The sequence below is a fragment of the Rattus norvegicus genome, chromosome X (assembly GCF_036323735.1).
Source record: "Rattus norvegicus strain BN/NHsdMcwi chromosome X, GRCr8, whole genome shotgun sequence".
NCBI lineage: Eukaryota > Metazoa > Chordata > Mammalia > Rodentia > Muridae > Rattus > Rattus norvegicus.
In genome coordinates, this window is record NC_086039.1 from 111,464,537 (window position 1) to 111,536,625 (window position 72,089).

General features: G+C 43.6%; 1 protein-coding gene across 3 annotated transcripts; it reads left to right on the forward strand.

The window, feature by feature from the left end:
- The first annotated feature begins 6,435 nt into the window (after positions 1–6,435).
- Rtl9 (retrotransposon Gag like 9) lies at positions 6,436–52,820 on the forward strand. Of its 3 annotated transcripts, NM_001427818.1 has the most exons (4): positions 6,436–6,607; positions 40,769–40,914; positions 47,007–51,085; positions 51,680–52,820. In NM_001427818.1, the coding sequence occupies exons 3-4, from the start codon at positions 47,081–47,083 to the stop codon at positions 51,794–51,796; spliced, it is 4,122 nt and encodes a 1,373-aa protein (NP_001414747.1). In that variant the 5' UTR covers positions 6,436–6,607; positions 40,769–40,914; positions 47,007–47,080; the 3' UTR covers positions 51,797–52,820. The 3 variants fall into 3 exon arrangements, with proteins under 3 accessions (NP_001414747.1, XP_003752171.2, XP_008771698.1); XM_003752123.6 differs by lacking the exon at positions 6,436–6,607 and having other exon boundaries at positions 40,332–40,914; XM_008773476.2 differs by lacking the exons at positions 6,436–6,607; positions 40,769–40,914 and adding an exon at positions 44,542–44,686.
- The last annotated feature ends 19,269 nt before the right edge of the window (positions 52,821–72,089 follow it).

The window sequence follows — 72,089 nt, forward strand, 5'->3', positions numbered from 1 at the left end:
TTCAATTGTTTTGTTTAGGCCATGGTTGAGGAAATTCCGGGGAAAGGAGCATCAAGTCCTGTCTTTTCAATGTATCAACTTTCGATGACCCTAGTATGTCCTCAGATGAGTTTGGCTCCCGCACAGCCAGTTCTGCCAGTCCCCATGGTCATTCCTGCTGTTTCACACCCCGACCCTCCTCATCAATAACCTTCTTTGGAATGAGATCATAGCCTTGACTCTTCACTCCCTCTGTCCCTCCCATTTTCTTTGCCTTCCTCCCTTCTTCCTTCCTTCCTTCCTTCCTTCCTTCCTTCCTTCCTTCCTTCCTTTTCTTTCTTTTCTTCCTCTTTCCTCCATGTCTCTTCATCTTTGTGCTTAGAGTGAAAGGTCAGGGTCTTAGGTATGCTAGACAAATACTCTACTGATGAGCTGCATCTCCAGTCCATCCTCCAGGTCTCTTTCCATGATCTCTGTAGCACTTCAATACAACATCATTAGCGGGATGAAGGACCTTTAGATTCTTGGTAGACGCTGCTTCTCACTCTATCTGCAGGCGGAGGACAGAGGGGATGATCAAGGTCACTCTACCTTATTATAAACAATAAATATACTTCAGTGATTGAGAAAGAAGCGGCAACATATCAGCTGGGGACAGTGGGGCAAGCAGTTGCCAACATGTCTGGTTGTGCTTTTACATGGAAAGCTGAATGAAATAACGGAGGCACCGATATATCTATTTTGTTTAAGCATTCTGCTGAGAACCTCCTGCTAATGGAGGGAAAATGCGAGCTTAAGAGCACTGTCCCAAGGAGCCTGAATGATTTCAAGTCCCATTTCCCTTTCCCTTTGCCCTTGGGACCCTGTTGTGGGTGCTTCTCCGGTGGGTGGGTGCTATGGAGATACATTCATGGGACCCAGATGGGTGCCTTGGCACTATCAAATGTAAGGGACAACCATGCTACAGCTTTGAGCACTGTTAATTTCAAGATCAACTTTTGGGTGACAGAGAGATGGCTCAAGAGGCAAAGGTCTTCAAGCCTGTTCAGCTTAGTTTGATCCCTGGGACTAAAAGGTGAAAGATGAAAATAGATTGCCCCAAGCTATCCTTTGACTCCATTTCTTACTCCTGTCTTTGTCTCTGTCTCTGTCTCTGTCTCTTTCCCCCCTCACATGCTAGCATGCACAAACACACACAAATAAATGTAAAAAAAAAATAGAAAAAAAATCGTTTAAAAAAGAAACTCTTTTGGATCCTATACCTGATCTAAGTAGGACCTTGGGACAAGCCTTGCAGCCTCTAAAGCCTCCAAGCCACCAACTTATCATTTTGACATAATTCAAGGCAGCTCTGTGAAAGGCCCTTGGTGTGGCAGCTGCCCTATCAGCAACTGAAGTAAAACAGTGCCAAATTTCTTTATTTAGACTAGACACGTGCTACTGTGGCACCCACATAACTATTCGAGCTATTCCCTAACCCCATACTTCTGTGACCTAAGTTGCTCCGATGTGACACATTTCATCAGGGATCCATGGGTGTCTCCTTTTTGTTTTTCATTTTTAAACAGGTGACATTTGTTATGAGTCACCGGACTCCTTGCTCTTAAGGAGAGATGCCAGGGTCTCAATGCAAGGGGAAGGCGTAATGGCTGCTAGTGAATTGTGTGGGTCAGACAGGGGTGAGCAGGGAATGTGGAAGTTCAAGTGCATCAAGGGATAGGGCCATAACAGTTATATACACTTGTGTGGCAATACCATGGAGTGAACGATGTTGGCATCTATGAACAGTTCTGACAACATTGATTTGATGGCCCCATACAAGGTTCTGAGGCCTCAAATGTACCACATCTGTAGGAAAGGATTCATCATTTTGTACTTGATATTATAGACTGAAGCATCCACTCCACCATCCAAAAAACAGAACTGAGTCTGTATTTCTTCTTCTTCTTCTTCTTCTTCTTCTTCTTCTTCTTCTTCTTCTTCTTCTTCTTCTTCTTCTTCTTCTTCTTCTTCTTCTTCTCCTCCTTCTCCTTCTCCTTCTCCTTCTCCTCCTTCCTCTTCTTCCTCTTCTTCCTCTTCCTCCTCCTCCTCCTCCTCCCCCCTTTCTTCATCCATCTCCTCTTAATCTTCCTCCTCTTCCTCCTCCTTGGTTTCGAGACAGTGTTTCTCTGTGTAGCCCTAGCTGTCCTGGAACTCACTCTGTAGACCAGGCTGGCCTCAAACTCACAGAGATACACTTACCTCTGCCTCCCAAGTACTGTGATTAAACGTACTGTGCACCACTACTGCCTGGCCCCTATATTTTGCTATTTATCCTAAAATAATGTCCGGCTAGATCAAAGAGTTAAAATGCACTCTTTCCTGCTTATTAGGTGAGGGGCCTTGGGTTAAATCCATAGCATCACCCCCACCAAAAAAAAATCAGAGGAGGGCTGAATTTGAGGACAGTCTGAGATACATAAGACTAGTCTCAAAAAGGGCCTTTAAAATATAAAATATCAAAGTTAGATTATAAAATATCAAAATCTTAGAAGCTAAAAGGCAAAAGCATAGGAAAACATTTTATTCTTTTTTTTTTTTTTTTTTTTTGGAGCTGGGACCGAACCCAGGGCCTTGCGCTTCCTAGGCAAGCGCCCTACCACTGAGCTAAATCCCCAACCCCAGGAAAACATTTTAAATTTTTGAAGTACACAGTCCAGCAAATTCAGCAAAGAAACTCCAGGAGTTGCAAAGAAAAGAAAATGTCAGAGATTATGTAGAAATTCAACAACCTAAAAATATATACCATAAAACCAATAACCGATACCAAAAAATGATGACACTAGTAGTAAAAAATAGAGGAAGAGATGATAATTTTAATGATAAGGATAAATATATGAGGATTGAGAGAACTTAGTAGTTATAAAATTGCACTGATACTTGATGCTGGTTAGCTGGAGCTAAGAAATTAGCAGTGATTAAGAGACCAGCAACACTGAGGTAAAATCTTCTGGGAAGTGTTTTCTGAGACACAAAGAATCTGTGTTTCACAGATAGCCTCCTGTAGCTGGACTTGGTAATGTGTAAGAGTCACCCAGGTGGCACTGGTTCTGAAGGCATGAAGGGGTCATGAAGAGCAGCTGAGGCTGGGCACTGTGAGAGGCCATGAGAGGCCACTGATGAAGGTATAGCCTCAGTTGCATTTGACGACCCAAGACTGAAGGAGTCATGCAAAGGATTTGAAGCTTGGCACCATGAAGAGAGACTGTGAGAGGCTATAGGTGAAGTCTAGTTGCAGCAGAAGATTCCAGTGTATTGGAGATGCCAGTACCATGGGATGTTCACTAAGAATAGCAGAGGCAGTGGAGTGGATCAACCTGAGCTTAGAGTGCTACAGAGGGCAGAGCTGGAGAAGTGACTCAAGCCCTTTGGGGGAGCCCAGAAGATCGTGCGTGGATCCCAGACATTGAAGTGTTGAAATTTGGTTTTGCTTTGACTTGATTGTGACTGTGCCCTGATTTTTCCCTCTTGAAGTAAGAAAGTATTTGGTTTATTTATTTATTTTTATTTTACTGGAAGTCACAATTAAGAGATTGAGTTTTAAAAGTCTTTGGATTTTTTTAAAAGAAATTGGCTATTCTATAGGGACTAAACTTTTAATGTGTTTGGATTTGTAAAGATTGTGGGGATTTTAAGTTCTTCATGTTTTTAATGTGAGCTCTTGGGGATGAATAAAAAAGAAAATGTGGCTTTATAGAGATGTGTTTGTGTGTCAAGGTGACAAGGGGTCAGTTGTCCTGCGTGATTTTGTATATCAACTGGGCACAAGCTAGAGTCATCAAAGATGGAGGAGCCTCAGTTGGGGAACTGCCTCCATGAGATCTCATTAGTGACCAATGGTAGAGGACGCAGCCCTTGGTGGGGTGGTGCCCTCCCTAGGTTCATGGTCCTGGGGTCTCAGACTGAGCAAGGCACGAAAAGCAAGCCAGTAAGCAGCACCTCACCATGGCCTCTGCATCAGCTCCTGTCTCCATGTTTCTGTTCTGTCTGAGTCCCTGTCCTGCCTTCCTGCGATGATGACTATGATCTAGAAGTGTGAGCCAAATAAACGCCCCTCCAATTGTACTGAAATTAAAAAGAAAATTTACACCTTTCGTATGACCAAGTCAAAAACCAAAGGATAGCAAGTTATAATGGCGTTATAGCCTCTTAAACTCTTTATAAATTGAACACACTGTCAAGAGGAAATGCAGTGGATATACTTACCATACTGAGCGTTATTGCTTAGCAACCCAGTTCACTGGAGAGTACCAGCTGTGCCGCTCCCCACTATATACCTCATTGGGAAACCTGCTGCTTCTGTCCGTGACGGAGCATGAAGCAGTGCATCACTAGCCCAAGAAAAGGTTTCACATTCAAAGTTGGAAGTATGGATTCTAAATTTCTGCAGAATGTGTATCACGTTCACACTGTTCCTGTTGAACACCACAGGCAAACTATGGTGAGTCAGTACTGTCCGTGTTATTCTTGAGAGCCCTGTTACAAGAAGTGCCCTCTTTGCTTTAGCACATTTGCAGTGATGTGAAATTGCATGAGGTGATTATTTGCTTGCTCTCTGCTTCCCATACGTTCAAATCGACTTCATGAAGGCTGAGAGTTCACTGATCCACTACCATAGTCCTCGTGCTAGGGCAGCGCCTGGTGTTTGCTAAAGGAGTGTTGAGGGAATGGATGCGAGAGCTCCTGTAGATCAGTGCGATAGCGGTACGCAGTCTGGTAGCCGTATACTCAAAGGACGATTAGAAACAGCAAAAACAAATCTTGTGCCATTTGAAAAGGTACATAAAGCACTCATAATTAAGAGATGCAAATTAAGACAGCATCGAGGTGATTGTCATGCCATTTTCATTTTTTCAAATAGGCCAAATTAAAAAAAAAAGTTACAAAAGGCCAGGTTTTGTGAGGATGTGGTAACAGCAAGCACGCCCACGCATGCGTGGTGCACATCTGAATAAGAATGACTTCTGGACAGCAGATGGGAATGTCATACTGTCAAAATTCTCTGTGTTAACTATTGCTCACTTAAATAATACTTGTAAACAGCCATAAAAAGAAATAACCAAAATGACCTCAGTAATGATTTGGTTAAATCGTCATAGCACATCTAAACAGCACAGTAATAAACATTTCTATGATCCCAAGTAAGAACTTGGGTTTAGGTCTAGTGCTTGCCATTCAAGTACATGGTCCTAAGACTGAATCTCCAGAGCCCATGTAAAGCCAGATGTGGCAATGTATGTGTCTGTGATCTTAGTTCTCCAGCATTGAGAAGAGTTGGGAAGATGGGACCTGAGACTCCCTGAAAGCTCACAGGGTGCTAGCCTGGCATACACAGCAGAAACAAACAAACAAACAAACAAACAAACAAAAATCCAAGAGACCCTGTCTCAAGGTGGTAGGTAAGGACAGACACCCTAGGTTGTTCAGTGACTGCCACACATGTGCTGTGGTACACATGCATGAACATGTACACACACATACCACACATTCATATATAAAATATATATGAATATATACGTGGGCTTTGTTATCATGCTGCCTTTATGAGTTCTGTGGTATCAAAGAAGTTTCTAAACACATCTTGATTTTCTCACCACCAAAACAGGGAAATTGGCAAAATCTCCACGACGAAGTTATGAAAAGCTAATGAGACAATGAACACAGGAAATGCTCAGGTGACAACTGGCACAGAGAGGTAATAGTTGCTACCCATGTCTATTCTAGTTAGACTACGATTGGTGACAATGACAGCATACCCCCAAATAAGGACAAGGTTGATCTTTGTACATTCATATGCAGAGATGCTCAATATAGCATTATGACAAAATCCCACTGTAGGCTATGACTTCTGTTAAGGGTACTGCTTGAACAGCATTTGGTTTTGGCAAACAGGCTGCAGGAGATAGATTTTCACCTTAGTAATGATTAGACTCCTTTGAGACAAGCACGCGTTAGTTTTATAATAAACAAAAGATGTAAAGAGGGGGACAAAATCTCCATTTATAACTGCAAGGACAGTTAATCCCACCAGGCTTCACATCCCCCTGTCCTTGGCTATAGCCCAAGTGCTAAGCCTTCTTGTCCTTGGCGCGCCTCTTCCCTCCATCCTCCCACTGCATCCCCGACTCATCGAATTCCTCCCAACTGCCCCTTCTCACTCCTCTCAGCGTCCTCTAGAAGTGCCACCCAACAACTAACAATTCCCTGTTTACTCATGGTAAACTTTCCCACACAACAGTCTTTAGTCTGCCTCCCCTTCTGAAGTGCTGAAACCTGAGTCGCGCTGCAGAGTTCACGGCTTTGCCGGCAGTGCCCTCTAGTGGCCACTTTCCGCACTCCTCCACTACAGGCACCCTGGGGCTGGGAGGTGGGGTCTGTGCTCCAGCTTCCCCTGTCTGCTTCCAGACCAGACCGTTTAGTCCTCCATCCTCCGCCAAGAACTCCTCTTTCCAATGCCATCTGGCTACAGCACCCTCTTCTCTCCTCGTCGGTTCTTCTTTTTGGTCAACCCCCACTCCCACATTCAAGGAAGAGTTCAACATCTGGCTTACTGTCTTCTTCTCCACCCCAAGTCCTGACATCAATATTGGTGAGTTTAACGTCCATGGTCCATGTGCGGGTCACACCTCCCTCGTAGCCTTACCATGCTTCATCATCAGCCAGAACCTCCTCCATCCACATCCTGCCTGCTGACCTCAAGGCTCCTCTCATTACCTCAGGAGGTTTGCCAGGCTTTCGAAGCTCCTCCATCCATGTTCCCATTCCATCAACTCCCTTTACCTTACTTGCTTCCCCTCTCATTCTCCAAAACCACCCAAGATAAGAGTAGCAATGAATATGTGTGTGTCAGACACATTATAAGCCTATGATGGCATCTCTTTTCTATTTTAATGCCATTCTCACGGTAATTGTATGAGACGGCTACTGTTGTCCTTTATAAAATGAGGGGATCAGAGAGGTTGAGTGACTTACCTAAAGTCCAACAGTCAGGTTGCGGCAGAAATTAGATCAGAGGCTGCGTGCGTTAGCCTAACTCAAGGAGCATGGACTTCAAGATTTTGCCTCTATTGACAACTCCCTCGTCACATCCACTAGGCAAAATCCAAAGTCTGGATAAATTGAATTGACAGTCTCCTCCTCTCCAGAGGAAGCTGGATCACTTTGTAATTAGTCCCGCTAGGAAGTCGGTTTCCAATCTCTGTGGAGCCCTCATTTAAAGAATCCTCAGTAGCTGTCCTGACGATGGCATTTTCAAACTTTCTCCACTGCCCTCTGGAGTGAGATGGTCCTCTCTCAGCCACTTTCATACTTAACATTGTAGCAGCCTTTAAGGAAGGATGAGAAGGACAGAGGGTGAAGGGAAATAATAGTGCCATGGATTGAGTGTCTCCTGTGACAAGGCTCTGGGCCAGGTGTTTGCCTGCAGCATCTCAGAGCAATCCTCCCAGCAGCTCCACAAAGAGCGGTGCTGCTGTGATTCTTTCTGTACAGAGGGGGAGATGGAGGCATAGAGAGCTGAAGCGCTTGCTCGGGGGACATGGTTTGTAAGTGGAGAGGCCACACCGTCAGTTTAGAAGCCCCCCCTCATCTTGAGAGATCACTGTGATGAGTCCCTCATTAACTGTTAACTATCTCACACCGTCCAGTCTGGCTTCGAGCCTATTGCTAGGACCACCTTCCTAAAATGAGCATCTGCCTGCGCTCTTACTTTGCTTCCCGCCCTTCCAAAGCATTGCCCAGCCTTCCCAATAACCAAGAAATCTTTGATCTTAATGGTTTCATTGCCACGTTGTTCCTTTCTTACTACAGCCATCGCCACCTGCCTAAAACAGGATTACTTTCCAGTCTTCGGTCCTCCTTTCCTGTCTCCCTTAAATGCACCTCTTCTGTGCTTTTTTTTGCGGTATTTACACACTGATTCCAGCATCCTATCATTTCCTGCTGACTTTTCTTGTTTCCTTCAATAAACAGGGAGCAGCTTAAAGGTGGGAAATGTGCCTTTGTTAACCCAGTACTCTCCAGGGCATAGTACAAGGCTCTGCTTAAAACCCAGGTTTGTTGACGACTGACTGATTGACTGAATGAATGGGGTGAACGAGGGAGGAGAAAGCCCTCACTTGGAAAGTTTAGTGACATGAGCTGTATGGTATCTGACTCTTGGCTGGAGCTGCTGCAGTTTTTCCTTATGACTACAGTGCTGTAAAAATATGTCTGCACGTGGCTAAAGACGGGAGGAGAAGTTTCCACACAAATTAAGAGTTGTGTTAGCATGGTGAGTTGATGGACGCTTTTTTTTCTTTCCTTCCCTGTTTGCAAAATGTTCTTTAGCACGACTTTGTGAATGCTTTGGCAAAGTGGCTGACATCATAGAACAGGAGTCTGGGGCTGTCATGGAGGGATCGACAGTCCACATGTATTGATGCCCACTGGACCCTCCTCCTGGGTTCTGGGTGCTGTGGGGAGACAAGTGGGTAGGGGTGGCTCATCCTGATTCAGGTTCACATGGCCAGAAACCTTGCAATTTTGTTGCATTTGCTGGAATAAAATGAGAACTTTCAAGAATTTTCCAAGCTCCTGGGTTGAGGTTTTTTTTTTCCTTCCCTAAAGTTGGGCAGCAAACAAAGATGGTTTTTGTTTGCAGTAAAACATTCATTCCTTCAATTTTACATTGCGGAGTGACTTCTGCTGCTGGGGTGGAGGTGGTGGTGGTGGTGGTGGTGGTGGTGGTGGTGGTGGTGGTGGTGGTGGTGGTGGTGGTGGTCAGGTCTGCTAAACAGGAAACAAACTGCCCATACTTGGTTGGTACAGAGGTGACTGAGATGTTCCTCCTTCTGGCTCTTGAGTAGCATGTTTAGGAATTTCATTGGCAAAATGATGAAATTGTTCATTTACTGTAGCCGGATTTCCAAAGCTCTATGCCATGAGTTAACCCAGAAGAAAAGGGAAAAAAAATCGGGGTGGAAGGTAATGTTCCTAAAGATTCAGATGATGAATGCTCTAATGTTATTGGGCACTTCCTCACCCCACATGGCGCTTCTGTCACTGTGCTCACTCGGGAATGTGGAGATATCTCATTTAAACTCCAGAATGATGTTTCTCCAAGCGATTCTCCTTAGCCCCATTTTAGAGACAGTAAAACTGAGCTTCATATTTTACTTGGAAATTTTGAGACCAGGGTTCAAAAGCAAGCTCAGCTGGCTATCTCTAACCATTTGGCAACCCTGTCTTTCCATTAATATACCCGTAGAGGAACTGGGATATGTATTTATCTTTTTAGTTAACAAACAGTTTAGTGTTTCCCATGTGCTGTGCATATGGCCAGGGCTTTATAAACACTAGTTCATTTAGTCCTTAAAGCCTGTGAGAAGTACTATTATTAATTCCATGTGAGAGGTGCGATCACAGAGGCAGAGAGGTTAAGCCACTTGTTAGGGATCAGGAAAGCTAGCATGTGACAAAGCCAGAGTCACCATCTAGTTTGCTGTGTTCTAGGATCTGGTTCTTAAACTTGATCCTGTGTTGCATCAAGTAGGTTCTCCTCCAACACAAATCCCCAGCCGATATCCTGCAACCAGGGGTCTTGCAGAGCGGTGGTGGTGGGGGATGGTAAATGCTGTCTTTTGTCTTGACGCCAGAGCAGCCTTGGAGGCAGCTTCTGTGAATAGGTGCTGGGCTTGGATTTGAACTGTAGTGTTAGGATTTCAGAGCTGAGCCTCTCAAAACCCTAGGCTCTCGGCTCCATAGATGAAGAAGAGGCCTTTCACCTTCATGGAGTGAACTGGTGTGATTTTCAGTGTTTTAAAGGTAAGGCAGGCTTCGTTTGCTGCTTGCCGTGCTCCTCCTGCAGGGCTTTTGGGGTGTAGCCTCTTTTCGTTCAATAGAGACACCAAGATAATGCCCTTCCAAGGTAATTTGTGTAAGAGGCACAGGGAGTGTGTCCTTCCCTACCCCACTGCTCACACTTCTCACCCCTACCTCTCTCAACTGGCTCTGTCACAGTCTTGCTCCCTAGAGCCAAGCCTAGACAATGGTGGCAGCTCAGCTGGAAGGAGGGGGAGTGGAGGGGTAGCAGGCCCAGCCCACCCGCTTGAAAGCTTCATTTGACAGGGGAGGAGGCACATCTGGTTTGGGTTTTCAATTCAATTCGACAATGATTTATTGTAGGCCTGCCAGCTGCAGAGGGTCTGGGCTCAGTGAGGCAGCAGAGAATCGAAGATAAAGTCAAATCTTGTCTGTGCCCTTAAAGGAGTTTGCTGGGTTCTACAGCTGTGTGGACCCGTGAACGACTTTAATGTGACCAACTTGCCTTTCGTCCATTTTAATCTTTGAACCCTTCCCAATATGTTCCATGATGGGGAGGGGCTCTGGTTACTTCAACTTTACAGGTGAGGGACGTGGGCCTCTGAGAGGAAATGACTGGCCCAAGGTCACACAGTTAGGAAGTGACCACACCAGCCCTGGAACCTAGATGAGACTGCTTCTCAAGTTCACATTCTTTTGTTTTTTTCTTTTTTTTTCCGGAGCTGGGGACCGAACCCAGGGCCTTGTGCTTGCTTTACCACTGAGCTAAATCCTCAACCCCTCAAGTTCACATTCTTAACTGCTCCAGTTCCCTCCTTCCGAAACAATGAAGATGGCAATAAGTATTTTATGTACTCTGGAGGTCCTGTCTTGGGCTAAGAAGGCTGTTATTTCTTGGGTCACGTGGCCCATTGAGGCTGTTGTTGGCATTCTCTTTTGCAGAAAATGGATGCTGCTTTGGGAAGGGATGGAGCTGAGATTGGAAGTGGGGCTACTCTAGTTCATCAGCGTGTATCTCAAAAGCCATAGAAGGGAGGAAGGATGCTCAGGGCTCAGCTGGGAGAGCAGAGCGTTTGGCTTTGGCTTCTATGGGCGGAGAGATGTTTGTATAGGTAGTGTTGGCACAGAATGTTTTCTGGTCAGAAGGAATGTTATGAGCAGGAGACTTACGATGATCAGCACATAGCATGGTGATTGACAGGGTACTTTGTCCCTGGGCTACCTTGTGTGTAGAAGGTGCCCCCCAGGTATTGTCCATCCCTTTGTCAAGATGAAAATCACGCTCAATCGGGAAAGGTTTTTCAGAGGACACACAGTCATGCAACAGATGAGCAATTGTACACTAGTCTCTCTCTGTGTACACGAGAGAAGCTAGAAACACAAAAGAATCCTCAGTCTTTGAGCATGTGATGGGGGCCCCCGTGTGGTAGGGGAGACAAGATACACACCCCGGAAAGAGCAGCAGCCAGCCCAGGCAGTCCGCAATCTGGACCAAATGAGTGTTTCCCAACTGTCAGATTTCAAGGAGAGCTGGGAGGTGCCTAGAGGAGGAGGCTTCTCCGAGGGGGTGGGTTTGGGCTACAAGGCGTGGATGCAGAGGAAGAAAGGCGAGCTGAAGACCGGGTGGGGCCACAAGTGTGGCTAGCCTGAAAGGTTCTGCCGAGGTCTCTGTTTTCCAAAACTGCTTCTGTCCCCATCTATGTCTTGATGTTCAGGAGTTTGTTTCAGAAGATGAGACTATGTGGGATCACAGAGAGCCCCTGGGAGCTGGGAAATAGGTACCTGATATTCCTGATCCCTCCAATTTTCTACACTTAGCCTCAATTCCTGGCAGCTCCCCCAGCTGCTGAATTGTATGTGTATGTGTGAGCGGTATTTTAAATTAAGCAGTGAGTGCTTTCAGCTCATCATAAACATGCTAAAAAGCTTCAGCCACGGCTCGAGCCCACCCCCGCCCCTTACACACAGGCAGCAGCTGGGGCCACTCGACCCCACACTCTAATGCGCATTGCCTATGACTCACCACCACCACCACCACCAAAAAAAAAAAAAAAAAGAAAGAAAAAAAAAGACTATGTTTCAGTCTCCCTGGGTAGCTGATTCCTAGTTCTGGTGGGAAATCTCAGTCTGAATTTGGAAGGCAAAGGGCCTCAGCCCCGCCCTACTGACTGAGCAGTCTGCAGCATATGGAGTGCCTACTGTGTGCGAGGCATTGTGGGTAAGTCCATTAATCTTTCCTGGCTTTCTCAGCTTCAATATGCATGCAGTCTTGCTTTTTTTTTTTTTAACCTCCCTGCAAGGAACCTATATCTCAGTGACACTGGTCTTTCGCTTAGCTTCTGGAACACGCCCAATGTCTTTTCCTGCCCCAGGGCCTTTGTGCATACTGCTTCTGCCTGGATTGCCTTTGCTCTTGCTTCTGGCACGGGAGGCTTCATTTTAACCTTTGGTTCTCAACTTTTTAATGTTACTGTGAAGATGAGGCTTTTTTTTCTTCTTGCTAACAATAGTTAGTTATCTCAGTCCCTTCTTAATATTCCTTGTTATCTCTCTGGGTATTTTGCTGTTTATATTTTCTGCTTATTGTATGTTTCACCCATTTGGAATGAAAACTCTAAGAGGCCAGGGGCCTTGTCTCCATGGCTTAGCAATGTGCCCCCTCTCATCCAGAGTGGTGTTTGGCACATAGTAGGCTGACATAAACAAAACCATCTGGGAAATATTTTCTCCCTGAGATTCTTGCCAGACATATGGTTGCTGAGGGAAAGATCATGGCAGATCTGTGTCATTCCGTATGAAAGAAAAAAAAAAGTAGGGCTGAAAGGGAGGAGTTTGTTGAAAACAATTCTGTTTTAGAAACCAGTCCTTAGAGTCTCATCCCTAGACACAGTCTTATGAAATTAAACAAAAGGAATAAAAAGCATAAAAAGCTAACTTGTTTTTATTGGGTGTTTAATGTGTGCCAGGAACTGTTCTCAGTTTCTGTACCGATTATCTCATTTAATCCTCATAATAACCCAGCCACGTCAGTTCCTATTATTAGCCCCATTTAACAGATGAGGGAATTGAGGCTCGGAGGGGAGAAGCAGAGTGCCTAAGGCCACGTAGTTATAGAGAGGCAAACCCAAAAGTTGAACTTGAGGCAGTCAGAACAGTGTGTGAATTAAATTATCCACACCACTTGAAGCCCCCATACCACCCCAGAGAGTGTGTCTCCAACAGTGTGAGCAGGATTCTTTGTTTCTTTCTGTGGTAGGGGTGGCACCCCAGGCCTTGCGCACATTGGGCATGCAATATACCACTAAGTTCCCTTGTCTTTGATTGCAATGTTTTTTACCTGGCTGTCCTTCCCGTGGACTTGGAGCTTCTCAAGTACAGCGACTGAGATTTCTTCCAGTTTCCCTAAACTTGTTCCAGAATAGGTCTCGTCAATATTTGTAGATGGAATGAAAACTCATCAGGGAGTGAGTGGATCGCTGTTACCTTCTTTTCTTCTGGCTTTAGCGTTATAGACTTATGTTTATTTCACTGGTGCAGGGTAACACTGGGGACCAGAGTGGTCTGGTGGAAGGAGTCTCTCTAACCACAGGGTACAAGGAGCACCAGTTCTTACTGGGCCAACCTGTGTTTTAAGAGCACAGTGCTTGATCCAAAGGATTTCATTTTGTCGTCAGTCTAAAAAGTGGCCGGACCTGTTTAGGACTTAAACAAACTTTCAGTGTTCAAATCCTATCTCAAATCCTTTGCAGAACGATGCAGGGTGTGGGGTGGCAGAGAGAGGGGGAGGTATAAATAAACAAATACCCACAAACTGGCTGGCTTTTAAAACAGAATTTGCTTCAATCAGTGCTGTGCCTCCGTCGTGAGAACAAGTGGGAACTTTCATACTGAATGGTTTTACCCACCCCCATCCCCACCCCCAGGCCAGATGAATGGCAGGAGTTTTGGCTGGGGAGGCAGGTTTCCAATCCCAGCCCACAGTTAGCTGCCCTACTGTGCCCCATCCATCACACACAGGGCTCTGAACGACACACCCAGTCGTCGTATCTGCTGCTTCGGCTCTCAGAAATAATTGGGTCATTGTTTTATTACACTAGCGAGAGGGCTGTGAGCCCGTTAGGATTATGTCACTGATATTTTTCTGAAAAGGCAATCATGATATGCTGTTCATTGAACACAGCTGGGAATGCAACTCTGTCAGTGTTTGAGGTGCTCCCCCAGCACCTCAGACTTTGCTAAATAGCCCAGCCACTGTGAGTGAATCTCAGGATGCTTGCTTGCAGACACCTTTGCAACACCTCCTCACGCTTCAAAAGCCCAAGCAGGATTGGACTTAACTTTCATGCCCCGAGCCCAAATTCCTGCCTGAAAGGAAAAGAGGCTTTGCTTTTCATGTGCAAAGGAGCCAGGCCTTCTAGTGACCGAAGGCTGGAAGCCAGTGTTGTTTGTCCTTTAACTGCTGACTGGGGGCCAAGGACAGTGCTGGCTCAAGAACAGACAGTGTTGATGCTTGTGGGACAAGATTCTCGGCAGATGGGTCATGCATGCATCAGGGTTCAGCTGTGCCTTCTCGTGAGCGCTAGTGTCAGCAGAGCCTACACCTCGTTGTAGGGGCTGTGAAACTTGAGCCAGTCAAGAATATTTGTGCTTATCAGCAAGTAGCCATGCAACGTTATCCTTCTAAATAGGGACATTATTAGTTTGGATTCTAGAAGCATAAACGGAGTCCAGGTTTGGATGCTATCTTTCTTATTGCAACGCATCGGTTACTCTCTCCTACCGCTGTGCTAGCTGGAATTTTAGGGCATGTGGCCATTAAGGTACTCTTTAAAGGAATCTATGGTAGGCACCTGTCCATTCCCCTTCCGGCCTCACTATTTGCCAAGCCAGCATTGTATCCTTGCCAGCCACCTTGAGGTGTGACAGCCAGAGCTGGCTTGATAAAGCAACTTTGCCAAAAGGATGGAGTAGCTCAGAAGCAAATCTCCAAGTCCTAGTCACCATAGTTCTAAAGAGCTCGCATTCCTGAATGTTTGTTGGCAATTGACTCCAACCACTTTGCCTTCAAAGTATTTGGACTTAGTTGTGTTCCTGGTTTCTGCTTTGGATCTGTCTTTCCTTTCTGGCTGTAGTTTCCCTTTCTGTAAAATGGGGTTTCTGCTAGGAGCAAATAAGAAAACACAGCCAGACCTGGCATAGCGCCTGGCATCGAGTAAGTGCTCAATAAATGGTAGCTGTCAACTCCTTTGCCCTGTCCAGACTGCTCCTGGCTCTGTTCTCTGTATTTCCAATAGTGGCCTGGATCAGGGCCTGTTAACATCGCTGATTGGCAACCTAGGTCATTTGCCCCTCAGACAAGTTGGGCGTTCTTCTCTGGCAGCCTTCTGTTATCATTACCTGTCGCTGTAACACACTCACTATAACCACACGTGGACATCTGCCAGGTGCTGACATTAACCTATCAAATCCTGGCACATAATAAGTTTGCAGACAGGAATTTGCATGTTGGGGCCAAATATAAGACTAGGAAGCAAAGCTATATTTACTTTCCCTTTCCCAGTTGTGAACAAATCACCCATATTCTGGTAAAAAACAGATGTTTCACGCCCATGACGACAGTGCAACTTAGCAAACAATCGATTACAAAGAACACAGTGGTTTAGTCATCAGAAATGTAACCTCCAGGTCACTTCTCAGTTTTCCTAAAAGTGGCTACTACACGTGGGTAGTTCTCCTTTGAAAAGGACAGCCATGTTTGCTACCAAAAACTTTTTATTCATGTTTTAATTGGGAAGAGCCAGAAACTCTTATATATTTTAAGGGGTTTCTGATTGCTTTAAGTTGCAGGGAGTTTAGATAGTAGGGAAGATAACTCACCTGCTCTTTGAAAATGTTGTTTAACAACTTTGGCAGATGGCCAACCCAAAAATACAGACGGAGACACACACAAACAGAGACACAGACACAGACCACACACACACACACACACACACACACACACACACACACACATACACACACACACACACACACACACACATTGAGACGGGTAACACAGGAATCTTGACTGATATAGAGGTACATGTCCAAACAAGAATAGGGTAGCGGGAAAGCACAGAAGAGAAGAAAAGACAGAGTTTTGCAGCCTTGGTTTTACCCTTATGCCACCTCACCAAAGTGTGTTCCCTATATGGTCAAAGAGAACAGATGTGTGGTGATATGGTGACAACAGACTTTCCTGCCAGGGTCAGTTGGTCAGTCTGAGAGCTTTGCTGGCCTGGGAAGGCCACAAGGCCAAGGATACAGGATCAGTCTAGTTTGCTACCAGGGTCAGTTGTCAAGCACATTGGCTGTTTTTTTTTTTTCTTTTGTGGATTTGGTACTGATCCCTTTGCTTGAGTCTCCTTGCTAGTGAGGAGGGTAGGGAAGGAGTAGATACAAGGAGCTACTCTGTACTCTCACTTGTGCTTGTCTTTGTAACACTCCTTCACAATCTAGGAGACTCTCAGGTCAATGAGCGATGCAGCTATGATGGGCAAAGCAGGCCTCTTTCTATGCACTTACTGTGAATGGTCGTTTCTTGTCAAGCCGAGAATTGAAGCCAACAAATTTCTGTCGTTTTCAATGTTAGATGTTATATGCTAAGAAACAGGAGCTTAATTGCAGACCTAGCTCTATTTATTTGTTACTATTAATGTCAATAGCATCTTTTGCATGTGGTCAGGCTGATCTTGAACTCATAATTCTGCTGCCTCTTCCACCAAATGCTTGGATTATAGAAGTGTACTATTATATTTGCTTCTGGGACCATTTTTTTTAAAAATACAGAGTCCCATGTAGCCCATGCTGACTTTATTATGCTACATAATTCACTATGTAGTTGAGGATGACTTTGAGCTTCTGCCTCTACCTCCTCAGGTTGGTAACTACAGGTATGTACCACCATAACTGGTTTACCGAACCAAATTTTATTGGGAATTACATATTCCTTTTCCAGATTTAATGCAGATGCTAAAGGTAGTCTGTAGTTTCTTTCATGCCATTTTACGGAAAATACCCATGCATTAACACATCAAATAGCTTTTCTGAGTCCCTTATTACAGATGAAGTGCTGCGCTATGGTATACTTTCTACGCCGTATCTTATGCTATCCTCACCAGAGTTGTGAGATGGGTACTATCATTATCTTAATTTTACAATGAAAACACTGAGGCCCAGAAAGCATAATACACAGTCACACAGTTCACAAATGGAGAGCTGAGATTCAAACCTGGGTTTTTCTGCCTCAATTACACTACATTTTCTCCATGCAGTGCATTTTCCTTGAGGACAACATTCATCTGTGGGGGGATTTCCCTATGGTGTTGTCACTGTTCTCCTCTCGCTCTCATTTCCCTCTCCTCCCCCTCCTCTCCTTCTCTCCCTCCTCTCCATTTGCTCTTTTCCTTTCTCCTTCTGTCTCCTTCCTCCCCCTCCCATCCCCTTTCTCGTCTATTTCTCTTTCTTCTCCTCCTCTCATCTTCCTATTCTCTCCTCTTCCCCATTCATCTCTTCTTTTCTGTCTCCTTCATTCCTTTTTTCTCTTCGCCCTTATCTCACCCATCCTTTCGCCTATACTGCTTGTCATGTGCCATGTAAGATGGGGGACACTGGCAACTTGGGTAGGTTAGTGGCCAATATAGCTGACCATTCTGCCAACCGTGTGCTGGGCACACATCAGCTAACCATGCTATTGTTGCTTTTGCTCTCAAGTGGGTCATAGAGCTTGGAGGAAGACAGGCATTGGAAACACAAACTTGAACTTATTACAATGTGCTTGATCTAAAAGCCAAGCATGACCTTGGTGTTGTGTGTATAGCAGGATATGTGTAGACAAGGACTCTGACAGGTTTGAAAGAGGCGCTCAGGAGGCAGAGACCAAAAAACTCCTCCAAGTCTGAGGACAGCTTACATAGTGTGTTGCCAACCCAGCCGGGACTATGGAGGAAGACTGTCTTAGAAAAACAAAACAAAACAAAACAAAACTCCATATAAATCACAGAAAACAACAACAAGAACAACAATCCCCCAGAAAACTCACTCAAGTAGTCAACCAAACCACCACAATAAAATCTCACTGACAGGAAAAAGAGAAGGAAAATGCCCATTAGTTGCCTATGGTGTAGGGGTTGTACATTAGTAGTTGCCTGTATTTTCTCTGTCTTTTTCCTTCCTTCTCTACCTCCTAGTTCCACATTTTTTCAGGTTTCTATAGAAAGCAAGCCCTCCCCACCCCACTAGAGTCAGCTTGGACTGTCACAGGGGGGCGCCAAAAATGGCAGGCCTAGGGCAGTGAAGTGCTAGCTGAGGACATCGATAACCATGTTGGTGAAAACCAGCTTTGGCCAAAAAGCCTTGTCATTTCTCGACATTTGGTGCTTCTTGTAATGACCCAGTTACTTGAGAAGCCTAGCTCTCATACACACAAGGACGAGTTGCCATTTAATGAGCACCTACTAATTACCAAATCCTTACTCAACAATGTGCAAATTTCCCCCGTTTAATGTAGGTATGAGGCTTAGAAAGATTCATTATTTTTCCAGGTGGATTCAGCTAGTTAGAGTTGTAATTTGAAACCCAATGCCTGGATTTCTAGGGCCAGAGCTATTAATTCCTACATGTAATGAATGTCTGTTGAAGAAAAAAGCAGATGGATGAAAGGACATATGTATTAATTAACTTCACTTTAATAAACATTTACCGAATACTCTGTCAGCCCCTATGCTAGACATCAAAACACACACACACACACACACACACACACACACACACACACACACAGAGAGAGAGAGAGAGAGAGAGAGACAGAGACAGAGACAGAGACAGAGACAGAGAGAGAGACAGAGAGAGAGAGAAACAGAGACAGAGACAGAGACATACACTCAGAGATTACATGGCATCTACCATAAAGGAGCTCATAAAAGCACTTTTTACTGTAGTATGACTTGTGAATAGAAGTAATTTGAGTTTCTTGAATAGCAGTTTTTTAATGATGTAACTTAAGTCTCAGTCTCAGACCCCTCTCTCTGAATACGTGTGTGTCTCTGTCTCTATCTCTCTCTGTCTCTCTGTCTCTGTCTCTGTCTCTCTGTCTCTCTGTCTCTCTCTCTCTCTCTCTCTCTCTCTCTCTCCCTCTCGCTCGCTCACTCACTTGCTTTCCCCTCTGTGGTATGGGCTTGTGCTCCCACCAGAAAAGGGTCTCAAATGATTAATCATCAATTCGACCACAGCATAGCCTCTAACGGACAGCCCTGCACCTCCTATCCCATTAACTAACTCTTCTTCCTTTTATCATGTGTCCACTTGGATGAAAGTCCCAGGATGAAAGTTATCTGTTTACCCTGATGCACAATTATCTCATCCATCACTCCTGTGGGTCTTGCTGATTCCTAGCAGTCTACTTGCCCATGGAGGAGACTTAGAAATAGTCACAAAGATAATACACTGGAAAATTGTTCAGTTTTTGTTCATTTTTTATCCATGCAGAATGAATTCCTTTGCAAGCTGTCCTGTTCGCTGTGCTTGTTTCATTAGTTATATAAGAGCATGTTTTAAATTTTTCACGTGGATGTGAAACATAACTTTCCATTGGCTTGTTTTTGTAGACAGGGTCTCACTCTTTAGCTCTGGATGGCCTAGAACTCACCAGAACTGGACAGCCCTAGAACTCTGCAAACTGGGCTGGTCTCAAATTCACAAAGATCCACCTACTTCTGTCTTCATAGTGCTGGGATTAAAGGCATGAGCCACCCACACCCAGCTAAAAAATGATTGCTTGACTTAAAAATAAAAACGCCTCTCTAGGCAACAGCATTCTACAACTTTGTTAAAATGCAAAGGAATGAATGGATGGAAAGATAATTGGATAAGCGTATTTAGGGGTATAGCACGCTTTGTACCCAAGGCTCAGGTGTCTGATCTTCCTGTCAGGGCAATTGCTATTTCCCTTTACTTTGCATGCATTTGGATGGGACTCCCATGTTGAATATGGTTGAAGTAAAACTCATGGTACACACAGTAAAGAATGTTGTCTGTTAAAGTCTGAGATTCTTGCTAAAGCCATGTGGGTAGAAATGCTTTCCTCCTCTATGCCCATTTAAGCCTGCCAGCTAACACACTATGCTTTGCTTTTGAGGCATAGGGTCCAGGCTGGCCTGGATCTCAGTATCCTCCTGCCTTAGAATTGACAGGACTTGGATCCCTCAACCATACCTTCCCTTCCTTCTTTTCCTTTCCTTTATCTTTCTTTTGTTCCTGACAAGATTTCATGTAACTCATGGTGGCCTCAGAATGCTAGGTAGTACAAGATAACTTTGAACTTCTGATTCATCTAAATCCACTTCCTAAGTGCTGGGATTATAAGTGTGCACTACCATGCCCAGTTTATACATTGCTGGGCCTTGAACCCAGGGCACTGTAAATTCTGGGTAAGCACTCTATGGACTGAACTATATAGCCCCAGCACAGATTTAACTTAACAACAACAACAACAAAACTCTTAAAGACATTTATTTATGTATTTATTTATGTATTTATTTATTTATTTATTTATTTACTTATATATTTATGTGTGTGGGTGTTTGCGCATGCATGCATGCACACATAACATGACATGCATGTCAAAGTACGAGGACAACTTGTGGACTCAGTTATGATGTGGGTCCTGGGGGTCAATCTCAGCTTGTCAGGCTTGACATTAGATGCCTTTACTCACTGAGCTATGTCACCAGCCCTCATATTTAACATGCCTAGTACAACCGGGATTATCAATTATCTAAGGCAAGAAAACCAAGGCTTGTCTTTCATGCTTGCTCTTATCTTACTTCTATATTCAACTAATCTCTGCACTGCCAAATCTACATCCACTGAATGGGACCCATCTTCTCCATTCCACTTCCTTTGTTCAGAGATTGGTCTTTCCCAAGCATTTCTTGAAATAGCTTCCTTCTGAAAATTAACCTTCCGATCCCTACTTTAATGCCTTCAAGACTCCCACAACATCCTCCTTCCAATTTCATCTCTCCCCTCCTCTTCCTTCTCCTTATTCTCCTCCCTCCTCCCCCGTCTCTGGCCCCTTGTGCTATAATTTACTGAGTTCAATTAGTGATGTGATGCCCATATGTGCATGGTTTTAGGGCCATCCACTGGAGCATAGGCAACTTACCAGGGTCTACATCCTTGAAGAAAGCTAATCAAGACCCTGCCATCTAAAAGCCATAACCTGTCGAAAGCTCCACTGTTAGGAGTGGGACCTTCTTGGCTCCTCCCCAGTCTATGTTGGAGTATCAACTGGCTTGATCTTGTGCGGGTCTTGTGAAGGCAACCACAGAATCTGATGAGCCCTCTCACTTTCTTCCCCTCTGTATGCATTCTCTCCAAAGGAATCTGAGTGAGCTTTCAAATACTCAAATAAGATCATTTCTACTTAATCCTTGTAAGTGGATTTTCAACATCTGAAACTCGAGGCTCTCAGAGTGAGGTTCTTAGGAACAAGAGCACCAGTGATACTGACAACTTGTCTGAGTTACTGAATCAGATATAGGGAGTGTCCACCTCTGACCTGTATTTAACAAACCCTCTAGGTGATTTTCATAAGTACTCAGATTGAGAACTTGGCTTCCTGAAGTTGTGCCTGCACGCTAGAACAAACTGGAAAGGCTTTAAAAAATTCCAATGCCTTCCCTGCAGACAAATTAAATCAGAGTTCCTGGTTGTAGGATCCAGTCATCAATATTTTAAAGCTTTTCAGGTGATTATAATGGTGAATGAAAGCCGAGAGCTACTATAAGTATGAAGTCCGAACTCCATAACTTGGCACTTAAGGTCTCTTTCCCTGGTCAAATCTTCCTGTGCTCTCCTCAGTCATTCTGGAATTTAATCATGCTGTACAATTAAGAATTGCCTTAGAGTCATGCATATAGGCACACATCACATACAACGCCTTGCCTTTACTTCCCTGCCTCCCTTTACCTAGCTGACACTTTCTCATCCACAGCACATATTCTTTTGTGGAAGACACTTCCCCGATCCACCACCCCAATCTGAGTTAGCTTTCTCTCCTCCAAATTCCTCCATATCATTGCCTTTGGTATGTTATCTTGTTATTCTCTGGTTAGTTGTCTTTTTTTACCCACTTGAGCTTTACCAGATGAGGGCTATGATCCGCAGCCTACAATACAGTGATCTGGTTCACAGGTTTGTTTCAGTAGCTTTTGCTATTTGGTTGTCTCTTCCTGGGGGTGTTGTTCTCCACCTTGCTCATCAGGTAGAGTTCTAGTCCCGTTTCAAGGTGCAGTCTAGATGGTGCTTCTCTGATTTATTTAATCCTGGTTAGGTACCCTGCCTTGAGGCCCTTAATGAGTGTGTGTGTGTGTGTGTGTGTGTGTGTGTGTGTGTGTGTGTGTGTGCAGGCCAGAGCAGGACATTAGGTGCCTTATTCTATCACCTTCAAACCTGCCTTGAGACAGGGTTTTTTTTTTCAGTGAACTAGAGGTGTGCTATTTTGGCTAGGCTGCTTGACCACTGGCCTCTTGTGGTCTATGTGTCTCCATTCCCCTGATGCTTGGGTTACAGGCATGAACAGGGCTCTTGAAGGTGCCTAGTCTTACATGGCAGAAAGTGGAGAGTGTGGCTGCAAAAGGCCTATTCTTGTGGAGGTTACTGGGGTACTTGCTCTGCAGACAGGGAGGCCTCATAGTGATTTAGCAGTAGGGGGTACTGTGACTCTCATTTTAGAAAGCCATATCACTGAGGAAAGGAAGTGTTCAGATGAGTTGGAGAAGGAAATGTTGAAAATTAATCAGGAGGCTATTGTGATAAAACAATAGGAGCCTGGACAGGCATACTGGCAGAAGACAAAGAAGAAGATAAGGATGCTTGTGAACTCCATTAGTCATTCTTTAGATGTTTACTAAGCAACTGCTATGTTAGGTACTGTGCTAGCAGCTTGGATTCAGGAATGTAACCCTTACCTCAAGCCACTCACAGTTCAATGAGGGAAGCAGATACATAAACAAACTATTAGAGTCTCAAGTTGCTCTGGGCCAGGGTAATATTATACATAAAGTATTATAACAGCTTAGAAGACAATTGGCAACATGCCTTAGTATGTAGTAGCACTTGCTTTGCAAACATGAAGACTTGAGTCCAAATCCCAAGCACCCGTATAAAAGTACAGGCATGGCCATGCATGCATGTAACCGAAGCATTGTGAGGATGGAAACAGGCAGACCTCAAGAGGCCACTAGCCAGGCAGCCTAACCAAAACATCGCACTTCTAGTTCACTGAGAAACCCTGTCTCAAGGTATTGAGGTTGGTGCTGCTAGAATATACCTGGTCTAAAATGAGAGTGAGAGGGCTTCCTGTTCAAAAGGAGCTGAGGATCTCAAGATGATGACAGACTATTAAGTGAAAGCAGGATCCTGTTGAACAGTATCTCATGTGATGGCACAGGTCTGTCCCTGTGACCTTTGTGCTCTCCAGATGCATGCATTGCTCTCCAGATGCATGCATTGCTCTCCAGATGCATGCATTGCTCTCCAGATGCATGCATTGCTCTCCAGATGCATGCATTGTTCTTCCCTGCACTGCTTCACAGCTCATTTGCTCTCCAGCTCTCTTAGGGCTCTTTCCAGCTTCTTCCTTTTCACAGGGGAGTGCAAAGGTTCTCTTTGCTACCACAGATCCACCCAGACTTCAAAGACTTACTCACCTCTCAGTTTCAACCACTCAAGACCTTTGTAGTTTCTAGTACACAGTCAGATCTCAATACATAGTTTCTTATGTGTGGTCTGAATTTTTAGCTACTTGAGGGCAAGGACTTGAAACTATGTCTGCCTGTACTCATGACTTGATGAGGAAATGCCCTAGTTCTAATCGCTGAGCCTGGCAAAAATACACCAGCCACTGCAATCCTGATTTGAGTTCATTATTGCTAACCGTAACATGGAAGGAATTAGTTCTCTGAGTTCCATGTTCACTCTCTGTAGAAGTATGATACTTAGAAAAACGATATGTTGTGCTAATATCTTCTTCTATGCTAATGTTTGCAAAGGTTTTTGTTTTATAATACCTATAAAACATACTTCATTTTCCTATAATTGCCATACCTGAGGTCTTTGAGGATCTAATTCTGTTTTCCTTGTCCCTGACTTCATTGTATGTTTTGTAATTTTTCATTATGAGTTCATGTTCAGCCAGACTTTACCTTGGTAATCCTACGAAAACTAGTTTGAGGGTGTGTTTCTCCAGGGAGGACTTATGTTTGCTTCATCTAGGTGCTTCAGGGCACTATTAATCCAGGACTGCTTTGGAGGAATTCTTTAGTCCGAAAGGCAGGGTTCATATGTTCTTTGTTTATATAGCTCCAATGCTTAGCTCAGGAACTTTTGGGCATTCAGCGTGTATTCGTTGATTGAACAGATGAGTAAATAGGGCACTCTCTGTTTTTCTTGGAGGCCCAATAAGAAATATAACTGGCAGTGCTAGCAAAGGTCAGTAGATCTAGCAGGAAAATAAGAATTGCTAACAAAAAATATTTATTTTTATTTTATGTACATAAGTGTTTGCCTACAAATACTCAAGTGCACTGCATGGTACCTAGTGCCCGTGGAAGCTAGACAGGGGTGTCACATGCCCAGAAACTGGAGTTCTGGATGGTTGTAAGCTGCTATGTGGGCGCTGAGAACCTAACCTGGGTCCTTTGCAAGACCAGCATGTGTTCTTAACCCTTAAGTCGTGCTTCCAGCTTCAATTGCTAATATATTTTTGAGTTATGTGCCAGATGTAATTCTGAAGGTTTTATTAATTATCCAATTTAATAAAAAAATTAAATTCTCTGTCTCTCTCTGTCTGTCTCTGTCTCTGTCTCTCTGTCTCTGTCTCTCTGTCTCTGTCTCTCTGTCTCTGTCTCTCTCTCTCTCTTTCTCTCTGCGCACACATGTGCATGCCAATATGTGTGATAGTGTGGATATGGAAATTGGAGGACAACCAGTGGGAATTATTGCCTTCTACCATAGAGGTTGTTGTGATATGACAATTGAATTCTGGTCATAGCCTGGGCAGCAGGTGCTTTTACCCTCTGAGCCATCGTGCCAGCACACAACCATCTAGCTTTTTAATAGTTCTTATTCTGTGGGGTGGGTGCTTTATCGTTTTCAATTTGCTGAGGAGATGCACCAGATGCAGGCGAACTGAGCACCTTAGGCAAAGTCACACAGCCGGAGAATGGAAGAACTTTAGTGAGAGTTTAGGAATTCTAGAAGCACGGAATCATGGAAGAGAGCACACACTAGCAGTGCGAGGGCATGGAATGGTAAATTTCAGTACTATCAAAGGGACTTCAGAGCTACATAATAAGTCATATCAGGTACAGGATGGAGCTTGACATGGTATTTTATTATTAACAACAATAATAATAGTGTTTCAATGTCGCTTGTCTACCAGCAAGAAAAGGAACAGGTTGAAGGGAGGAACCACTGAATATTGGATTCTGTTTGACTCAGTATAGATTTGCTAAGTGAAAGCTTTGAAGTTAAATGTGAGGACTTTGAACAAGTTACGTCACATCCTGTTTTTGTCACATCCTGTTTTTAACTGTTTTTTTTTTAACTGAAATTACTGATGAATCTTTCACTTTGCATTGAAAACCTAAAAATTTCTAGATGTGACTGTTACATGGACGGTGCACTCCCAGGGTTTCCACAAAAGAGGAAGGAAGAAAATTGGTCTGCTGGCTCATTGTATGTCAACCTGAAACAAACTAGAGTCCTTTGGGAGGGCGGGACATCCATTTAGAAAATTTAGACCAGATTGGCTCGTAGGTAAGCCTCCTGGTCATCATATTGACAATTCATATGGTAGGGTCCAGCTCACTCTGGGTGCTGCCATCCCTGGGTTGCTGGTCCTGTGTTCTATAAGAAAGAGGACTGAAGAAACCATGGTGAGCAAGCTAGTAAGCCAGCAAGCAGCATTCCTCTGTGGCTTCTGTTTCAGCTCCTACCCTGACTTCCTTCAGGGATAGAGTGTGGCAGAAGAGCTGTAGTAACCATTTCCTCCCCACACTGCTTTTGGTTATGGTGTTTTATCTGAGCACTAGAAACCCTAACTGAGACACTTGGCTTCTGCCTTCTTCAAGCCCCAGGTTGTCAGAAAACCAAAGTCCACTGTGTTTGTTCACCTTTAAAAAAAATAAACAAAAACGCTATTCAAATTTAGGAGGGCCCAGAGGAAATAGAGCTTTTCTTTACTCTTGCCAAAACCATGGAAGAATTTGTATGTGGGGTCTCTGGAAACAGTCTGGGTCATCAACTCCAGCACTCCTCCGATGAATGAAATCTCCCCATCCTACTAGACTTAAGTATTCACTGGGGTTTGCAGTGAGCTTGGAGACAGGGCTCTAAAATACAGAGGAATGGGGTTCAGGAGTGAGATAGAGTCTGAGGTGCTGGCTGAGGGATGGTGGCCATAGGAAGGGGGGGTGTCAATACCAGAGCTGCAAAATACTGACAGTGGATTAGGAAGGGGAATCTTGGAAAAGGAACAATAAATACACTTTAGGTCAGTTCCTTTTTAAGACACCCCCTCCCCCGGCAGAATCAATTTGCTAGGCTCTAGTTTTAGATTCTCACAGTTTGGGCAGTTAGATCCAGTTTGGTACTTAGTTTCCAACTTGATCATTCTTGTGTGTGGGGCGGCAGTGAGAGGATGAAGGGGAGAAATATGGCACTCTGTAGTGAACAGAGGCCCTGGCATCAGGAGTTTGCCTTATTCTTCTGGGAGATATGCAGCAGGTCTCTCTTGCGTGTGTACCTGCATTAGCAGACCATGCCCTACCATTAGAAATCCATCCCAGGCAAGGTTCTTATTGGAGACATAAATGAAGGCCATTTTGACTTTGAGGAGTACCAGGAACATTAAAACAACTAGAGGGGGAGGATGTCTGAAAGAGATTCAGGAGTTTGGAGCATGTAGGTGAGAGTGCTCAAAGAGAGTACAGAGAAAGAAAGGCAGAAGAAAGGGCTTGTGCAGCTAACATGGTCTGAAGGGTGTGGGGGTGGGGTGGGAATACAGCTTGGGAGTTGGAAGGGTTTGGTGAGGGTACATGTGTTCATTCATCCATCCATTCATTCAACATTTATTAAGCTTTATGCCAGATATAGAATTGGAGAGGAAGTTGGGGATTTAAGAGGGAGAAGAGTTGAGAGGGGATCCCTGGGTGGATCCAGATGAAGGAGAAGGGAGGAGCTAAGTGCCTGCGCTCGCCTGCCAGGAGAGCACATCTGTTAACACAAAGCTGCATCTGTATCAGAGCCAGCTCTCTTCCCTGCTCCGTCCCCTCCTTTTTACCCACCCTAAGATAGGGAGCCACATGGTGGGCTTCCTACTTCCACGAACACTTCCCACCTCCGACCCCAGCACAATGTTCTTTCTAGGCACTCAGTTGTGTCTCCAGCACCCCTGTCCCCCCAACCCCCAAGAGCTCAAGCACTCCAGAGGCAGGTCGGGGTGGTAGTGTTGGTGGTAGGGAGGGTTGACAGCTTAGAGAGGAGAGCCAGAGAAGGCGCTGTTTGTCTGTCTGTAATTAGCTCCAGCTGCTGTTCTGAAGTAGCGTTGGGGGCTGTGAGGAGTGTGAACGCACACGGATGAGCCTGTGTGCGTGGCGCCTCATCGCTATCGCTCCATTTCTCACTGGATTGCACGCTGGCTGCAGCCCTGCTGCTCCGCAACCCCTCCTGTCCCCAAGGATCCCAAAGGACAGAGTGTTCCACAGGCTGCACCAGCTTGACTTGTTAATGCTGCTAAGCAGAAGGACAACAAATATAGGCCCCCATATGTCCTGGATACACAAGTCCCGGCTCTCTTCCCCCACACCCTCTTCCTGAGTGTTTCCTGGTGAGTGAAGCCTCAGCACTTGAAATTAGCAACACTTCGCTTCTGCACAGCCTTTTGGCAACCAACTTTTGCAGCTGCCCTGCCATGCATGCATTCCCAGACAGCCTGGAGGGGCAGCATTATACAGGTGAGGACACGGAGGCCCAAGGAAGTGGAGAGATTTGCATCTGGTTACCCTGATGGTGGTGGTAGGATACATCTCTGCGGTATGAGTTCATGGGTTCCTGGCCTGGCGGCACACCCCCATTAAAGTGCAGCCAAAAGGGCTTTTCCTGGGTGGCTCTAGTTGTTGCTGTCTGTCTGTTCATGAGAAACTTTTAGCTGTAATCTAGCATCTGCCTCAGCCATCAACTGAAAATGCTGATGGTGCTGATAACTAGGAGTCCTAAGGCCAATAATTTATTTAGTGCATGTCACATGCTCATCACAGTGTTGGCACTTTTGGGGGACACAAACTGCACTACAATATTGCCTCTGTCCTGGGAGAAATGGTAACTTAAATCAGGAGCTACTCTTTAGATGCCAACTCCAAAGGTAACCCCAATGGATTCTCTCTTGCATTAACCAGTCCGTTATCATGGATAATGAAGCAGAGAGAGGATGGCTATGTCAGAGTAATGAAGGGTAGAGAAATGAATGAACGAAAGAAAGAAAAAACTAGAGTTCCCACTAAATATCAGGCACAGTGTAGAGTAGGAATTCTATATTCATAGTATACACACACACACACACACACACACACACACACACACACACACACATGCACAAACATCACCATAGAGCATGCAGTAACCCTTTGATCTTAGCGACTTCCAAAGTCACACGAAGAGCTTAGAACATTTTCTGACCCTTACAAAGCACTGAATGGATGCTGAGTAGTCTGTCTTTATCTTACTTGCATGAATACTATCTACATCACTTTACTCATTCACTACAATGCCAGGAGGTAGCAGTTATCATTTGCTTTACCAGACTGCAGACAAGGAAACCAGTATTTTATTGTAAACGATCCAAAGGTTCAGAGAAGATACATGATCGTCTAGCATACTCCCAGCTAGGCTTTGGGGACCTACTCATCTCCAAGGGTGCAGAGGCACACATAAAACCTTATCGAGTAGTGGCTGCTGAAGTCAAAACAAATACCTTATTCATGGGGCAGTGGTTGATGGTAATGGACCCCATACCTGAGGAAGTTAGCAAAGACGGAAAGATGAAAGAGGTTCAGCAGGAACCTGAGGGATGGAAATTTTTGTCACAAACAGTAATGGGGGAATGGAAGGGCACCTCAGGCAGAGAGGTTATGTTTGTGTGAAAGTGTGGGGCATTCAGAGTCATGTGATTGGTAGCAGTGGAGGAGAGTGGGGGAGGTGGCTGGGGTCAGTTATCCCGAGCTTCCTTGGCCAAGATGAGAGCTTTTGTTCTGTGAGCAATAAGGAACTAATGAAGACTTCTGAGGAGGAAGACAGTTTTACAGCACCAGGGTAAAGGACAGGCTGGAAAGGAGGGACCCTGAAGGCAGCCTGAGCATCTGATTGGCCCAGGCAAGCAAGGAAATTTCTCTGGACCAGAGACTGTGGCAGTGAATTCTGAGAGGAGGGGATGACTTCAGAATGTCACGTGTCAATGGCTTCCATACATGTCAATACGTGGAAACCACGGGACTGGGTATCACTGGGTCAAGGTGGTGGTGGTGGATGTGACAATGATCCTGACAATTCAGTTTGGGCCTGTGGTGACACTGTTAGTGGGGAGGCAAGGAGTGATGGAGATAGGTGACATTTGACAGGTTCAGCTTGGACCTCCTGAGTTTGGGGGTATCATGGAGCTTGTAGGTGGCTATGTATAGCAGTAAGAGGAGAATCTTGGCCTAGAGCCCAGGCAAGGCTTGGAGGCCAGATGGTACTGGTGGACCTCATGGTTTTATTTTCTCTCCTCCTACTTTACACTTCTAGGGCCTGGAGCTAGAAGCACAGCTGAGTGAGCCTCCAGTTCTAAGGAGAAGGGTGATGGGGACATTGGCCTGGAGTGGGGAGAATTATTTACCTTTTCTAGGATTGAGGTGCTATGTTGTAGTGATTTTTACCAAATCAATAACCCCAACACATTTGGGGCCTAAAAGAGAAAAGGCCACAACAGCGTGATGGTAGCTGGAAACTTGTATTCTAGAAAGCTCGACCTGGCAGTACATCATAGAGACTTTATTTTATTTTATTTAAATTTTTTTGATCCAGGCTGTGCAACCTCAGCTGGTCTCCTCGGAGTTCTAAAACTTTAATTAGACCCAGCAGGTCCTAGAACCAAATCCCATAATCCCATAAATCTAATGCAACAAGTTAGAGATGAGAGTCTGAGTCATACATAGTCTTTTGTGTAAGAGACCCAAAGCTACCATCTTCATTCTCGGTCTTTTAATGACCCTTGGTCAACATCTCCTTCCAAAAATATTTATCCAACATGACATTTTTCCTCTGATAGGATTCTTAAAACATTTACAGAATTCCCTTTTAAAGATCCTAGAGCCATACTTATAATAGTTCTGAATATTTTTCACACATGTCAACTTATTTATTCCTTGTAGATAGTACATAGCTAGATAGATAGCTAGTTTGTGTGTGCAAGTGTGTGTTACTCGCATTGTTCAAAAACAGCTCAAGTAAATTTGTATTTGATAATCTGTACCACATACATACATACATACATACATACATACATACATAGGGTTGAGAACATAGCTCATGGGCAGGGTGCTTGTCTAGCAGGCATAAAACTCTAGGTTCAGTTGTCAGAACTAGAAAAATACATTAATCATACTAAGTGATATATTAATTTATGTATAATAAGCATTCACCTACATATATTTATAATAATAAGAACCATAGATTTTGCTTGCAAAATGCTTAATGTTGGCCAGTCACAGTTTTCAACATATTATGTGAAGTAACTCATAATTCCACATGAACAACATGATGAGACAGGTATTCCCTGTGTTATCCTTTCCATTTCATAAGTGAGGAGAAAATCATGGGTCTCATAGCCTATGAAGCCTGGGCTAACCCAACCCAACCCTGCCACTTTGGCTACAGTACATTATCAACCACCGAGATCTTCTACAGCTCCAACTAGCTCCCAACAACTCTTTTTTTTTTTTTCAGAGCTGGGGACCGAACCCAGGGCCTTGCGCTTGCTAGGCAAGTGCTCTACCACTGAGCTAAATCCCCAACCCCCCCAACAACTTTTGATGAGGGCTCTATCCATTTTGTATCTCAGACTGGTGGCATCATTGAATTAGGTCGTCAATCACCAAATCTGAAACTGCTCAAGGTTTAGGGGAAGCAGCCTGGGAGCTGCTGCTTGGACAAGACACGTCCAGCACTCAGGAGGCATTGACACATGCTTCTGGAGACTCTGGGTGGAAGACTGGGGGTTCTGATAGGAACCCGAGACCTGAGAGTCTCCTCCTCACCTCCACTCCCACCCCCAGTCAACTGGAGTGGAGCACACTGGTTTCTTAAGGTACCCAAGGAGAGAGGTATGTGTGTGTGTGTGTGTGTGTGTGTGTGTGTGTGTGTGTGTGTTTCTTTTTCCTTTTGAAAAGTTTATTTTAAAAACAAGAAGAGGGCCAAGTATGGCAAGGAGAAAATGAATTACTTTACTCTCAGAGAGGCAGCTTCAGCAAGGCCGAGGGAGTGCATGCATGTGTGTGTACATAATTTTATAGGGTTTTCTTTCTTTCTTTGCTATTTATGATTTTGATTTTAACAATTCATTTTGGCAGAGATTTTTTTCTCGTTATCCTTTAGGAGAGATTTTGAGACATGCAGATTCCAGGGCTGAAGCTCAAACCCAGAGACTGTATTTCTAGGGAGATAGTTTTTTAAAGTATGTATCTTAGCCAACTCCCAGACTGAATTAGTTCAAGAAATGCCGCCATTTAGTTGTTGAGACGATGTAGGCCTGTCTTCTGACTTGAGAGATACTGACTGGGGCTAGGGTATGGAGCTCAGTGCTCTAGCACTCGCCTTGCTTGCTTCATTACTCTGGGTTCAACCTCCTGCACTGCAAAGATAGAGAGAGGGGGTTATTGATCTAACCAGGCCTTGGGAGGGTTCTTCCTCCTTCCTTGTGGAGCCGAGTCACAGGGAGGGCTAGAAAGCAGAAGGCCCACTGAGGGTATACCTGCTCAGAAGATAGAGCTCCCTTTTACCAGCCCACCCCTTGCAAGAGTGAACTTTGTATCCCTAGGAAAGCACAGGGAGCAGCAGAGAGAGGAAGCTGGGGAAAGCCTCTGGAAGCGGCAGCACCCTGAGGTGCAGAGAAGTGACTCCTCTGAGGGAAGGCAGCAGATGGTGTTGGGAGAAGGGATAACAGTGGTCTAGCAGTCACAGGCTTGGGGAATCCCAGCTGTTGTATTGTCATGATGAGACAGTGCAGTGAGTGAAAAGAATCAGATTCTGTTCGCTGTGGGGCTCCTTTTCCCTTCTTGGACCATACAGAGCTTCACTCTACTGGACCCACTGGGCCAGAATTGATTTCACGTTCCTGTTAGGGAACAGGCAACGGAGCTCATTTGATAGCCAAGAGAAAGACTTCATGAACTTCTAGCAGCAACTCCATATGTTTAGTTAGCTGGGAGACAGAGGGGATGCAACAGCAGTGGGAGGAAAGGCTCGCTTTACTCTGGGGATCTTGGCAGGAAAGGGGGAAGAGAACCATTTTAAATGAAGGAAAACAATGAGCCAGCAACCCGTAGTTAGAAGGGAACTGAGGGGGACCACCTTGACTGCTGCTGTAAGACATTCTCAGATGATGACGCAGAGAGCAGAAAGCAGGGAATGTTCATCATTACTGACTTTTGTTAAACACATCCTTCGTACTAGGAACTTTTCAGGGCTTCACAGGCATTGTTGTATTTAGCTTTTTATGACAGTCTGACATATCCTGCCATTACCGTGTCCACTTTGCAGATGAGACTAAAATCGGGTATATGACTTGCCCAGGGCCACCCAGCTAGGAAGTGGAAGGGCTAAAGTTTGAACTCAGGTGGTCCTATTCTGCTTGTCATGGTCTAGAAAGGAGCCTTGGTGTGTGGCTGTGCTGAGGTAACCTCTCTGTGTACCTTATGACTGTTGTCAAGTGTATGGGCCGCTGCACCTACCATGAAACTCCTTGAGAGTGTGGAGAGTGTGCTTAATGCTGGTTACAGAGTTGAGAAATGGTGAGAACAAGTGTGTGTGCCTCTCTTTTGACCTCTTGAATGCAGGGGTGGCAGAGTACTCGTTCTGTTTCATTTCTTACCCTGAGGCACCTTCATCATTTTTGGCGGCCCATGTTCAGTGGCTTGGGTAACTCACCCTGTAGATAAACTTGAAAGAAATCCTCCCATCTATTAATCCGTTCCTGTAGATGAGATTCTTTCTGGACCCCAATTTTATTAAGTAATTCCTATTCAACAAACTTAAGCCTCTGCTTCAATAGGTTGTCTTGTACCCCCATTTTAGCAAGACTAGAGCTCCCTCTTTGTGCCAAGAGGGCTTCTTGGTGCTTCTGACTGTAATCTGGCTTCTGCCCCCTGTTTTCTGATTTGAGGGTCATTTCCATCAACTGTGATCTTAGTTTCTCTTCTTTTTGCTCTTCTACCCTCTGTCAAAATCTACTGTCAGAATAGGATTTACCCAAATGAGGTTTAACAGGCTGACCCTCCCAGGAGGTTGGCATTTTAACTGATGCCAAAGCCTTGGGTTAAAGGAATTATGTACTTAAGACTTTCCAAGTCCCTGGGAGTGGATAGGGAGGATTTAGAAGGCCAGGGGGAACGTTTTTAATGCTCTTGGAATGCCACAAGGTAGACATGAGATTCAGGCTTCCACTAACACTCAAGGCTCTGCACAAAGCCTTCCTGACAGTGAACTTCTGGGACCTGAGCCTCATTTACTCAGAGCTCCTCACAAAGAGACGTCACAAGATCCCAAAGACCATACCGACAGGCAGCAGCCAAGGTTGAAAAGAAGTTCCTTTGGAGGCTAGCTTCTTCCTGTACACTGAGAAGTAAACCTCGTTCTACTATACACAAAGTACATGTCTCTCCAGCATTTCTCCAGTCCAGATAGCAACATCAGTAACCCCACTTCAGATCCAGCACTGACTGTAGAACTCAAGAAGCTTTTGACTTTGCTAGTCACAGACACTGAAGTAGCCAGCCTGATTCAAGCAACCTCGTAGGCGTTTGCTTTGCTTAAGGACAGTGTTGCATCTGTATGGAAGCCACCCATACTTACTCATGAGTGAGCAAATTATTACAAAAGTTCAGATGGACATTAGGACATAGGTAGGCACTTCAAATAGCTTCCCAGCAAAGATAAATTTCACTCTCACTTCCCAACGAACCTTGTGGATGATTTGGTCTTGGTGCTGAGAGAAGGGGGATGTGCAGGACCTGACTTTACCACTTTGGGCTATTTTCTGGAAACTCCTGCAGGCCCCCAAAGAAGGCATAAAAGGGCAAAAGGGCTGACTCTCTCTCTCTCTCTCTGTCTCTGTCTCTATCTCTGTCTCTGTCTCTTCCCTTTGGGCAGCCATTGGAGCTGCTTCAGGGACTGATAAGCTGCCAGGAAACAATGTCCAGTCTCTCAGTAAAGTGGTAAAAGCATCAGAAATGTTCCTTTCCTGGGGAGCTAGCAGCTATTTTGGCCTCTCTTTCCATTAAAATCTGAAGGCACTGAAAGGGACCATCTCGCTGCCTAGCAGGAAGCCTCCCCATTGTGGCAGCATTTCTAACTGCGTTGAGAATCAACCACATCGCTCTTCCCTTTTACCATGGAGGAGTTTCTAGATTCTCATTTATACCCTCCCGCTTACAACATCTTTCACAGTTTCAGCAAATTACTGCATAAAAGATGGAGAAGCCAGCAGGGGCTGTGCCCACAATAGTAGATGTGGATGCATTTAAGAAATTCAAATGCCAAGGGTACATTCTGACCATTAAATCCAACATGAGAAAAAAAATCAGGTGTGAACAGTACTGATGAACAAAGTACCCCAAAGCCTAGATGGGGTTTCTGTTATGCTAGAGGGAGGCTTAGGAAAGAACAGAGGCATTTTCAGTTTTCAAGCCAAGAAGCAGTTCGGTGGGCAGGGGAAGGGGTGGGGGGTCTGGCAGACATTATCCAAATCCTTGGACTTGCCCACACCTGAATCAGATAATGATGGCCATCTCTACACTCTTTCCTCCTCTCCCCCTCCCCAGAAGTCAGCGTGAACATCAATGAGCCCCGGTACTTACAGGTGCAGAAGATTTTAGAAGAGGAAAATGGAGCTCACAGGCTCCTGCATGCCTGCCGAGTCAGTTGCATCAGATTGGGAAATGTTGATCGATCGTAGGAATACGATGTTATGGGGGGAATAAAACCCCTCATCTCCCCTACCCCCACACCCCTTCTCATCTTGTCTTCTCAGCCTGCATCCAAACTTAGACCATCCTGTCGGGCTGCTTGGTGCCTCCATATCCCTTACCGTGAGGGTGCTGGCAGGCACATTGCTTCTTGGAGCCCTGTGGCTGGGCAAGGTAGTCAGGCCTCTGGGATTAGGTTGGCAGGCGTGATTGTCCTCCAAGTGATCAGCGGGGGGTGGGGGTGGGGGAGGGAAGGAGGGAGGGAGGGAGGGAGGGAGGGAGGGAGGGAGAGAGAGAGAGAGAGAGAGAGAGAGAGAGAGAGAGAGAGAGAGAGAGAGAGAGCACAAACCCCCAAACAGGTCCAGGATAGAGCGCTCCAGGTCCTTAGCATGTTCCTGGCGTATTCCGAAAGTGGCATCCACAGCAGAGAAAGTGTCCCAAAATAGCTCAGGCTTCCAATGCCTCGCTGAAACCTGAGAAAGAATTGCTGAATTCAAAGATCTGGGTCGCTGTGGGTGTGTGATCAAAGTAAGGATTTGTTGGTCGCAGGAACCCAAGCCATGAGCTTAGAAGGGACATGAGGTCACCCAGGTTATGGCCTGCCTTCTTGTTTCCAACTTGTCAAGTTGGAGTTGGAGTCACAAACCTCCCCTGTGCTATGGCAGGGGGCTACAAAGAGGTCCTCGACAGGCTGTTTTCAAGTCCTAGTCTCTGGTGCGCTAACAATATGAAATAGCTGTGCTCTGCTTTCTGCATTTCAAACAAGGGAACTGATACTGTGCAAAGGTTTCTTCAACATATCGCTTCATGAAATTCCCTTTCCAGTAGATTTTTCATTTCTTTTGGCCTTTGGCATAAGTAAATGTCAGCTTCTTAAAAATCAACAGAGAAGAGCAAACAGTAGGGTCTCTGTGATTTTTCTTGGGATTTGAGAAATCTCCCCTCCCTGGTTTCTGACTGGATGGTGTCTGCACATTGCTGCTTATGGGACAGGGGAGGATGAGGTCTACCCAGACATGCTGTCTCATTTTTGTATTTGCTGAGATCTTGGGAAATTCTCCTTTCATCAGGTATGTTGCAAACTTTAGGACTGTCTGCAGAGTGTGAGGGTCAGTATGTTAAAAGGTCAGTGTATGTCATTGTTGGACTGGCCCTGGGGTTTAATTCGATTTGGAGTTTCAGTTCTGCGTCTTTTTTTCCCTTTATTTTTGGTGTGTGAATTTGACTAAATTACTTCTCTTCTCTGGGCCTCAGTTTCCTTTCTGTTAAAAAGAAGACACTAATCCACATTCTAAATTTATCCCAATAGTATGTAGCAAAAATTAACATAGAGAGGTGAAGGAATGCTACTAACGGTGGAGTTTGCCACTCTCAGTAAATGAGGATAGTTTTTAGTTCTTCAGGAGATCCCTGCGTGGTAGCTGCTATCAGCATCAATACTCCTATTGAAACATCAGGACACACTAGAGTACTAGATTGGATGGACTTCATGTTTAGTGCTCCAAATTGCTTCTCCTTTTAAGTCACGTGGCTTTGGGAAGGGTTCTGGCTACTGTGGAGCTACCTTGGTTTTCCCATCTGCTGAGTAGGTATACAAACTAGTCATAATAAAGGTTTTGCAGTTCCAAGTTCGGAGGCAGGGGTTTGCAAAGCAATTTGGTGCATAAAATATATACTAACCAACACCCGCTAATGGAATCTGGGAAAGTACCTTGTGAAAACACATCAATATTTCAAAGTGGGGTAAATAGCTTAGTATCGGTCAGCCCAGGACCAATTTTGCTACCAAATGAGCTTGCCACAAAAATGTTAGCTTTCAGAAACTTTTCAGACGTCAGAGAGGCACGTAAGGAAATTTTAGGCCAGGGTGGAAATGAGTAGAAAGCTGGACCTGAGGGAACAGGCCTGTCTATAGGAATTCTGGAGTCTCAGGTAGGGGGATTTCAAGTTCTAGACTAGCCTGGGCAACTTAGACACATTCTGATTCAGAGCTGGGGATTTCTATGTACACTAGATGGCTATTTAATGCTTCTAATATTCCACCTAGACAGCCAGGGTTCTAAGTATGTGTTTACTCATTTTGTTGGCCCAATATTTCTTTGACTTGGGTGATATTATCACCCCCATTTTACAGATGAGAAAAAAAAAAAGTCCAAGGTGTAGGGAAATTTGCCCAGAGTCCCAAACCAAGGTAAAGAGCAAAGTGGAGATTTCAATCCGGTTAGGATTTGGAGTGTGTGGTCTTTATGATTTTATCCGCCTAATCCAAGGGACTCAAATAGGGCTTCAGAAACCCACAAGGGGGACAGCGATGTGGCTCAGCGGCTAAAGATGCTTGCTCTGAAGCCTGACAGCCCCAGTCCTGTCCCTGGGACCCATGTGCTAGAAGGGCAGGATAAACTCTCCCAAGTTATGTAACGGGAAAAAAAAAAGCCTTCCAGGGGCCAAGTAGGTCACCATGAGAAAGGAAAGGTGGCTGGGAGGATACAGTGAGCTCATGCCCCATCCACAAGCAACGGTCTGCTCAGCCCCAGCTGACGCTTGTCCGGCTGGAATGAGGATCTAAATCGTTGTCTTGTTTTCCCCGGAGAAGCCAGAAATCCAGGGTTTTATGGGAAATCTCCTGACTTTTAAGTGTTGGCAACTAATTAAAAAATGTTAAAAAACATTGTGTGGGTCAAATAAAATCTGTCTGCAGTCTGGATCTAGCCTGTGGCTGCCAGTCTGTAAACTCTGCAGAGAGGAAATGGATGTGATGACTGCAAAAGTGCTTGGAGGCTGAAAAACATGTTCTAGAAACAGGTCTCTTTTTAGGGTTAAGTTTTTCCCCCTTCTTAGCTGTGGTCTAGTTTTTTTTTTTTTCTAGCTTTTTTTTTTTTAACTGCTGTTTCTGGCCTGGTGGAGATGAAAAGTTGGAATTAAAAAGAGACTTCAGTTAACTTGAATGCCGCATTACTTTGGCAGGCTGGATAAATGAGAAGCCTAGGTGTACTGGACGGGCTAAGCCTCAGAATTCCTGCCACACCCACGGGCCCCTTTCTAAGGAGTTTCTATCCACAGACCCTAGCTGAGGAAACCAGCAGTTTCTTATGAATAGGTGGCTATGTTTGGTACCACGTGATTCTGCTCCTTGCCCCCCCCCCCCCCCGTCCCCCGTCCCCAGCCCCCCGCCCCGGAGCTGATTGAGCAGGGAATGGGCACCTGATCTATGAGCACGCATTCTATAGGCTGGCAAGCAGCCTATGATGGAACCAGTGATGACAGCTTCGCCCAACGAACACAGTGGTAACTGAACTTGGACCAATGAGAGTCTCTCTCTTGGGGAGTTTGAATACCAGACCTCAAAAGAGTGAGCAGTTTGGCAACAGAGCAGAAGCTGAGCCGAGAGAAGGCAGGCTGCAGAGTTTGCGAAGACCCAAGGAAGGGAGGTTACTGAGCTTCAACTCATGTGCCAGATACTCTATACATGTTGTTTTCTTTAAAGCTCTTAAAGAGGTATGAGATAGGTCTGGGATTATTTGGAATAATTAAGAAGTGACTGGGGTTCCAGCTCAGGCTTGGATGATGCTACAATCAGAGAACCTGGCCTATCTGGCCATGGTGCCTCACTCTTGTAATCCCAGCATGTAGAATACTGAGGCAGTAGGATCATCATGAGTTTGAGGCCAGCCCGGGCTACATAACAAGATTTCATGTTTAAAACAAACCACACACATCCCACACCCAATCAGAGCAATGGCCCTTAAGCTCAAGGGATTTGGAAATCATGGGTTAAACTTCACATTTCTTGGTCTCACTTCTTAATTCCTGTCTGACTCTTGAAAATGGAACCCTTCCCCCAATTGAATGGATATGCCTTTTTTCTAGTCCTCCTATGAGGAGACTGATGCGCAGGCTCTCCACTATCATTTGCCTTGAGAACTGCAGTTTTAGAGGATGTAGCAAGCAAGTGTGTATGTACCGTGTGCTGGTCACCTTCAGAAACAAGGTCAACGTCAATAGACATAGTCCAATTGCAGTTTAAGAGCATTTAGAAAGCAGGATGATTCTGCAAATAGGAGACACTGGTCTCTCCTCTCTGCTCATCAAGGGACTGTCCAGTGACATGGATCATTTGAAAGCTGAGGGCAGGTATGGGCTGGTTGCTCAGCCATTGTGTAGAGTAAGATCTGTTCTTCTGAGAAGAGGGCTCATAGCGAGCATATGGCCTGAAAGGGTTTTTACGTGAGAAGCACAAACTGCTGGAACTTAGTAAACTGGCAGCAAAGAACATGAGAGAAAATGACCAAATGCAGACAGACATATTGTAAACCATGGGACTTCAAATGTAAACCTTTCTGCTGGGCTTCTCAACTCTAGAAAAGCTGTGTAAGAATTCCCATCGGTGCCTTTATTTACAGCATATGTAAAAACGTGCAACAGGAGAGGATTCCAGCTAGAGAAACCCTTCTAGAACTAGCCCCCGGCTCTGGAAACTGGTATTTTGTCGGGTTTGTATTCTTCTGCTTTTAGAAAGTCGACCCTCGGAAGACAAGTAATAGTTTGAAGGTTGCTTGGAGATCATCAGGTCAGAAACTAATTTGTGTGTATAAATGCTTAATGGCATTAGGCACTTACTCGTACAAGGGAGCTATATGGTCCAAGGGGTAGCACAGGTCAAATGTCTTGGCCAAGTTCCGCCTCAGCAGGGCTTTCCTTCCTACTTGGCAACTTTCCTTTTTGTGACTTGTTCCTGTGGACACGTTCTTTATCTATGCTTATGTCCTTACGTAGGCTAAGGTCAAATTCTTCTCTTCTCTCCTGACCAGAAAGACTTCCTGTCTTACAGGTATTGGATCTTAGATACGTTGATGTTTTAACTGAGTGACTCCCTATAGGTCCTTGGAAAAGTTCCCATCCCTCAGGAATATTACAGCAGTCTGGGTTCTGTTCCCCACCCCCCATCCCCCTGCTAGGAGAGAAAGCCCGAGGACTGTGTAACAAATGATTTGTAAAAAGGAGACAAATGTATTATGTTGAAAGGACTGTCTTTTATTCTGAGATTATTTCCTTTTCTTGTGGTGTCTTAAAGAAAGCCCTTTCTCTTTAGGAAATGATAATTTGGGGTTGTTTTGTTTCTTAATGCCTTTCCTTGGAGAAAAGAAAATAGAGTAACCCAATGTCAGTCTCCCAATTTTGGGGCTTTGCAATTGCTATAAATAGTCTGGGAGCCTGGTCTCATTTGTAGAGTCCTGTGAGTACCTCTAGGTACCTCCTGATGCCACTTACATCGTAAGTGCTTATAAATTACCTGCTTCATAATCTGCAGCAGAATCTCTCTAAGGATTGACATCAAGCTTAGAGCTCTGGAGTTTACAGTACACCGGTATGTAGTTTCCTTATTTAAGAAAATTGGGACACTGCCCATTTGCAGTCCTCTCGTATCCCCCCCGCCCCCGTTCTCTCTGATTCAACAGATCCTTCAGGACGGCACCTAATGGAAGGCAGTTCCGTTTTTGCTCTTCTTATAATGTTCTTTTCCCTATAGAGTTGGACATGCATACACATGTTGTTTGGGGGAATTTGCAGCACATCCGATGAAAGCATAATTCCCAACTAACAGTCAAATCCTTTTCTTTGGAGCTACCCAGAACACACCTACCCTCGCTTCCATATGACAGCCCTTCAGAGACTCGAAGACAGTGTATGACTCTCCTGTGAGCTAAGAGCACTGGCTGAGTCAGACAGACAAGAGTGACAAGCCCAGCTTCACTCCCTCTCAGCTGTAAGAACCAAGGTAAGCTACTGCATTTTAATTTCTCTCGACTTCTGTTCTGTAGCTGATTTACAAAATGGGGGCAACTCCTCCACTTTATTTGTATTTTGTGCAATAAACCAGTGTAATGTATGTAAAATGTTTAGCAGAGTGCCTGGCATAGCCAGAACTTAGTAAATGCTAGCCATTCTCCACCAATTCATTTAAAAAGAACCGGGTGGGCATTTCAAGTGTCGAAGCTGATGGAGGACAAAATTGTGTGTGTGTGTGTGTGTGTGTGTGTGTGTGTGTGTGTGTGTGTGTGTTTCTCTCCTGATTGATGGGGGAAGGTAGAGTATCCCAAACTAAAGGTTGATTTTTAAGCTTCTCTGTTTTCAGGTAACTGGGTATGTGTTCACTAACTAGAACTGGGTGCGATATTGTTGGGAATCCGGAGGTAGGCTTATTTTCAACATCTGGGAAGCTATTTGTTGACATATTGAACAGTCTCTTGTTTATTCTTATTTCCCCAAGCAGCTAGCCATGCAGTTCCCCCAAACTCAATTACCTCTTGCAAGGCAGCAGGAGTTCGACATCTCCTAGCTGTATTGATCAGTGCAGACTGGGTGGGACGTGAGGGATCTGAGAGATGTTAAGCAGTAATTTCTGGACTTTCCTGCCTTAGGAGGCCCTCCTTTTCTGTGATCCTAGAGACTTTTTAATAAAGCAGAAGCCTATGCCCCAATGGGCTGAGCGTGCAAGAACCCTCTCTCATTAAGCTTCCTGGAGGCAAACTGATGAAAATTGTCACAGTGGACCAGAACATGAAACCCTGGAGTGGCCAGGATGGTTTTCTAGCTTTAGCTTTTTGCATACACTGGGCATTTTGCTAGCAATCTCATGATATAAACTCAGAATGCCATTGCAAGTAGAGAAAGTTTGGAAGGAGACACACCCAATTCTGAGCAGACAGAGCAGTGGGACTTGTGGGGAAGCAGGGTGGAGTAGTCTTAGGACTTTTATCTGGACTGAGATTTCACGTTTTTAATCCTAGGGAAAAATTCCTAGATGACTTGCATATTAAACACAGATAAAAAGAAGTATTTTTAAAAATATAAACCAAGGAAAACGGAATATTAGCAAGCCACCCGAGATATGATTTTAAAGGTCACTTTGGAAGGGGAAGGCCCAAGTGGTGCAACTATTAAGCTTGTTGGGGGAGAAAGGTTGCTTGTGAGGGAATTTTGGGGGATCCCTAGGGAGTACATGCAGAGAACTGGGAAGGGCTAGACATAGACCCTAGGGAATCAGTCATGTTTAAAAATGGAAATTAATTTTTGTTTCTTCGCAAATGAATATAATGGAACGACTTTAGAAAATGAGAAACTATAGGTACAAAAAAATGAAAATGTAAATACCATGTAATCCTGCTATTCAAGAGAGTCTGTTCACTGTTAATATTCAGATATGCTCTTCTAGACTAACTTTTGGGAGGGGGAATATAATTATAATTTCATAAAGTATTATTAAAATATGTACATTTAAAAACAATTGAGGTTTTCTTCTTTTGAGAAACTGTCATTTTTAGAGATGGCCTCCAGTTTTCAGCCCTCCCAACTCAGCCTTCTGAGTTCTGGGATGACAAAAATGTACAATCCCACACAGTGCAGAAGTAGGCACATTTATTTTATTGTGAAAGGATCTTATAATTAAGTTCACATTAGATTTTAATTCTTAGTAGGTATGTTAGGGGCTGCTAAATTGTACCCTGACTCATTTAGTCATTAAGCAACTGTATTCTAACATCAGGTACGGAGTTTATTTCCAACATTTTGTTCTAAAAAAACAACTGAACTGTGTAGCTGGGTGACATTTGGAATGGCGGCGAGCATCTCTGTGCTTTTAGGTTCTCATCTGTATAATGGAGCTGGTAATAGCACCTGCCTCATAAAGAAGCTTTATTAGATGAAATCATATAAGTAAAATGTTTATTACAGTACCTGACTCAGTAATTGTTAACTTCAATCAGTAGGTGTAGTAGTAATAGTAACAGTGGTTTTAATGAAGCCATTATTAAAATAATGGGTTTTCCTTTCAAATATTATTATTATTATTATTATTATTATTGGTGTGTGTTTTTCTAGTGTAAATACAGGAATATATGTTTCCATGGAGCACATATGGAGGTCTGAGGATAACTTTTGAAGTTGATTCTTTCGCTCTATCTTGGGTTCTGGGGATTAAGCTCAAGCCATCAGTCCCGTGTCATATGTGTTTGTCTAACCTTTCTTGCAAACCTTAGAATGGGTTTTCTATGGCTGTTTTTCTGTTTTTTTCTCATCCAGGGGAGACTGATTAGAAACTTTGTTTTTGAGCAGTGAACTCTAGTCTGGCAGAACTATGCTTTTTTTTTTTTTTTTTTTTTTTTTTTTTTTGGTTTTGTTACTTCTTTGATTACTGACAAAATTTCTGATAGTAGCAACTTAAGAGGACTACTCACAGTTCCAGATATCAGCATGTGGAAGACATGGTGGCTGGGCATCACTAGCCACAGAATGCAGGGTGGGCCTTCCTAACATCTGGATGAATCAGGAAATAGAGAACAAGACTAGAAAGACAGCAGAGCTCAACCCCAAAGCCCAGCGTCCTATATCCACCAGTCTTATCCTAAATATTCATAATCTTCTAAAACAGTCTCACCACCAGCCAGTGACCAGGTATTCAAACCCACAAACTTGTGGAGAAACATTTCATATTTAAACCACAACACCCGTGGAAGCTCAACCTTACTATTAGCAAACTTGAGAGATAAAAGCCTCTAGCTCAAAGGGTAATTCTATAGAGCAAATGATGTAGGACTTCTGAAACCCTTAGCACAATTTTTGACATCTGAGAAGACTGTTCAAGGGAAGGTATTACTATGACTGCTACTACTGTCACCATGGCTGCTACTAAAATTTAACCACTTGTGGCAAGAAAGTTTCTTTGCTTGGTGGGGTGGAGATCCAGCAGCTTGTACTTTGACTATTTCTAATCAGGGATTGTGAGCAGAAAATGATTTCAGAAGCAAATTGATCAGGACTCAAACTCATGTTTTCCGATTAAAACTAGCTCAGTGACCTTGGTCATAGGAACTTTTTCAAACTTGTTTCCTTATTTGTAAAAATAAGAATGGCATCTGTGCCTGCTTTCCACATGTTGCGGGGAAGCCTGAATAATATGATGTGTATCTAATACTTAGTCCACAGGCTCATTTACTCTCTGCTGCTTATTCTGAGTTCTGTTCGTTGATAATTTTTAAACGACTCTGACAACAAATTCTTAGATCATAAACCCAAGCTCCTTGAAGTTTATCTGAAGGCTTTGAGTATCTAGAGGGTAATGGCCAATTCTGACCCCAGAGTCAATGGACACTTAAGTGATATCAATCTAAAAGTCTGGAGTGGGCCTGGGTGTGTGTCCCTGTAAGTAGTGTGCTTGGGTAACAAGTACATGGCCCTGGGTTGCGTCCTCAGTATTGAAAAAATAAAAGAGAGAGGGGGAGAGAAGCAGAGGCAGAGGGGAGGGAGGGAGGGAGAACTCTGGTAACCGTTCTGTACTTCCACTGTGACATCGTGCCTTCCTTCTAGAATACAGGCTTCACCTTTGTTTATACCTCACTGGGTATGCTCAAGTCTGACATTCTTGTCATCTGTTTGAAACCTAACTAGCCTAACTTTGCAGAATGGACACTGGCCACCAGATTTCTCTCTGTCATTGTCACTGGGGCATAATGAATTTTGAAAGTGCTCATGACTATGGCTTGGCTATTAAGGTATTTACTCCCCAGTCTCCCTCCACTCAGTCTTCCCACCCTGCTTTACCCATGAATCTCCTTGAGTTTCACGGATGTTACTTCTCTGGATCCTCAGTCCCAGTCCTTACCTCTAACACTGAGCCAATACTTCTTGGTCTGGCCAGCTGCCTTGCCTAGGATCCAGAGTAGCTGTGCCTGGCTGGTTGCAGAGAGCATGCACGTTTCATTTGCAGAGTGAAGTCACTGTCTGGTTCGTCTTTTTAGTTGTGATGGTCTCTTCTCTTTGGGGTAGCCAGAGGCGGGCATAGTGGTGTGAAGCTGGTGGTATTATTGGAGGCAAGGGGCAAAGGAGTGGGGCTGCAGAGGCCAAGAGCTAAAGTGGAGCTTCTGGAGGGCTGGCAAGGGAAAGGCGGCCAGAGGCAAATGTCAGAGCCTATATAGAGGCAGGAATCTGGGACCTGAGAGCCAGAGCATGCACTAGCAAGTCAAGAGCATTGGGCCGGGTGGGCGGGCCAGCAGGCTGGCTGGCGGGCAAGAAGGGGGGTGTGGCAGGGGAGAGCTAAGGGAGATTGCAGAGAACAGCTGCTAGTCTTGGGCCTTGCTGTAGTGAACTGGCACAGGGTATAAGTCAATTGGTCAGACCAAAAGAGCTACAGTGGAAAGGACATTATGACTCTTTTCTGTCACTGGTAAGGTAAGATCTTTCCGAGTTGTGACTCGTGGAAAATTGTGCTAGGCACAGGGATTAATTGGCGGTGAAAGGTGGAATTGCAGGGTTTTTTTTTTTTTTTTGCCTCATCTTTCTCATGGCATGAATCATTATTAGGGTATCTGAAGTGTTAGCAGGACTCTAGTATTTCTTTTATGATGCTTTACCTTAGAGTTTCCTAGTCAATGGGATTGAAGATGGGAAGAAGTGAATCATTACAGTAGGGAGTAGGGGGTTGAAGAATGGGACAGGCCTGAGAATCTCTCAAACCACACAGAAATGATCAAGTTTCTATGAGTCTTCACTCTCCCAGCTATAAGAGGGAGGATTGCCAAGAATCCCTGAGGGCTTACTGTGTAGATCAGATGATACAAGGCAGGTAAAGTGCCTAGCAGAGCTACCAGCGAGTGCATGCTCAAGTAATGCTTGCTGTTGGCACTTCTGCTCTTAGTGTTCCAGATGTTACGGAGGGACAAAGCCTCAAGGTTGATGCTTTCTTTGACATTGCCCCAAAGTAGCCAGTCTTCCTTTTTTAGGGCCATGATCAGGCTACAGGGACACATTAATTTTATATGACGTGTCTACATGTGCCAGAGCATCCCTTTTGTGGCTGCTTTTGGAAACAGGTCAGTGAGGTGAGGCTATGGGAGTGACCATCCCCCTCTCAGGTCAACAGTGGAACTTAAAATTTCTGCGTACTGTAGAATAAGCTGCCAGTAATCTCTAGGCTAGGATGTCAGACAAACAAGTACATGCAACATCAGGGATACCAAAAGACCAAGTAACCCCAAGGAAGGGGTGAAGAGGAAAAAGATATAGTACTACCATTAGAGTGTTTCTTTTTTAGCTGCAACTCTTGTTAATCTTAGAAATCTGGTACAACGGGCATAATAATACTACTTAAGGTCCAATTAGAAGCAGGCCTGCAATATCACATCACAGGCTGTTTAAATTTCTGTACAGTTAAAGTTCTCTGTCATCCACTCACCCACTACGTAAGCAATAAATAGGATTGTAGCAGTGGCTGGTATTAATTATGATAATGATGACAATATTAAGCAAGGCTTTACTTTGTGGAATGCTATTCTTAGTCACTGATCAGCTACATGTGCTACTTTCCCTGAGAAAGTCATTAACAGGTAAAATCTAGGAACTAGTAAAAACATTCCTAGTAAAATCTGGGTTAAACCATTGGTAGGATTCAATGACCATTAGGAACTAATAATTGTCATGGAGTAAAGAGCTCTTTGATCCCTGTCTACTGCTACCAGTACCTAGGTTGACTTGACTTTGAACATAGGCAAAGAACCTGAACTTCTGTACTTGGCCAGAAGGTGGTGCTGCTGACTCATTTGAGACAGCTTCCCTGGTCTGGAGCCTGCTATTGACATTTATAAACATTGACGCTGTGCTGTGTAACTGGGTACAGGTTAGTTTAAAAAAGGGACAGAGTTTGGAGGAATAGTTGCTTCAGATTTGGGGATATCTGTTGCTAGATAGTTTCTTCAAGTTGATAGACCCACCTTCAAAGTCATATATATGACAACTCCTAAATGCAGGCCTCTATGACTCATTGGAATATATTTCTGAAATTGGCTTTTGACCTTTAAACTTTTCTCCTGTTTACAGATTTCATTGATTTGTGGGTTTCATCAGCGCCTCTGATGTCAACACAATAAAGTCCGAAACGCTGCCTTGTAGCCATGGCAGATATGTCAATACCATTGCATTCATTACGATTCAACAACATGATGAAAGAGGAAAGTGGTGACCCTCAAAACAGGGGGGCAACTTTCCCTAGACCAATGACGGAGACCAGAGCAGAGGTTCAAATCCTGCATTCACAGTTGCAGTTGCCTACTGTCTCAACTTCAACCTCAGATCCTGAAGGGACATCTACACAGCTGACGACATCGCCAGCCTTTGACAGTCTGTCTACACCTCTCATGGGAGCGTCACACTCTGGGACAGTGTCCCCACCACTGATGTCAGCCTCAGACTCTGGGACACTGTCCCCATTGCTAATGACAGCCTCAGATTCAGGAACACTGTCCCCACTTCTAATGCCAGTCTCAGACTCTGGGACACTGTCTCCACTGCTAATGCCAACCTCAGATTCTGGAACACTGTCCCCATTGTTGTCTACTTCAGACTATGGGTTAATGTCTCCAGGGATGATGACAATTCCTGACTTTGGGACAATGTCAACATCACTAATGGCAGCCCCAGATTCGGCAGAGATGTCACCACTGGCGATGCCAGTTCCATCCGCTGGAGTGATGTCTGCACCTATAATGAGCACTTCACCTTCTGAGGCATCGTTAATGCTAGGGTCAGATCCTGGTGAGATGTCACCACTCCTGATTCCAGATATGAACCCTGGAGTGACATCCACACCACCAATGACAGCTCCAGGCTCAGAAGCAATGTCCCCATTGCAAATTACCGATGAGGACACAGAAGCAATGTCCAAAGTGTTAATGACTGCCCTAGCTTCTGGAGAGATATCATCCCTGTTGATGTCAGGCACAGACTCTGAAGTGATATCATCCCTGATAATGTCAGCCCTAGCCTCTGGAGAAACATCGACCCAGCCAACAAACCCTCAAGACTCTGAAGGGATACCTTCTGTGCTCATGCCAGGCTCGGACTCTGGAGTCATGTCTTCACTGCCTATGCCAGCTTCTGGCTCTGGAGCAATGCCTGCACCACTTCTGTCCATCCCAGATGCTGGAGAAATCACATTACCAAAGCCGGTCCCAGATGCTGAGGCAATGTCCCCACTGTTAATGACAGCCCTCACCTCTACAGTGATGCCCAGTCAACTGATGTCAGCATCTGGTTCTGGAGTGATGTCCCCAGATGTAACACAAAATATCAACTCTGAGGTCATGACTGCTCCACCATTAAGAGTTGCAGCCAGTGGATTGATGTCCACACTACCCACAAGAACTTCTGATACAGAGGCAGCACCCATCCAGCTAATGAGAGTCCCTGCCTCAGGAAATATGTCTACATCACAAAAGACGGTTCCAGTCTCTGGATCAATGTCCACTCCACTGATGGCTGTCTCAAGCCCTGTAGCAATGTTCACAGAAGAAATGTCGAACACAACCTCTGGTATGATGTCTACACATTTAACAATGCCCCAAACATCTGGAATGATGCCTATAGGTTTTATGAAGGCCACAGCAAATGGAGCTGTCTCTGCACAGCAAATGAGAGGTTCAGCTTCTGGGATGATGCCCACACAGCCAGTTATAGCTACAGCCTCTGAAATAATGTCCGTGTCACAATCAACAGTCCCAACCTCTGGGTCAGTGTCCACACAGAAAACTCGAGCTCCTGTCTCTGGACCAATGTCTACAACCCAAATAAGAACCACAGCCTCAGGATTGACATCTACACCACAAATGAAAGCCACAGCCTCTGGAACAATGTCTATCCCACTAATGACAGCCAAAACCTCTGGATCAGCATCCACACTGTTAATGAGAGACACAGCCTCAGGAGTGATATCCGTGCCACAGATGAGAGCTCCAAGCTCTGGATCATTGTCCAAGCCACTAATGACATCCAAAGCTTCTGGAATGTTCATGCAGCAAATGACAACTGCAGCTTTTGGAGCAACACCTACATCACTAATAAGAGACACAGCTTCTGGAGGTCTGTCTATGCCACAGATGACAGATCCAGCCTCAGGAGGCATGTCCACACTGCTAACGAGAGCCACAGCTTCGGGAGCAACGTCTACATCACAGATGACAGCCACCACCTCTGGAGGCATGTCCATGCTTCAAACAAGACTCTCAGGTCCTGGAGCAACAGCCACATCACTAATGAGAGCCACAGCCTCTGAGATGATACCTAGTCAGCCAGTGAACATGCAAGACTCTGGAGGGGTGGCCATACCACTCATGAGACCTGTTGCCTTGGGAGGGATGCAAATGAGATCCCAGGGCTCTGGAACAATGTCCACACCCCTCTTGAGAGCCTCAGACTCATCAGAGATGTCTACATTGCTCACAAAAGCCCCATCCTCTGGGGAGCGGCCTCTGCTACTAATGAGACCTCCAGCATCTGGGGAGATAGTTCCACCTCCTAGAACCCCAGTTTATGGGACGATATCTGCTCCACACATGACAACCACAGCCTCAGGAGTGATGACGATGTCTCCTATGAAGGCTTCTGTCCCTGCATCAGAGTCGACAGCTCTCCAGAGATCCACAGATTCAGGAGGGATGTCCACACCACTGATGAGAACAGCAGTTTCTAGAACAAAGCCTATCCCACAAATGATGACCACAGCTTGTGGAGACGTGTGTCCGTGCCCAGTGCGAGCTGCAGCCACTGCAGGGATCTCTCCATCACCAGTCAGACCACTAGCTTCTTCGACCGTGTCTACACCACTTAGGAGACCCTCTGATGGAGCTGGGACCGCAGAGTTAGAGAGAGTTCTAGGCCCTGGAATTATGTCCTCTGCACAATTGGCAGCTATGACCTCAGGAGAGATGTCCAAGCCACTGATGAGGGCTTCAGCCCCTGGAACCACACCCATGCCTTTGATGTCCCCCATGACTTCTGGAGAGATGTCTATGCCACTAATGAAAACCATGCCTTCTGGGACAATGTCAACTCTACAAACCAAAGTCATGAGCTCTAGAGCTACATCTTTACCACAGCCAATAAATGCAGCTTCTGGGGGAATAGCTAATCCCCCACTGAGAGCCCCAGCCTCTGGAGCAGTGTCTACACCACTTATGAGAGTCTCGGGTTCAGGAATGATGCCCATGCCTCTACTGAGGGCTACAGCCTCAGGAGGAATATCTGTGCCACAAGTGACAGCTCCAAGCTCTGGAGATGTGTCCTCACCACTATTGAGGGCCCCGACACCTGGAATAATGTCCACACCACAAACAGCCTTTGGAATGACACCCGCTCTGAATATCAAAGTCACAGACTCAGGAGAGGCATCTACCTCTCACACCAGAGTAACAGCCCCTGGATACAAGAGCACACCACACACAACAAGCACAGTCCCTGAAGTGAAGACGCCACCACCAAAGGAAGTGCCGTCCTTTGGTATGTTGACCCCGGCACTCTGTTACCTCTTAGAAGAGCAAGAAGCAGCCCGGGGCTCATCCTCGGTGGAGGAAGATGAAGAGGAGATTGATGAGGAGAAACAAATGAAGGGTTTTTTAGATGATTCTGAGAAAATGGCATTTCTAGTGTCGCTTCATCTGGGGGCAGCAGAGAGATGGTCCATCTTGCAGATGGAAGTAGGAAACCCCGTATCCAGTGAAAATAAAGCTTTCTTGAGAAGATCACAGGGCTTATATGACTCCCTGTCTGAGATAGACATCCTAAGTGCTGTTCTTTGCCATCCCAAGCAGGGCAAAAAGTCAGTAAGGCAGTATGCCACTGACTTCCTGCTGCTGGCCCGACATTTGTCTTGGTCTGATGCCATTCTACGGACCAGGTTTCTGGAAGGACTCTCAGAAGCTGTTACCACCAAAATGGGCCGTATCTTCCTGAAGGTGGCCGGCAGCCTGAAGGAGCTGATAGATAGGTCTCTGTACACCGAGTGCCAGCTGGCGGAAGAGAAGGATTCCTCAGGCAATGCAAGCCAAGTTGTGCCAACAGCCTGTAAGCGAAACAACGAGGAGGCCATGGAGAATGAACTGGGCTGTCAGCAGCAGACTGAGGAGGTAATCGGGGACAGTATGCTCATGGTTTCTGAGTAGAAAAATGAGGAAGTAGTGATGAGGGATTAGCACCCATAGTTTTTCAAGTACAGTTAAGGAAGAGGCACAAAGGAGGTACTGAGTTCCTAGACCATAGGAGTCCAACATAGAATTCTACCAGTAAGTATGGGTATAAAGTTATTTTGCTTCTATTAGCCATTTTCAGAAACAATGTCTGGTTTAGGATACTGAAGGGGCTTCAGATCATAAGGAAACAGTAGACTCAATCTCAACTCTATTTATTGCAAATCCAGGAGATGGGGGGGGAGGGAGGGAGGGAGGGAGGGAGGGAGGGAGAGAGAGAGAGAGAGAGAGAGAGAGAGAGAGAGAGAGAGAGAGAGAGAGTTCTTTTATGGACTGAGTTCTATTTATACACACATGTGTTGTAGACACGAGTCACTTGGAAACTTTATTAACTTAGCACTTGGCCACACTTTTTACACATCTGATAAATTACCCAGTTCTTTGACGTGGTCACTTACTGAACTTATTCAGATACAATGCCTTTTGTCCTAGGAAGTGTGGTTCTTATTTATGCCTTTCCCCCCTTTCTCACAGCACCAGCATGTTCCCAAACGCTGTTACTACTTGAAAGAACATGGAGACCCCCAGGAAAGTCTTCATGACCACCTTCGACAGAGTGCAGGCCTTCCGAAGGCCCCTACCAACAAGTAGTACTCCTTGGAATCTTATGTGGTTTCTGACTTGGCTGCTAACTTGAGGACTGGTTCCTGGACCCATTCCATTCAACATAAAACGTGTTGCCTTCACCCTTCAGCCTTCCCCTCCAGGCACATCCCACTTTATCTCCCTTTTGGTTGCCTTGACATTTTTTCACCTACATGCCTGTGACCTGCCCTGACAATCAGTGTGAACTTTAAGAGTGTGTGGTGTATGAGCTTCTGAACTCCCATCATTGTCATTAAGACCAGTTCCAATTCTTGGTCCAGGGAGAAGTCTAGGCAGGAGAAATCATGTCCTACCTCAAAACACCTTAGAGTGTCTTGCCATATGTCATCAGGCAAACTTGAGGAAACCCTGGTACTATTACACCTGGCAGGGAAGCCTATAAAGAGAGAGATACCCACTCCTATACCATCCTTTCAGCCAGTAGACTTGCCCTTATATGTCCCAGTTCATAGTATCTAAATGGGTCTCCAGGGCCTTTGCCCTGTTTATAGTCTCAATCCTAAACCATTTGTTTTGACCCATGATATTAATAGTAGTGATAGTAATGGCTAACAATGTGGTGTTGTTGGTACTTGCCATGTGATTGTTGGTAATGTGCCATGTGACAGGTACTGGGTTAAACCTTTGACAAACACCATCTCACTACAGCGTTATAGTAACCTAACTTGTTCTTGTGTTGTTAGCTTCTGATCTCTTGATCTGTTGCTTATGGCCCTTGTTCATCAGTGTGGAATCTCTAGCTATGACCTCTGGGTGATCCCCTCAGTTGTTAATTACCCTTGCTCCCCTTGGCTGTTGTGCTTCATGGCCAACACTCTTCATAAGGGCCTTGGTGTCTAAACAGGTGTAGGTAGTTAGAACATAATATGAACAGTGTTTGCCTACAGGTGGTGGGTTATGGGTATTTTTTTATTTTCTTTTTACTGTTCTCTGTACTTTCCAGATTCACCACAGTAAGCATGTATTACATTTGTAATCATAAAAATAAAGGTTATTTGTGGAAAATGAATTAATTGTAGCCGTTAGAATTTTATTTATTCAGTTCTTTAATATTTTTAACCTTTGTTTTTTGTGTGTGTGGAGGGGAAAGGGGGATACACTGTGTGTGTGTGTGTGTGTGTGTGTGTGTGTGTGTGTGTGTGTGTGTGTGTGTTTGTGTGGTCAAGAAGATAATTTTTGGGAGTCAGTTCTCTTTTTCTACCATGTAGATGCTGGGTATCAGACTCAGGCTTGAGATACATGTTCTTGCCTTCTGAGCTATTTTTTAAACTCTTGAGTTCTTTCCACATAAAGTGTTGGCCACCATTTGGGTGATAGTTAAGACCTTTATTCATATTAAAATTCTACCCAAATTAAGGTGGGAGAGAAACAACAAGCAAGAACACATTTAAAAAGAGACAGATACAATAGCTTGAGGACAAGAAACAGGTAAATGGGAAAATTGATATAAGTAGGACCAATTTATTTGTTCAATAATAATCTGTGTGATATTCAAAGATATTTTAGAAGTAGAAGGAATGATAAAATTTGAAACATTTTATAATGCTAGGTTGGTGACAGTTTGGAGGCAGGTTAGAAGGGGTCAGAGGCAGCTGGGTCCCCTGGGTCCCCTAGGAGATTGGTTAGCTGAATGATCTGTTATGGTGGACGTAACACCACAGACAGAACTCAAAGCCTCTCTGAGTCTGTTGCTCCATTACCCTAAACATTGGATCTAATTCCAGGAAGAGGGAAATTATTCTTAGGAAAAGCAAAGACTGGCAAACACTTTGGCAGCCCCACCCCCACCCCCGTACGTGAGAATCTGGCTCTGGGGTTGCCTCAATTACTATTGCTGTTGTCACAAGGCAAAAAAAGGGCATAGTAAGTTGGGCAATACAAACTCCAGGCAGGGAACCAACCAGCCACAGGGGACCCAGCTTTCACTCTTTTCTTTGCCGCATCTGTCTCAGCCCAGATCCAAGTGGGTGCAGATATTCATGTTCATCCCAGAGTTGCTTTTATCTCAGGAAAGCAAGCAAAAAAAACCTACTGAAAGAGAAATATATGCTACAGAAGTCACAACTCATGCCTGTAAAATGCATAAAGTATGGAAAATGTCTTCAAAATGAAACTCATTTTCTTATGGCCACGAGAATGGACAGCAAAGGCAATTCTTCAGTTCTCTCCCCCAGGCACTCATCTTCCTTTTGCTTACTCTCTCTAGAGATAAATGGAACTGATGAAGGCTAATCACACTCTGTCAGAGTTTGGTCCCTTGTCCACCCACCCTAATAGCTATATTTAGAAACATTTTGTGAGAGCTAGGCTATCATGTACCCAAGTACTTGGGACCATTTTGTCAGCTGAAAAAGAGGTGGCTTATGTTTTCCCACTCACCACTAACCCATGGATAAAAATAAGGTCCCATAACCAAGAAGCACTCCAACATTATCAACCCCTGCCATTACCTGTGTGTTATAGAACTTCCGTTCCTTGAGAAATTTCTGAAGTTCTTTGGGGCATGATACCAATAGAATTACATTGCTTGTTGTTCTTTGACTGATAAGTTGACTGCCTTGTGGAGGTCACCTGGCTATATGAGCATGTAGGGTATCTACTTTTGACTCCACTTCAGCTGCAGAAGGGAAAACAAAAGCCTACTGGAGCTAGGGATCTGGATTCTGGGGTACAGCAATGAGGGGGGTTAAACAGTGTTGGCTTCCTGTTACCATTTGGATCTGAAATGACCCTTAAATATGGGCTCCTATGTTGAAAACATTGTCAGCAGCTGGTAGTACCATTTTGGGAGGTATTGGAAACTTTAGAGGTAGGACTATATAGCAGGAAGTAAGTCAGTAGAAACTCTATCTCACTTTGAATGCTACTAGTCTGTCTCTGCTTCTTGGGTATCATGAGTTGAACAAATTGGCTCTACCACATCCTTCTGTCATGTTTCATGTCATTTTTATCTAGTGATCTGTCTTAGTTTGGGTTTTAGTGCTGTGAAGAGACCATGGCAACTCTTATAAAGGACAACATTTAATTGGGGCTAAATCAGAGGTTTAATCCTTTATCATTATGGACACATGGCAGTGTTCAGGCAAGCATGGCACTGGAGGAGCTGAGCGTTCTACATTTTGTCTTGAAGGCAGCTGGAAGAGGACTTACTTCCAGGAAGCTAAAAGGAAAGTCTCAAAGCCCACCCCACAGTGACACACTTCCTCCAAAAAGGCCACACCTACTCCAACAAGGTTATACCACTTAAATAGTACCACTTCCTGGGCCAAGAATATTCAAACCACCACAGGCTCAGTGGACTGAATCTTCTGAAACCATGAGCCAAAATAAATCTTGGTTCATTTTGAGTTACTTATGTGAAGTGCTTTATGATGACAATGAAAAGTCTAACACAGTGTCTTTGGACAGTTTTGGCTTTATGTGTTTGTGAAGAAACAACCATCAACTTTGAGAATCAGGTGGCCATACTGATCCTATTTTGTAGGCTAGGAACATTAGGCACAGAAAAGTTAACTAGCCTGTCTCAGTCACTTTCTATTGTTGTGAAGAGAAATCATGACTTCAGCAACTCTTACAAAGGAAATCATTTAGCTGGGGTTGGCTTATAGTTTCAGATGTTTAGTCCATTATCACCTTAGAGGAGAGCATGGCATCACACAGGCAGACATGGTGCTGGTGAAATAGCTGAGAGTTCTTCATCTTGATCTTCAGGGAGCGGGCAGAGACACTGGGACTAGTTGGGCTTTTGAAACTTCAAAGCTGACCTCCCTCCTATGACACACTTCCTCCAGCAAGGGCACACCTCCTTGGTCCAAAGCCACTGAGCAAAGAAAGTCCCAAAGGGCTGGGATTTGAATTTGTGAAATCTGTCCCCAGATCCCTTTGCAAACGAACTACTATACATACAGCTGTTTTATTTTTAGCCAGATGGTTCCTCTGAGGACTCACTGAACAAGTTTGGTGCTGAACATCAGCCAATATTGGAAGATTATAATAATAGAAGTCTGAATAAAAGTAATCCTGCTGCCCCCTTTCCCCTAACATGCATCTAGATAGGAATTGTTTTCTCCATTTGGGGAACATCTGCAATAGTCAAGGGAACAGAATCAGTCATCAGGGAATGAAATTAGCCCCAGGAGTTTGTGTGCAGTCTGGTGTGGCCTCAGAGTAAGGAGCCACAAGTCTGAGCTATGAGCTACAAAGGAAGGTAAAATATCCCTCCAGGCACCTTCTTATTGGCCAGAAGTAAGTCTTGGGCTCAGGAATCTGCATGTAGAAGAGATTTTGATGGTTATGCAAAGTGCTGACTTTTCTTGGCATTTTCACTTTTCCCCCATGAAAAGGGACAGGCACACAAATAAGGAAAAAAAAACATTATGAATTATTTAGACACCCTGCTTTCTACTACCACCCTTTGCCTATGTATAGCTGTTTTGGCTCTCACATTGGAGGAGAAGACATGAAAAAGTCCCCAGATTCCATTTTTAGCAAGGAGATAAGAGATGGTTTATAACCTAGGATGTTTTTTCCTGATAAAAATTCAAAGTCATGTTGAACAAACTGGGGGGAACCACAGTGGAGCTTGAATTAAGAAAAGAAAATCTGTAGGGGCAGCTCCCAGAAGCAGGGCCATAACCGCATTTTCATAAGTTCTCAGTCCCTTCTAGGGCCAGTGTGGCACAATGAGGAGAGAGTTTGGCTGACTGACCAGACATAGTTATTTACACAACAACCAGGAGAAAACGGTGACCTTCTATTTCTACACACATGGCTCTACTAGCCATCATAAGCCCGAAGGAAACAAAGATGTTTTACCCTTTGAGAAAACATGAGGACCGGGCTGGGGAGAAGGTTCAGAAGGGAAAGTGCTTACTGTATAAACTTGGTGACCTGAGTTTGAGTCCTAGAAACCACAGTGGAAAGAGAGAATCAACTCTCATTAATTGTCTCTTGACCTCCACACATGCACAATGGCCTGCGCTTGTGTGCTTGCTTACATCCACATACCCCAATAAAACTTTGAAAACACAGACTGCTACGTGCATTGGTGTATAGTGTTGAAGCACAGGCTATGCTAGTCTTCTCTGCATAGTTTTCGTTTTAGTGCCTTGCCACCAAAATGCATGAAACAGACATTCTCTAACAAATATTTGGACTATTCACTATTTATATCAAAGGTGCAACCTGGAAGATCTGGGAAGAGTTGAGAAGAAAAAGTCCCAGCCTAGGACACCTTTTGTGAAAAATTTCGTTGTCTTGTCACTGCAAGTTACTGTAGAATGGACAGACTCACTCTCCCATTGTTTACCAGAATAAACTTTTTTAAACAATAGTTGCATTGAGGTATAATTAAGATACCACACATCACCCATTTGGTGTATGCGTCCCTCATTTGCTAGTCCCTTTTGTCTCTGGAACCCACTCACTCATTTTCTGTCTCGATATGTTTACCTATTGTGGACAATGTATGTCAGTGAAACTCTATTAGATTGCTTGTGACTGGCTTCTTTCATTGAGTTTAATGTTTTCAGGTTTTCCTCTGTGTTGCAATCAGTATCAGTGCTCCTTAGTGACATAATAGCTCATTGTATGCATATACTATATATTTTTTATGAATCTATTAGTTAATGCATGTATCACACACTCTTCACCCTAGCCTCAACTGGTCTATTGTCCTTTCAGAATCAGAAGAAAAGGTTAAGGAAGGCAGATTCTCCCTCACTGTCTCAGACTGGCCACAACTTTCTCACAGTTCTTATTCATAATGCAGTCATGGTTGCTTACAAAGGTGAGTGCAAGCTTGCATGGAGGGGTTTGCTGCACAGCCAGAAGTTCTATTCTACGTGAGAATTTCCAGGGTCATTCTTTTGTGTATTGTTCTTTCTCTCATTAAAATTTGTCGTTATTCTCTTACGTATTCCTCTTTCTCTCGTTAAAACTTAAAATAAGCTAAACAAATGGTTTATTGTTGGGGTAGTAATTCATTGACTCTTTCCTTTTCTGGCATTACTCAAGCTTTTCATATCCTGTTCCCAGAAAGTTGACCTAGAGAGAAAACATGGGAGCAGGAGGCCTAGAATAAGTGGGATGGGAGTAAAACAGAACGAGAGGCGGGGTTCTACTCTTTAGTATACCAGTGTCAAGCTGTGTGATCTTGAGGAAATTACTTAGCTGTTCTGAGCCTCAGTTAACTTACATTTATCATTATTAGATTCTCATTAGGCAGTCAATCCAGGTGTCACACCTATGTCTGTTGAAACTTGCTTTGGGTATCTGGTGGGGTCCAAGTGGCCTGGAAAGAGTACTACTGGAGCCCTGGTCCAGTCAGAGCCATTGCTAGAGGGCAGCATTGTATCAGTCATTATACTAATGAAGCTGCCTGGGGTGCGGTCAGCTCAGAATGCTTTAATTGAAAACTAGTTTCTTCCTCTTCCACAAATGACATTCTTGCAAAGGGAAAGTAATTTCTGAAGGACTGCAGAACAACCAGGGAAAGAAAGAGTTTCTGGATCCCTGCAAATTTCATTGATCATTAACAATTTGAGAAAGAATAAAGGAAAACTGCTTCTTTGCATCTGCTCTCCCTCAGATACAGTTGCACAACTATCTTTTCCTCTTTGAAAAAAAAATCCCACCAATACCACCAGGAAAATGTCCAGAAGTTTGATTCTGATTCACAGACAATCAGGACATTTATTTCTAGGCACTTTCTTCAATGACTTATGTTTATGGCAAATAAAAAGCAAATATTTAAGAAATAGGTTTGTTATAAAGAATAATTTCTGTCTCTGACTCTGTTGCCTGCCTTTGGGAGCCCTTTCCCATTAATGGGCTGTGTCTTCTAGCCTCATTAAGAGAAGATATGCTTAATCTTACTGCAACTTGCTATGCCAGGACTAGTTGACATTCAAGGGAGGCCTCTCATTTTTTGAAGATAAAAAGAAGGTGAGGTGGATGGAGAGAGGTAATGTGGGAGAGAAGGACTGGGAGGAGAGAGTAGAAAGCTTCTATCAGAATGTAGGGTAAATAATAAATAAATTAAAAAGTAGGAAGAAAGAAAGAAAGGAAAGGGAGAAAGAAAGGAAGGAAGAAATAAAGAAGACAAGAAAGAATAATTCAGAAGTTCTCTGTTAAATCTTTTGATTGTTTGACACATTGCAAAATGGCTAAAATTCTATATGTAGGTGTGACATTCACCACCTTGGCCTGGGACAAAATGTATATGGCTATGAAGTCTGTATGACCCATGTAGCTCTGGTTTGATGTTCTTCAGCTATTGCAGTTCTCCAGTCCCACTGAAAACATGCTCCTCTTCAAGCTTGAATATGCACACACTTATTACAAAGCAAGGCAGGGCTGCCTCACATGGGATGTGTGGATAAAGACAGGTCTCAGTGCTGGTCAAAGAAAAGAATGAACTATGCACTCTGATTGCAACTGTTGGCAAAGGGACACACATACACACACACACACACACACACAAACATACACACACACACACTGCCATTCACACACATACTTTAATTACTGGTAGTGGCTGCTTAGAGTATTATTGAAAAGGATTCTCCAGAAAATGATTCCAATGGGTAGGAACTGCTGGAAAGATTTAGTTGCTTTCAAGCTTGGGGTGCCTTGGTTCCTGATTTTTCAAATTTACAATGGGGTGATATATGTTCAGTAGAAACTGTACTTTAAATTTTAAAATTTGATCTTAAATTTAAATTTATAAATGTTCCAGCTAACAGGGTGTGCAATAGTGGTGCTGAGCAGTGGTACCCATGTACACGATCATGAGGGGACAGAACTCTGTAGTGGACTGCGTTACTCAATTCTAATGCTTGCTTGTTCTATTAATGTATTTTTCTACCTACAATGTTATTCACCTTTGGAATTATTAACACCTGCTAAGAACAGAGGAATGGCTATACAAGTGGATAAAATTGCCATCCTTCAAGTAGAACCATATAAATGACTTTACTGTAATCATTCATGATGAATTGAATAATTTGACTTGCTACTGATAATCATTAAGAAAGATACTGTAGAAAAGTAGGTTATCATTGAAAGCAAAGTGGGACATCACATAGACTATCTAGGTTATTGCTGACACAAGGGTGGCATGCCTCTCTTTATCAAAATATCCTAGAACGAGGAACTTGAATACCACTAGTAATCTTTGTCCTTCCTTTCCTCCATTCTCTACCTTTCTGCATAGTTGATAGGGAATCTGGTTCCTGGGTCTGCAATGTCCAGTATGATAACCACCAGTTACAGGTAGGTATTGAGCACTTTAAATGTGGCCAGTACAAATTGTGATATACTTGTTGTTAAGTAGAAAAATGAAATAGGCCAAGTGGAAAAACAATGAGATGTAAACCACTTCATTAATTTAGAAAATATCGATTACATGGTGAAAAAGTAAATTACGAGGTGCATTGTGCTAAGTAAAGTATATTGTTAAAATTGATTTCACATGTTTCTTTCTGAATGTGGCCTTTAGAAACTTTGAAATTACATACTTGGCTCACAGTGTATTTCTGTTGACTGTGCTAGTCAACAGCTTTCTAACTCAGAGATGCTGGGGAAAGATTGATTAGGTTCTCTTACAACAAAGCACAAAAAGGGAGAGAAAGCTAAGTGAAATGCTCATTTTTAGAACATTCCTAGATAGTTTGAGGGGGAGGGTCATATGAACACATGACATCTCCTGCTGGGACATAATATTGAAGTGGGCAGAGAGAAAATTCCCAGAAGAATGGAGGGAGTTGCTGGATGAATAAGGCAGTAGGTGCCCTTCAATCTGTAATAGTTCTAAATGCCTTTTTAAAAAACCCCTAGGCTCCCACAGCCAATTATTCAGCAAGTTCCACCTCTTTCCATTCTTAATGTATCTATTACTCTGTAAATTCAGAGGCTGTCAACTCAGCTAGTGTGGAGACTGCCACTTGTAAAAGAATTTTAAATAAGCATAAAATACAGCCCAGTGACTAGTTCTCCTCTTAAAAAAGCCATTTGTAAAAAGGTCAGAATCACAACCTAGTCATGCCAAAATTCATGCGTGCAATCAATGCTAAATCCCATTGCTTTTTTGGGAACAAACACTTTTTACCAGAGTCACGGTGATACTGATGTTACAAAACAAGTCTGTTGTACCAATCCTTTAACCTGTAACGTATTATTGTAGAGATTGAACAGTGCTTAAAAAATGGCAATTTCCTTTACAATGTCCCTAGTTTCATGGACCTGTTTGCTTAATACTCCCAGAAGGTGTCAATCTTCTTTGCATGAGGATTCTAATGAATTGAGTCAGGTCTGGAGAGTGAGCTCTATGTTTAAGCTGGGTGATAACAAGCAGAGAGAGGTGGGGGGGGAGAGGTTAGGAAGAGAAGAGGAGAGAGGAAGAAAAGGAGGAGGAGGAGAAGGGAGGACAGGTATAAGAAGGGGCAGGCAGAGAGAAGGAGTGGTCCTGACACAACTGTCTTAAGTAACAGATGCAGTGACACACACAAATGCACATACAGTTTTCATCTTAGGAAGGATGACAAGAAGTCTGAAAATGCATTGCGGATACTACAGGCACTGCACCAACCATGTCTGTAAAATTGTTACTTAATAAAATAGTTCTTTTCCCCCTCATTCCTATGGTAGTCCAGTGTGGTGTTCTATTGATAGGAACCAAAGGGGTCAGTAAGTCCCTGACTGGGCGACTGCTTCTTTATAAATATTATATTTTAAGAAATACAGGAAGTTGTCTAGTAAAGGTTATGCCACAATTGCAACAGAGTGCATTTTTTCAAGCTGTTAGCTATTGTAGCCCACAGTGTTCATAGCTGAGTAAGGCTCATTGATGTAATAGTGGGATGGATGTTCTGAGGGCAAACAAGTGCTTTCTGATTGGATTGAAAGCTCACTCCATAGGAACTCACGTCTTATAGTGTAAACCTGGCCAAGAAGTCATGGTTCGGGAGCTAATAGTCCCTTGGGGAGAATTGACTACTATTAATTTGCTTAAATAGACACAGTATCGAACTACCTTCTAAACATTTATTATACCTATGAACAAGTATAGCTCTCCGACTTTATCAGTGGATGGCAATTAACATACACATTCACACATTCACACACACATACACACAAAACACACCACCAGTCAGTCAGCCAGACACATACATGTTCAAAATGAAGAGAATAAATGATATTGGAGTGCTTGACCTTAAACCACTGCTCAGGTAACATTGTGGAAGACAGACAGGGCAAAAAAGACCATCAGAGTTAGAGGTTGGGTGAACCGTTTTGAAATGGCCTTTGGGTATGACAGAACCGTGAGACTTAGGAACTCACAGCAGCAGTGATTGTCCACAGAAGATCTGCAAGAGATCAAGCCTGTCACTTTTTCATAATGGATGGTGGAGGGGCTCACAAGGTTGTTTAAGCTTCAGTGGATGGCCTTAAACACATGTGTGCATCGACAGAACTATCTGGTGTGTTATTAGTGAAGAATATGATGTTTATATGGGGAACATGAAGTTGGGGGATTGGAATGAGTAGAAAGGGTGGAGTTCGGGTGGATATGATAAAATACATTAAAATGTACTTTTAAAAGACAGGATAAGTGGAAATTTCTTCTCTCTTCTACAAACTCGTAGATTTTGTGAGGTCACACACAAAACGTAGCATAGTGTGTATCTCTGTGTCATAGAGAAGGTGCTTAAAACCAGGTGAACAGTTCAAATCTTCAATCTTCACTTTTAATTATTACGCCATCTTCCTTTTTACATGAAAATCATTCTCAGAAGACAGATGGACCAATGGAAACCAACCTCCACAAACTTGATTTACCAGGGTAATTAACTCTAGCCAGCTGTCACAATGTAAAAGAACCACGAAAGCCGTGTCCCCTTAACCCAGATATTAGGTTTTGCAAATGTGGTTCAGGTTCCGGTGTTCCGAAGGATGGTAACAATATCCAGAGCTGCCTTTTGCAGTTTGGATCATTATCTTCTCCTTCCAATTGTTCTTTTCCTGATATTTTCTACTTCTCATTTAGAATGCACTAACTGCTCCTGTCCTTTAAGAAACGCCTTTGCTACTACACGCCCGAAAGCAGGACACTCTGTCCCCATAACTGACTGAAAGAGAGGAAAACAGGTCTACAGCACTCCTGACACACAGGCTTATAGGACAGTCTAGCCACTGTCAGAAATAGCAGAACAAAGTAACACTAGAGATAATCTGATGGCGAGAGGCAAGCGCAGGAACCCAAGTAACATAAACCAAGACTACAAGGCATCATCGGAGCCCAATTCTCCCACCCAAACAAACATGGAATATCCAAACACACCAGAAAAGCAAGATCTAGTTTCAAAATCATATTTGATCATGATGCTGGAGGACTTCAAGAAAGACGTGAAGAACTCCCTTAGGGAAACACAGGAAAACATTAATAAACAAGTAGAAGCCTACAGAGAGGAATCGCAAAAATCCCTGAAAGAATTCCAGGAAAACACAATCAAACAGTTGAAGGAATTAAAAATGGAAATAGAAGCAATCAAGAAAGAACACATGGAAACAACCCTGGATATAGAAAACCAAAAGAAGAGACAAGGAGCTGTAGATACAAGCTTCACCAACAGAATACAAGAGATGGAAGAGAGAATCTCAGGAGCAGAAGATTCCATAGAAATCATTGACTCAACTGTCAAAGATAATGTAAAGCGGAAAAAGCTACTGGTCCAAAACATACAGGAAATCCAGGACTCAATGAGAAGATCAAACCTAAGGATAATAGGTATAGAAGAGAGTGAAGACTCCCAGCTCAAAGGACCAGTAAATATCTTCAACAAAATCATACAAGAAAACTTCCCTAACCTAAAAAAAGAGATACCCATAGACATACAAGAAGCCTACAGAACTCCAAATAGATTGGACCAGAAAAGAAACACCTCCTGTCACATAATTGTCAAAACACCAAACGCACAAAATAAAGAAAGAATATTAAAAGCAGTAAGGGAAAAAGGTCAAGTAACATATAAAGGCAGACCTATCAGAATCACACCAGACTTCTCGCCAGAAACTATGAAGGCCAGAAGATCCTGGACTGATGTCATACAGACCCTAAGAGAACACAAATGCCAGCCCAGGTTACTGTATCCTGCAAAACTCTCAATTAACATTGATGGAGAAACCAAGATATTCCATGACAAAACCAAATTTACACAATATCTTTCTACAAATCCAGCACTACAAAGGATAATAAATGGTAAAGCCCAACATAAGGAGGCAAGCTATACCCTAGAAGAAGCAAGAAACTAATCGTCTTGGCAACAAAACAAAGAGAGTGAAAGCACACAAACATAACCTCACATCCAAATATGAATATAACGGGAAGCAATAATCACTATTCCTTAATATCTCTCAACATCAATGGCCTCAACTCCCCAATAAAAAGACATAGATTAACAAACTGGATACGCAACGAGGACCCTGCATTCTGCTGCCTACAGGAAACACACCTCAGAGACAAAGACAGACACTACCTCAGAGTGAAAGGCTGGAAAACAACTTTCCAAGCAAATGGTCAGAAGAAGCAAGCTGGAGTAGCCATTCTAATATCAAATAAAATCAATTTCCAACTAAAAGTCATCAAAAAAGATAAGGAAGGACACTTCATATTCATCAAAGGAAAAATCCACCAAGATGAACTCTCAATCCTAAATATCTATGCCCCAAATACAAGGGCACCTACATACGTAAAAGAAACCTTACTAAAGCTCAAAACACACATTGCACCTCACACAATAATAGTGGGAGATTTCAACACCCCACTCTCATCAATGGACAGATCATGGAAACAGAAATTAAACAGTGATGTCGACAGACTAAGAGAAGTCATGAGCCAAATGGACTTAACAGATATTTATAGAACATTCTATCCTAAAGCAAAAGGATATACCTTCTTCTCAGCTCCTTATGGTACTTTCTCCAAAATTGACCATATAATTGGTCAAAAAACGGGCCTCAACAGGTACAGAAAGATAGAAATAATACCATGCGTGCTATCGGACCACCACGGCCTAAAACTGGCCTTTAATAACAATAAGGGAAGAATGCCCACATATACGTGGAAATTGAACAATGCTCTACTCAATGATAACCTGGTCAAGGAAGAAATAAAGAAAGAAATTAAAAACTTTTTAGAATTTAATGAAAATGAAGGTACAACATACCCAAACTTATGGGACACAATGAAAGCTGTGCTAAGAGGAAAACTCATAGCGCTGAGTGCCTGCAGAAAGAAACAGGAAAGAGCATATGTCAGCAGCTTGACAGCACACCTAAAAGCTCTAGAACAAAAAGAAGCAAATACACCCAGGAGGAGTAGGAGGCAGGAAATAATCAAACTCAGAGCTGAAATCAACCAAGTAGAAACAAAAAGGACCATAGAAAGAATCAACAGAACCAAAAGTTGGTTCTTTGAGAAAATCAACAAGATAGATAAACCCTTAGCCAGACTAACGAGAGGACACAGAGAGTGCGTCCAAATTAACAAAATCAGAAATGAAAAGGGAGACATAACTACAGATTCAGAGGAAATTCAAAAAATCATCAGATCTTACTATAAAAACCTATATTCAACAAAACTTGAAAATCTTCAGGAAATGGACAATTTCCTAGACAGATACCAGGTATCGAAGTTAAATCAGGAACAGATAAACCAGTTAAACAACCCCATAACTCCTAAGGAAATAGAAGCAGTCATTAAAGGTCTCCCAACCAAAAAGAGCCCAGGCCCAGAGGGGTTTAGTGCAGAATTCTATCAGACCTTCATAGAAGACCTCATACCAATACTATCCAAACTATTCCACAAAATTGAAACAGATGGAGCACTACCGAATTCCTTCTACGAAGCCACAATTACTCTTATACCTAAACCACACAAAGACCCAACAAAGAAAGAGAACTTCAGACCAATTTCCCTTATGAATATCGACGCAAAAATACTCAATAAAATTCTGGCAAACCGAATCCAAGAGCACATCAAAACAATCATCCACCATGATCAAGTAGGCTTCATCCCAGGCATGCAGGGATGGTTTAATATACGGAAAACCATCAACGTGATCCATTATATAAACAAACTGAAAGAACAGAACCACATGATCATTTCATTAGATGCTGAGAAAGCATTTGACAAAATTCAACACCCCTTCATGATAAAAGTCCTGGAAAGAATAGGAATTCAAGGCCCATACCTAAACATAGTAAAAGCCATATACAGCAAACCAGTTGCTAACATTAAACTAAATGGAGAGAAACTTGAAGCAATCCCACTAAAATCAGGGACTAGACAAGGCTGCCCACTCTCTCCCTACTTATTCAATATAGTTCTTGAAGTTCTAGCCAGAGCAATCAGACAACAAAAGCAGGTCAAGGGGATACAGATCGGAAAAGAAGAAGTCAAAATATCACTATTTGCAGATGACATGATAGTATATTTAAGTGATCCCAAAAGTTCCACCAGAGAACTACTAAAGCTGATAAACAACTTCAGCAAAGTGGCTGGGTATAAAATTAACCCAAATAAATCAGTTGCCTTCCTCTATACAAAAGAGAAACAAGCCGAGAAAGAAATTAGGGAAACGACACCCTTCATAATAGACCCAAATAATATAAAGTACCTCGGTGTGACTTTAACCAAGCAAGTAAAAGATCTGTACAATAAGAACTTCAAGACACTGAGGAAAGAAATTGAAGAAGACCTCAGAAGATGGAAAGATCTCCCATGCTCATGGATTGGCAGGATTAATATAGTAAAAATGGCCATTTTACCAAAAGCAATCTACAGATTCAATGCAATCCCCATCAAAATACCAATCCAATTCTTCAAAGAGTTAGACAGAACAATTTGCAAATTCATCTGGAATAACAAAAAACCCAGGATAGCTAAAGCTATCCTCAACAATAAAAGGACTTCAGGGGGAATCACTATCCCTGAACTCAAGCAGTATTACAGAGCAATAGTGATAAAAACTGCATGGTATTGGTACAGAGACAGACAGATAGACCAATGGAATAGAATTGAAGACCCAGAAACGAACCCACACACCTATGGTCACTTGATTTTTGACAAAGGAGCCAAAACCATCCAGTGGAAAAAAGATAGCATTTTCAGCAAATGGTGCTGGTTCAACTGGAGGTCAACATGTAGAAGAATGCAGATCGATCCATGCTTATCACCCTGTACAAAGCTTAAGTCCAAGTGGATCAAGGACCTCCACATCAAACCAGACACACTCAAACTAATAGAAGAAAAACGAGGGAAGCATCTGGAACACATGGGCACTGGAAAAAAATTTCCTGAACAAAACACCAATGGCTTACGCTCTAAGATCAAGAATGGACAAATGGGATCTCATAAAACTGCAAAGCTTCTGTAAGGCAAAGGACACTGTAGTTAGGACAAACGGCAACCAACAGATTGGGAAAAGATCTTTACCAATCCTACAACAGATAGAGGCCTTATATCCAAAATATACAAAGAACTCAAGAAGGTAGACCGCAGGGAAACAAATAACCCTATTAAAAATGGGGTTCAGAGCTAAACAAAGAATTCACAGCTGAGGAATGCCAAATGGCTGAGAAACACCTAAAGAAATGTTCAACATCTTTAGTCATAAGGGAAATGCATATCAAAACAACCCTGATATTTCACCTCACACCAGTGAGAATGGCTAAGATCAAAAACTCAGGGGACAACAGATGCTGGCGAGGATGTGGAGAAAGAGGAACACTCCTCCATTGTTGGTGGGATTGCAGACTGGTACAACCATTCTGGAATTCAGTCTGGAGGTTCCTCAGAAAATTGGACATTGAACTGCCTGAGGATCCAGCTATACCTCTCTTGGGCATATACCCAAAAGATGCCTCAACATATAAAAGAGACACGTGCTCCACTATGTTCATTGCAGACTTATTTATAATAGCCAGAAACTGGAAAGAACCCAGATGCCCTTCAACAGAGGAATGGATACAGAAAATGTGGTACATCTACACAATGGAATATTACTCAGCTATCAAAAACAACGAGTTTATGAAATTCGTAGGCAAATGGTTGGAACTGGAAAATATCATCCTGAGTGAGCTAACCCAATCACAGAAAGACATACATGGTATGCACTCATTGATAAGTGGCTATTAGCCCAAATGCTTGTATTACCCTAGATGCCTAGAGCAAACGAAACTCAAGACGGATGATCAAAATGTGAATGCTTCACTCCTTCTTTAAATGAGGAAAAAGAATACCCTTGGCAGGGAAGGGAGAGGCAAAGATTAAAACAGAGACTGAAGGAACAGCCATTCAAAGTCTGCCCCACATGTGGCCCATACATATACAGCCACCAAATTAGACAAGATGGATGAAGCAAAGAAGTGCAGACTGACAGGAGCCGGATGTAGATCGCTCCTGAGAGACACAGCCAGAATACAGCAAATACAGAGGCGAATGCCAGCAGCAAACCACTGAACTGAGAATAGGTCCCCCGTTGAAGGAATCAGAGAAAGAACTGGAAGAGCTTGAAGGGGCTCGAGACCCCATATGTACAACAATGTCAAGCAACCAGAGCTTCCAGGGACTAAGCCACTACCTAAAGACTATACATGGACTGACCCTGGACTCTGACCCCATAGGTAGCAGTGAATATCCTAGTAAGAGCACCAGTGGAAGGGGAAGCCCTGGGTCCTGCTAAGACTGAACCCCCAGTGTACTAGACTCTGGGGGGGAGGGCGGCAATGGGGGGAGGGTTGGGAGGGGAACACCCATAAGGAAGGGGAGGGGGGAGGGGGATGTTTGCCCGGAAACCGGGAAAGGGAATAACACTCGAAATGTATATAAGAAATACTCAAGTTAATAAAAAAAAATAAAACAAAGACATCCATCTGTTTTGTATGTGTGTGATGTGTGTCATCGCACTTATGCAGTCAGAGGACAACCCAGATGAGACTCTGTCAACTCATTGGCTCCAACTGCAAAATTACTAACCAACTGTTTTAAACGCTAAAGCCCGTTGCTTCGCTTACCACCAACTTCTTTTCTTAGAAATGCTTTGGAGTTCTAGCCCATGTGTTCAGTAGAGCTAAAAGAGGGGCTTCTCATTTATAGACTACTTTGTTAGTTATCACCCCTATTTAGATATGACTTTACATATTCAACAAGGCGCATTAGCCCCTGGACAAAGGGGAAAACAACTAATATTTCTAGCTCAATATGGTTGTTAATTCCTGTACAAGGACAACTGAATACTATTGACTGCTTTGTTCCAAAGCTCATAGCACAGCAGAAGTTTGCAAAAATTTAAATTATATTTATGCACATACACACATATAGAGATATAGTTCACGATTCCATGTTCTTTGACAAAATTATTCTTGTTTTACTTACTTCAGTAAGTAAATCCCCTCTTCCCAAAAACTCTCCAGCTACCTTAAGATAATTGAGATAGATTTTTTTTTGTTTTATTTTGTTTTAAAACAGTGTTACTACAGACAAAACTGACTTTGAACTATCTACCCCAGGCTCGTCTTAAAATGAGGATCTTACTGCCTCAGTTCCCCAAGTGCTGGAATTACCCACATGTGCCATTACATTTTCTCCAGGTGACTTGTTCTTGCTAGGCCCTCTCTCTGAGAGATTCCTGTCATCAGGCCCTCTTGAGTCTCTGAGAGATTCCTGCTGATGACAGTAAAAAGAAAATAGATCTGAGCTTTCTCAAGAGTTGAGCTCTGTGTGTTAATAGGGCTGGGATCTCCATTTCATTTGTACTAGTGAAGAATGTGGTTCTATTTTCTATAGAAAAAATTGTTCACTCTTAGTATGTGAAAAAGATCTAGTGGTCAACTTAGAGCAAGAGGTCCCATTCTGAGTGTAAATGTGTCCACGACTAGAATTTAGCTATATCTGGGCATGAAAATCTGCTTACATGAGGGACTAAAAGACATATTTGGAGAGAATGAATTCTGCCTGGAGGGGACTGAGGCGATCCAATCAGTCTCAGAGTAGAAGAAGAGGACCAGTTCAGAAGACACTGTAGTACATCATTCAGCTGTGTCCCTAAGTTGGTACCCCATTTGACTGAGTGCAAAAAAAAAAATGAGAACTTCATTTCCTTCTGTTATGATTTGAGTGTGAAATACCCACCACTCAAGCTCATGTATGCGAATATGTGTGCCTCAGGTTGTGGTGTTGTTAGGGGAGGTTACAGAAAATGTTAGGGGGTAGACCCTAGCTGGAATAAGTGGGTAAGCTGGAGAGTGGGCCTTGAGGTCTGATAGCCAGCCCTGACATCCTGTTTCAACTCTACTCTTTGCTTTGCTGAGATATGAAGAAATGGCTTCATGTTCCTGCTGCCATAGCTGGGAGCTACTTCTTTTACTAAGCCTTGTCCACCATGATGGACTGTATCTTGCTGTGAGCCCAAATAAGCCTTTTCTTCTTGAAAGTTGCCTATTGATAGAATTCAGTTACGTCAATGGGAAACATGACTAGTTCAGACTCTCCTCACTATAGCCCTCCAGGTAGCTTTGGCATACTAAAGGCTCTAAGCACAACCCAGTGGAAACAGATGTGCCTGGTAGATATGACAGTGGCGGGACAATACAATGGTGCACAATGAAAGCCTCTTTTTGTGAGGCAATGGGTATGGATTTTATTGTGAAATTTCAATACAATGAGGTAAATAACCCATGATTTACTAGCTATGACCCTAAACTCCAGTAAAGGTGTTTCCTCTCCTCAACAATAGCAGGAGGATGTCCTACATATGTCCGTAAAACAATAGAGAATAGAGTTGACATCATCTTACATCAACCATCTTCTTCAGAATTCCAGTGAGATTTTGTAGATACTGGTCCAACCTTCAACTTCTGAAACGATCACATCATGAACAGCTAAATTGTTTAAGCTGGAAAGACAGATATGAGCTTGTGGACTGTGGATATGGATCAAATAAATGTCTTGCCTAGCATGCCCAAGGCCATGGGTTTGATCCCAAGGTGTACAGAAAATCAGTGAAAGTGAATTGCATGGGTTTGGAGCCATAGTTCTCAGGTATAAGAATTTAAATTGGCATAGTTTAATCTTTGAATATACTGCTATCAATGTGGGAGGATTTTTCTATAGAATATTTGGCTAACTTATATATTAAAGCTTTAAGACAGCGTAGAACATTAAGCAATGTCTTAACTTCTGACATGAGAGGATCATGCGTGCATGAAAGCAGGTCTCTGATGAGGCTTTGAAGGCATTTTTCCTGTGGCTGTTGACACTCTTTTTTAGTGTCCTTCTACTGAAGGGTCTTCTCTTCTGGGCATCCCAGTCTCTTTTTTCCTTTACTCACATGGCTTCATAGTGAAGGTCTTCATTGATAAGATAGTAACTGTTTGCTTCCTAAAGTGCAGGGAACTCAAAATGTGTTGAAAAATTTTGAGAAAATTCAAACTTAGAAACTTACACCCTCCAGGAAAACATTTATTTAACCTGTTTTAAATGTTACATGTTAAAGACATAAGCAACCCACTAATGTATATATTTTAAGGTCTTATGTATCAAGTCAAAATAAATTGAAGAAACATATTATATTAGCCATTCATTCATTCACTCAGCATTTATCAAATGACAAGTTTATATCAGGCTCTGATTGTTTATTGATTACATTTGAGCTAAATGACTACTTAAACTTGAGTTTGTAACCTTGTTTCTTTTCTTGAGCTCTGAAGATAAACAAAATTGATTTAAGTGTGTTACTAAGGCTTGGATATTTCCTGACAAGTTTGTGTTGGATATTTAATATTTGAATGCAGATCTTAATTGCATTTAGAGTCTTTGGGAAGTAATTAGCGTAAGAAGTCATGAGATTGAGAATTCCAGAATGGCATTAGTAGCTTTATGGGTAAAGGACAGGAATGGAGGTAACCAGCTTGCTCTGCCTCACAACCAGATGTTCTCCGCTATGCAATAATACAGTAAGAAGGATTTCACTACATGCTAACATTATGCACATGGAGTTCCAGAACTGTGAAATAAGCATAAACATACTTTCTTTTTCTGCTCTCTTTTCTATTCTTCCTCTTTTCTTCCTCCTTCCATCCTTTCTTCCTTCCATTCGTATTTCCAACTATCTTTGTTGGTTTCTCTCCTTTTCTGTTGATAAGATCCCATGTAGCCTAAGAAGGCTGCCTCCGATTTTTCAGATATCCAAGACCGGTTTTGAATTTCTCTGCTTTC

Excerpts from the sequence above, each read along its gene's own strand:
- Rtl9 (NM_001427818.1), top strand. The coding sequence starts at position 47,081 with ATGGCAGATATGTCAATACCATTGCATTCATTACGATTCAACAACATG. Across the intron at positions 51,086-51,679 it reads GTCAGCAGCAGACTGAGGAG|CACCAGCATGTTCCCAAACG; the intron begins GTAATCGGGGAC and ends CCTTTCTCACAG.